The sequence below is a fragment of the Ammodytes marinus genome (genome assembly GCF_949987685.1).
Source record: "Ammodytes marinus genome assembly, chromosome: 19".
Lineage (NCBI taxonomy): Eukaryota > Metazoa > Chordata > Actinopteri > Uranoscopiformes > Ammodytidae > Ammodytes > Ammodytes marinus.
The window spans coordinates 5,180,461-5,252,549 of NC_137223.1; the positions used below are offsets into that span (position 1 = coordinate 5,180,461).

Below are 72,089 nucleotides of genomic sequence, written 5' to 3' on the forward strand. Positions count from 1 at the left end.
ATTGGAGTCCACCTGTGGTAAATTCAGTTGTTTGGACATGATTTGGAAAGGCACACACCTGTCTATCAAAGGTCCCACTGTTAACAGTACATGTCAGACCACAAAACAAGCATGAAGTCGAAGGAATTGTCTGTAGACCTCTGAGACAGGATTGTCTTGAGGCACAGATCTGGGGAAGGGTACAGAAACATGTCTGCTGCTTTAAAGGTCCCAATGAGCACAGTGGCCTCCATCATCCGTTAATGGAAGAAGTTTGGATCCACCAGGACTCTTCCTAGAGTTGGCCGTCCCTCTAAACTGAGTGATCGGAGGAGAAGGGCTTTAGTTAGGGAGGTGGCCAATAACCCTATGGTCACTCTGACATAGCTCCAGGGTTCCTCTGTGGAGAGAGGAGAACCTTCCAGAAGGATGACCATCGCTGCAGCACTCCACCCATCAGGCCTGTATGGTAGAGTGGCCAGACAGAAGCCACAGCCCGCCTGGAGTTTTGCCAAAAGGCACCTGAAAGACTCTCAGACAATGAGAAACAAAATGTTCTGGTCTGATGAGACAAAGATCGAACTCTTTGGTGTGAATGCCAAGCGTTATGTTTGGAGGAAACCAGGCACCGCTCATCACCTGGCCAATACCATCCCTACAGTGAAGCATGGTGGTGGCAGCATCATGCTGTGGGGATTTTTTTCAGCGGAAGGAACTAGTCAGGATTGAGGGAAAGATGAATGCAGCAATGTACAGAGACATCCTGGAAGAAAACCTGCTCCAGAGCGCTCTTTACCTCAGACTGGAGCGACGGTTCATCTTTCAACAGGTCAACGACCCTGAGCACACAGCCAAGATATGGAAGGAGTGGCTTCAGGACAACTCTGTGAATGTCCTAGAGTGGCCCAGCCAGAGCCCAGAATTGAATCCCACTGAACATCTCTGGAGGGATCTGAAGATGGCTGTGCACCAACGCTCCCCATCCAACCTGATGGAGCTCAAGAGGTTCTTTAAAGCGGAATGGGCGAAACTGGCAAAAGATAGGTTTGCCAAGCTTGTGGCTTCATATTCCAAAATACTTGATGCTGTTATTGCTGCCCAAGGTGCCACAACAAAGTATTGAGCAAAAGGCTGTGAAATGTACATTGCCTATTATATTTTCGTCTATTTCTAATACATTTGCTAACATAAAAAAAAAAAAAAAAAAAAAACATTTTTATGTTGTCATTATGGGGTATTGTGTGTAGAATTTTGCGGGAACAAATGAGTTAAATCCAGCCATATTCCAGGCACTGTGTGTAGGGATTTCAATGTTTTTATTTATTTATTTTTGACATTTTGTGATAGTTTACTATAACTACCCAGCAGGATATCAGGAAGCTTAGTCAAACTTAACTTATATCTGAAAATGTTATAGTGAGGCTTTTCTTTACAATGTTGGAAAGAAAGCTTGTGTGTGTTCAGTGTGAGGGGGGACAGAATTGCAGTGCGCACACACTTCCTGATGGAGCTGCTCCTGCGGCGAATAAAAATACACTCCTAGCAAGCCAGCTAGACGAGTTGTGAAAAAGTTATGTCTGGCTGTCAAGTGGATATAGAGAGACCGTTTTTTAAAATGGATGTAATTCTTCGGTTTTCCGCACATGAATAGTAGAAATACCCCCCATGCCCAGAGAGTCGGCGCTGGTGACAAGTCTACTGCGAACGGTTGGATTTGTTTAAGCTAATAAATCCCGGTAGCTAGCGTTAGCAACCTGGCTAAGCTATTACACTGTAGTAGGCCGTTCGCTGCTTGTTTTTGCTAGCAATTCTGATATAATAATGTTGAACTGTGGTCAGCACTTGCCTATTGTGATGCTATATGCATGTGCCTTAGTTAAGCCTATGTTAAGACCTAACTTTGCGCACTCTTGAATTGGAGTGACAGTCTTTGTAGGGCAGCTTCACTTAGCCTTAGCTAGTGAAGCTACGCGGCTAGCCAGCTGGTTGTCTGCATCATAGCAGCTGACAGAAGGCTAATGTTCAACCCTTGTATCTTGTGTGACAGCTCGGGAAAGAATGTGTAGCTAATCGTGCTGCTATGAATTATGTTGCATTGCCATATTCCTGGGTCATGACACTTTAACTATGTGTTTGTGCCATTATGATAGACGACTTAGAGCAAGTGTGTGCATCACTGTTCTCAGTTAACTTATGCTTTAACGTTTATGCTCCGCATTGTTGTCTGCAATTTATGTATTCCCCCCAGTAAGTTACTAGCTGACGTTGGCTAGTAATGTCTCTATCAGCTGATGTACTGGAAACGCCTCCTGGATATCCATTTGAAGAAATCAACTATGAGGATATTGACGTTGAAGAGGTGGGTCATCCACAACACTTACTTTAATGTTCTACACTTAAACGTTCAGTAGACAAGGTGCACAGGTTTATACTAACAGTGGCAGTGACTTGCTTGTTAATTGTCCTGTTTGCAGGTGGTGGGGAGAGGAGCCTTCGGGGTTGTGTGCAAAGCCAAATGGAAAGGCAAAGATGTCGCAATCAAGACCATCGAGAGTGAATCCGAGAGGAAAGCCTTTATTGTTGAGGTATTGTTCTTCTCTTTGCCAGAGTTTTTCTAACTGCTGCTAAGCTAAGTCGTTGACAAAATGAAGATGGTGCTATATATAGAAGCTCTGTTTTTGCTGGTTTGTCACACTTAAATGTTCTAGATCAAATACATTTTAAGACAAAGAAAACTCAGAACTTCGTCTTGGTTCTTCATTGACCTCCTGGATGAGTGGTTGGCCTTTCACACCGCCGCAAAATCGGAGCAATTTCCGAGCTAGTTCGGAGATAGAGCCAGTTTTTTGGTTTCACACTGCCAGAGAGCAGGCTCCGGGCTGTAAAAACCGGTTCAACCCCAACCCCAGGATTGAGCTGGGCTTGCAGTAAGAACTGCCTGCGCCAGCGGCCGGGGAGGGATTAGCCTGACCAACCAGACCAACTCAAACCTCATGCCCGCCATATTTAAAAACACCGCAACTACGAGACGTAAACATAACATAATTACCAAACGTAGCAATTAAATTGACCGGCGAAAATACGCTGTATGGGTCCTGTTTGCAAAGCGAGCGCCAACACGTGTAAAAATAAGACGTATTTGTCGCCGCTGTTGTTGTGCTTAAAGCTAGTGCTAGCTTTAGCGTTAGCCACAAGAGCAGCGGCATCTGCGACGTACAAAGACGTTTACTGTGAAGTCATGACGTTGCTCTCTTGCCGGCTCCATGGCTGGCTCTGGTCGGTGTGAAACCAACCGGTTCATAACTGAGATAAGGCTGTAACCAGTTTTGAACTGGCCCCAGCACCAGCCCGGAACTGGCTCATGGTTCTTTTTGGTGTGAAAGGCGTTAGGCCGGCCACACCTGGGAAGGTTCACCAAATCACCACTGTTCCATGTTTTCTCCATTTGTAGGTAAAGGCTCTCAATGTGGGAACCACATTGAGAGTCCCAAAAGCCTAAGAAATGGCTTTTCAACCAATTCCACACTGATAGATTTCAATTACTTAGGTACACCGGTATGAAGTTGCGCTATGTTATGGATTTTGACTCTACCGTGTCACCGGTATAGCAGTTATAAAGCAGTGATGTGGCTACCACACAATGAATGCAGGCGGCCGCTGCGTCGTCAGCCAGCACGTGCCCAATACATCCATGACAATGCTGCTAGATCCCGTGTCATTCACAAAAATAAATTGTAATAGAGGAAACTGGTCGATGTACCGTAACTGCGCTGATCTGCTAATATCACTGGTGTCACTTCAGAAGTGTCGGCCAAAAACACCACCCTAAATGTCAGAATATGAAGCATGAAACGATACTCCCCTCGTGATGACACGTTAAACAGCTGTTTCGACCGGCGAGTCGCGGCCGTTTAATAACGTGCACAAATTATAACTTATTACAGCAATCACAAATGCGATGCAAAACAAACTCGGGGAAAGCACGTTTCAACCGTGGAATGATAGTTTACTGCGGCAACTTGCACGCTCACACAACTGAGGGAGAAAGAACTGACTGTTATGATGTCATCTCGTCACCCACAGACCTGTGAGAAATGCTCCTTGTGATGTCCACAGAACAGCATCCGCGAGGGGAAAAGCTTCATCCAGTCATGACATAAAGAGCGATCAGTTTGTCAGAGTGTTGAACACTTGCACGCGCCTAGAGAGGGCCAGGCTGCGCTCGTCACTCACAGCTCGGTGAGAAATGCTCCTCGCGATGAAGCTTATCCGCTCGCGTTAGCTGTTATGTGCGCGCATGGTTTTCATGTCCGCAAGTTTTTATAAAAAATAAACACCACACAAGGAACTTAAACTGAAATTAAAGTTAAAGCTGGGGTATATTATTTCTGATTGGTAAAAGTTAACATCAGCTATACACTTTGACCAATCAGAGCGAGGCTCCGATTCTCTGTTCTTATTGGCTGTTGGGACTGTCCATTCACTTTGGCACGACTTTGTTGGTGTAGAGCGTGTCAGGGCGGGACCATAGGGGATGGGCCAAAGGGAACAAGTGGAGCGGTTGAGGTATTTGGATTCTAATCTCTATCCCAACTGCCATTTTCTCCCCAAATCCTCCTCCCCAGCTTTAAGAGATGATGGAACCAGAAACCGATTGTAAAAGGAAATTTCCCCCCAGAAATTTGAGCATTCAACACTTCATTTCCTGCATTCTGGTGAATTTGTATGCACCAAATGTATGTAAAGTAGGCTAATTGACAACATTTAGGTTCCTGCTTACAAAAATAGAATAGAATACAATGCAGTAATATCATGCATTCTGTATTGGTTTCAAATATTTATTCTCCTGTATTGTTCAAAAATGTTATTTAAACTGTAAAAGAAAATAAGGTAATTATTCAAGTCTATCATTGAGAATGTAGTGGCTGGTGGTATTTTACTTGCCTGCAATCTTCAAATATTAAAAAATAATAAAGTGCTAAACTAGTAGTGACTAGTGTGCAGTGGAGAGAGAAATATATGGAGACATATATAGAGGGAGGAAGAGATAGCTTTATTTTATAATTTAGCTTTTTGATTTGTGAGAGTGATCATCGCTGACTTTAGACTGAGTCGGGCTGTCTGCTCCGTGAGGCTCGAGCCCATCAGCTGAGCGAACAGCTGTCCGGGAGATGAAAAACGAAACTGAAACTTAACTATCCAGACCTGCCTGGACTGGTGGAGCAGCCAAATATAAATTAATACATATTGTACTAAACTGTGACACAAGTTATGAGTTGTGGAATTTGCATCAGTAGCCTACAGTAGTCCACATTTTTCGCTCAGCCGCTAACTGTTTCATTAGTGACTGTTCCGCGATCTGTTTGTATCAGAGCCATGTCGGCAAACTGACAGCGCGACTAAAGGGACTGTACAGTGAGCCGCTCCCCTCCGTTAGTTAGTAGCCCCTTTTACACAGCCAGTGAAAGCCGGGAATATGCAGGAATTTCGGCCCTCCGCCCTGCTGTATAAATGCGACCGTTGTGGAACGAGGGAAGAAAGTTCCGGGAATTGTACTACCTCGGGGGGTAGTAAGATTCCCGACACAATCAGTTCCGCCTCTCTGTATAAATGCGGCCAGCTTGTTGTTGTGGAACATGGGGCGTTTGACGTTCCATAGCCTACGTTCTAAACATGCGACCATGTTAGCAGTTGAAGGACGTGTGTTTAACATTAACCATGGCGGCCTGATGTCCCGTAAAAATCACCAAATAAAAGGAACGGCGTATAATCTAGCTGGCCATAAGGTCCGCTGCTCAATCCAAACCCCCACGCTTCATTTTGTAGAGTTTATGAGTCTATTTCTGCCCAGGGGAAGTTGTACAATGGGAAAGCTAGGCTAGGCTAAGCTAAGCTAGGCTGCGACCGGATCGCCGCCGCTATTATTATCCTAAGGGTGAGCGTATATCCACACTTTATTTCTGTCTACAGTAACGTGACTTCACACACTGTGTGTATGTGTATGTGTATGTCTGATTGGCAGATCGCTGCCCTTACAAAGAGACTCGCTCACAGCCAACCTGTCACACAAACACACACACAGACACACACACACAGGGGAAGCAGTGAGCCGAGTGATTTGTCAGTTTGGTTAACAGTCCCAGAGATGTTGGACTCAGCGCGTAGCGAGATTAACCGGCACATCGTGGGAACAGTAAAATACGGCCCTCTTAGTGCAAGCCTCTGCACTCCTGCTCTCAATTCACCGGCCAGTGTTGTTGTTGTAAAGCAGCTGACCGGCGCGGTGCTAAATGTTTACGTCACACCTGACGCTGTTTACAAGCACCTCTTTCATTCCGGAACGCTGTGTAAAAGGGGCTACTGATGCGCCAGCAGGCCGGCGTTGCTTGGTTCTGTGTAAATAACACAGAAGCAAGCAAAGCCGGCATATTGGAGTGATGTTGTTCCGTCAATATGCCGCAGTCTCTGTGTAAAAGGGGCTTCTGTTTTCAGCCAAATAAGTTACATTCACCTCCGACGCATGGACAGCGTTTACGTTAGGCATTGCCCCGTTTCTAAAAGGAGCTACATACCAAAAAAAAAACTTAGAATAATGAGGAGGAGAAGGATTTTAATAGCAGCGGAGGAGAAAATATAGCAGCAGCAGCGGCGGCGAATAGTGTGAGTACGCCTAAAGATCCCGGCATCATGTGCTGCTTTTTAAAATATTCAAGCCTGCATCACTTGGACAGGTTATATGTAAGTGGTTTCCAGATTCAACCGGTCTGACAGTAATCAGGCCTGGGTTTGGCTAGTAAAACAACCTCAGCCTTCAAACATAAGTGGTTAATCATTTGAGTTATTAAGGGGAGGCAGTTACTTTTTCCACAGGTGCTGCAGGTGTGGTTGGATAGCATTTTTCCCTCAATGATAAAGTCTTCGTTTAAAAAACTGCATTTTGTTTTGACTTGGCTTATCTTCGTCTAATATTTGACAACAAAAAAAATATCAGCTGAAACATTTTAAGTGTGACAAATATGCAAAAACAGAAGAAATCAGGAATTGGCCGTATATTTTTTTCAAAGCACAGCAGTTGACACGTTGTAACAGTTTGTATGTAGATGGCTTTGTGTGTAATGTATCCCCTTTGTCCCCCAGCTCCGGCAGCTTTCACGTGTCAATCACCCCAACATCGTGAAGTTGTATGGCTCTTGTCATAGCCCAGTAAGTCAACGTTATGCTCTCTTAGATATACATTTGTTTTGATGATCCAATTCACTGATAATGGCTGCGTTCCAATACCCATACTTTCTGCTATTTAGCATGGTAGAACAAAGATTTAGGGTGTCCCAATTATTGTGGTTGATTTAGTATGCTTGAAAATACCCGGATATCTACTAGATCCAGCCGAGATTTTTAGTGTTGTAAACGGCATGCTATTTTGGCGATTCTAACCCAAAATCCAGTGCGCACCTGTAGTGACGTCACATCGATGGAGCCTCCATATGAAAACAACCGGGGATGCAACGGATATAAAAGCAAGAGGCAAGATCAAGGCGCAATGTTATGATGAAATCAATAAGTAAAAGTATGTCCCAATTGTGGCATACTGCATCCTAACTAGATTCTTTTTATGGTCAGATGTAGTATGTAGAATTAGAAAAAAGAAAGAGTATAGGTTTTGGAACGCAGGGTATGTTGTGTTTTAGCTCAGTCTGGTACTGTATCGCTGTACTGTCTGTGTGGTTGAACGGTAAGATTCTGACAGTGTTTTTTTTTTCTCCCCTCAGGTCTGCCTAGTGATGGAATATGCTGAAGGCGGCTCATTGTACAACGGTGAGTGTACATGTTGTGCTGGGGAACAATACTGTTACAGCACCGATGATGGCATTTGTTCCATTTTGCCAGTGGTGAAATTAGCACAGCGTTGCACTGACATGAGAAGCAGCCCTGTTCAGTTCACCCTCCCACTGTTTGCATGTTCGGTCACTCGTCCTATTATTTAATATATACCAGTCTTTGCACAGTCACATGCAGTACACACACTCCTTTGTTCCTGCATTAAATGGACCTGGGGAATAGTTAGGTGAAGCTTACCAGCTGTGCTTCAATTGTAATGTAGGAGGTCCCGGAACACAGCGGGTGGGGGGGGGGGGGGGGGGGGGTGTGTTGCCGGAGTCGAAAAATTCACAGTGATGAAACATACTGGACTGCATGGTGCTACTGTTAAAACTAAACTGTATAGTCTACTACATTGTGCTGCCTTTCTCTCTCTCCCCTCTCTAAGCTACCTCTCGTCGACAAAAAAAAAACAAAAGAGGAGACTGATGAGCTGTATAGTGTTGCGTCCCAGCCGTCACGCGCCTACTGTATAAAAGTCTGCTCTAATCTGATCCAACCCACCGGCTGGTTTGAACAAATTCAACACATTTGATCGTCTTTGACATTTAACCAGTGCTGCTCGTAATTCAAACCGCATATCAAAACACTACATCAGCACACAAAATTCCCACACTCCGCTGTCTCTCTCTCTTTCCCACTCCTCAAAAATCCGATTTGAAATGCATCTAAAAGAGGCAAACAAGCGATGTTTGTGCAACTTCAATGGGGAATAAAGACTAAATACACAGGAAACTAAAAATATTAGACATATTTTGATTCATATATTTTCATAGTGACTTTGATTCAGTCAATTAATCTATCGATTATTGAAACGACTAATCAACTAATCGGATATTGAAGAGCAAAAGTACTCACTCGCTACATTACTAACAGTAAAGACATCAAAGATGAATACATCAAAGATGAATACTCGAGAATGAATATTAAAGAGAAAAGTCTTCATTTGCCAATCTGCCACATCATCACGTCAGTGTGAGGGAGCTATTAACCTCTTTTATGCTCTCCTTCACCTTTTTAGATACAAAAGAGGAGATTTTTGTTAACATTTAAAAAATATTATTTGCAAGAATTTATAAGGCGGACTTTGCTTGGCATGGGAGCACATCAGCAATGCAGGAGCATTTGAAGAGATGGCACAGTGGACTCTGAAATTACATTTTGTAAGCTAGTTAACACGCCAACAATCTTATTGCATTGTTGATGTGCTCCCATGCCAAGCAAGGTCCACCTTACAAATCTAGCAAATAATGCGTTTCTTTTTACTGTGTTGAGAGGAGAGCTTAAATACAGTTGATGATTGACTTTAGAGATTATTTGAAGCGAAGCACATGCACAACTCCCAGAGACAGGAGGGTTAGTGATATCTATTAAAAACACTCCTGAGAGCTACACAATGGAACCATAACTCTGATGACCTGTGAAAGGTGTTTTTGAATGATGTATTGTATTGTGTGTGTGTGTGTGTGTGTGTGTGTGTGTGTGTGTGTGTGTGTGTGTGTGTGTGTGTGTGTGTGTGTGTGTGTGTGTGTGTGTGTGTGTGTGTGTGTGTGTGTGTGTGTGTGTGTGTGTGTGTGTGTGTGTTCCCTCCTGGAATGAACACAGCCCTGTGTATGTGGTTTGTCTCCTGGTGTAGTGGTTGTGACTGTGCTCTCTTGTCCACAGTGCTGCATGGTGCTGAACCCCTCCCCTATTACACTGCCTCCCATGCCATGAGCTGGTGTTTTCAGTGTTCCCAGGGCGTGGCCTATCTCCATGGCATGAAACCAAAGGCTCTCATTCACAGGGACCTCAAGCCACCCAAGTATGCTCCTCCTCCTCCTCCTCACCTCACACTCTTGAGTCACTGTACCAACACAGTGCCATGTGCTTAACTTTGCAATGTGTTTGATTTAGTTCATGTTGTTCAACAGGTTGTGTTTTACTTTTAACTTTTACTTACTTTCTGAGATTTTACAGCCAGAAGTGTGTAAGCTCTTCTTGAGCCACCTTATCATAATGTGTAGTGATATACATGTTTAAAGTATCCTAAATGGGAGTCAGTCAGTGCGTTTCCATGGGACGACTGGATTGGATTATCACATATACCGAACTTGCCACTCGAACGGACCGCGTCACTTGTCTGAGTATACATGGCCTTTCAAATATTCGATAAATGTCCGATGCATGGCTGTCTCCACTATGCTAGGTGGCGCTGTAGCCCTTTCAACAAGTGGTTATAGAGCCACCTCTGGTTGCCTTCCGGCAATAACCCTACTATTTTTTATGTCGTCTCCTTCCACTTCCTTGTGAAATCCTTCGCAGGGATTCTCGAGCAAGCGCAGAACGAGAACTCCGATATGCGATATCCGATCCCTGTATACATGCAGAGAGAATGCCGACAATTAACAAGTTATCTAGGTGTTCTTATCCGACTTCTCTTTTCCGTTAATGTGCCGATTTGTGTGCGAAGTAGATCTGATAAAGGTGTTTACATGCATTTTACAAGTCCCGTTGAAGTCTTATTCGTTTATTTACCCGATTATGAGTCTGCATGTAAACGCACTGAGTGATTGCACTGACTGATTCCGGAAAACGCTTGTTCTCAAAATCAATTTAGTGAATATCTCCTCACGAGCCCCTACCTGTCCGTACTGTGTGTGTGCGCTGACTACCTTTTTAATCTGGTCGCTTAACGGCTAATCATCCTACAACAGAAACAAGAAAGCATTATTGTGATATGTGCTGCAAATCTAGTCTAAAAATCTCATTTGTAATAAACTGATAGCAGAGCAGTTACTTACACTGGACTTGGTTGGATCATATTCCATTATCTTAAAAGTTGCTCAGATAACATGAGCCCAACATCGCAACCCCCTTTGCATTTTAGTTGAAGCTGTGCTGTGTCATCAGTGTGTGAACACAGTCACATAGTGTTAGTGAAGCCACATGTTGTTTACTGTGCTGTGGTGGAAAAAAGGCTCCTGGCCAGACCTACCAGGGAATGACCAGCTGGTCTCTTTCCTAAAGAACGGTTGTGAAGTTTCTAGGAATAACAAGGCCAGGCATTGTGACAAGTTGTCAACGGGGTTATTAAATGATTCGCACCACAGTTGACTCCCTAGCCTGCACTTGCACTTTCATTTCCTGTGATTAGATTGTGTTAGTAAGTTGATGCAATGTGCAATTTTGAATTTGAACAAAAATATTTGTATAAATTGCATTTGAATGTATCAAGCTTTGGTTGCTGGAGCAGCAATTGAATTTCATCGACCCAAGTTAAATGCCTGGGTTCACAAGATGATCAAACAAAAATGAAATTTATTTTTTGAATACTTTTACTTTCCTCAAAGATGAAACAATCTAGGGAGAAAATGAAGGGGTCCAATGTTAATTATTATTTGTTGTTGTTTTTGTTGAACGAACATTTTTTTTTCATCCCAAGAAATCAGCTTTAGGTTTTTTTTCTGCCTGTCTTTGTCTCAGTCTGCTTCTAGTGGCAGGTGGCACTGTGCTGAAGATATGCGACTTTGGAACAGCGTGCGACATTCAAACCCACATGACCAACAACAAAGGAAGTGCGGCGTGGATGGCCCCGGAGGTATTTGAAGGCAAGTATGAGCAGCATTCCAAGTAGTTGAAGAGCTTTGGATACCTGCCCTGTCTTTTGTGTTTTACAACTAAAAAGTGTTTACACGTATCCAGCTCACCTTTTCTTTTTTTTACCTTCTATACATTTACTAGAAATCCCCACAGTCCAATGTAGCAGCTAACCCATTTGTATTTGCTCTCAGCTGCTGCTTAGTGCTACCAGCATGGAGGCATTGCATCTTTATTTATCATTGTCCTGCTTTATTAATGGTTGTCTTCCCAAGCATAGTGAGAAGATGGATGGAGTGGTGCCTGGTGGCTTTATTTCCCTCTGGAGACAACAGTGTTGTAGGGCTGTGCTAAAATATCGATACGGCAAAATATTGTGTTATTTATTTTCGTTATATCTGTATCGTGACGTCGATATTCAGGGAAACTAAATTCAGGTTTTAAATGGGTTGTGTGAACTACCGGCACATTCTCCGCTCATTACGGCTAGTTGCCTCGAATTGCCGGGTTTTGAATTTGAATTCAAGTTTGCGCTTACTCATCAATACAGTATTATGTGATGTGATGCTTTAAGACCACCCAGATCTTACACAACTTGTATATGAGCTCTGTTTCGCAATGTTTCATCAGTGTTTCTTGAGAAGTGGGACAAAACAGGGTGCAATGTTGAAAAAATACAAACCCTATGTTTCGGCAAATTAAATTACATGTATGTATCCGACATATACTAAGCTACTGAGCTAAGCTTGACACAACCTCCCAGCTTTAGTTTTTTTTACCGTCATTGGCCTATCACCTCCGTCAGATGTCAACTCCGTCAGATTTCCTGTCTGACGGTGTTGACATATTTAACGTTTCTTAAACAGAACAAATGGAATTTATCTAGTAGCCATTTGGTTTTTCTGTTGATGTTAGGTGCTAGTATGAACTACTTCAGGAAAATAAAATGATCAAAACATTTCAAATAACTTCTTCAGAAATTGTAAGTCGGTGTTGACATATCATGGTTGTGACACAGGACTTTCAAGATTCGGAATGTAAAATATTCTAAAACTACAACAATTATCAGAGCCTGTCTGACTCTAATGTACTCTGCAGAGGTAGAATTTGACAAGAGGCCCTTCAAATTGACAGCTGCCCCTTATTTCGCCTGATTTTATTACATTTTACATAATGAAATGTCTGACGGTGTTGACTTACAGTAAAGTGGTCCCACCACTTAGAATCCTTATAAAACATGAATGAGTTGTAGAAAAACAGTTTTTATTGATATGAGAGATTATTTAGTGTTGCTTTTGATGAAAAAAGCTTGTTTTAATCATTAAAGTACATTTTTAATAGGTTTTATTGCATATGAAAGATTGAAACCTTCTCTGTGGACACACTGTTTTGGACGTCGTGAGAAGATAACAAGTGGCATATATTTGACATTATAATGATACAATTTAATTTAAGGGGATAATTGTGCTCCAGACATTCTATTCTTAATCCCTAATAACATCTAATAAATAAATATTTTTAGTTTTAAACATAACAGCAGTTACATATGGAAGACAGCCTTTTGTCCCGGTTCTCAAGAATCACTGTCATGATTTATCATATCGTGAGCCATGTATAGTTACGTGAAGACCTTGCCAATACACAGCCCTACAGTTTAGAATGTGTGTTCTCATTTGGCCAGTAACATATTGTATTCCTACAATTCAGAGACATGTTCTTGGCAAGCGGGTCAGGTGGAGAGATGAATTAGGCCTTTGTCAGTATATTGTTTTTTGGAGGCAGGTTACAAGACTCCAGTGTTATTAAACAACTCACTTGTGTGAACTCTTAACAACTCATTTGCATCGGTGTGAAATGCTATCAAAAGGCCTTCAGAGTGTGATGTGCACTCTAATTCTGCAATTGTAATGATCAACACAGGAGCTGTTCCTCTGTATGAAACTGCTCCCTTATTTTGTAGCTAGAAGCCGAGATGAGATAAAAGCTGCTGTGTTTTTACAGGCTCATCTTCCCTCTCATCTCAAGATTACCTTTTATCATTCTGCCAGCGGCATCAAATGGAGCCTTTTTTCGCCACTGTTTGACCTTATGCCTCGTTTCCACCGAGTAGAGCGGGTCGGATCGGAGCGGTTCGGTCCGGGTAGTTTGGCTTTTCATTTGCCAAAAGTTGGGTAGGGTACGGTTTAAGCGCACCTCACCGCTCTGAGCCGCTCCTAATCTCAGTACTCCTCCGTAGGGGTACTAGCCGCCTGAAAGGGTGCCTAAAAGGCGGAGTTACACACTGCCGTCATTTGATTGGTCGAAAGAATCATTTCCGCCATGTGTAGTCATCTCGGCAAGAGTGAAGATAGTCTTGTGTTTTGGCGAAAATGTGAGCACAGCACTGTTTATTGTGTGGTGTTTTTCCTCGTCAATAAATTAATCAGTTGGTTAGACTGTGTCCCATAGTCACGTAGCTGCCGCAGCCAGCACTGTTCGCTCACTGTCTCTATGAGTTGCGCTGAGCCGTCTCTGTGTGTTTACGCCATAGATAGTAGTAAATACACGCTCACAACAACATGGGGGGAATAAATAAAGAAGCGGCTGGTTTGAATCATTTCCGCCGTGTGTAGTCACCTCGGCTAGAGTGAAGAGAGTTTTGGCGAAAATAAGAGCGCGGCACTGTTTATTGTGTGATGTTTTTCCTCGTCATTAAATGAATCAGTTGGCTACACTGTGTCCCACTGCTACGATGTCACGTAGCTGCTGCAGCCAGCGCTGTTCGCTCACTGTCTCTATCAGTTGCACCGAGCCGTCTCTGTGCTCACAACAACACGGGGGGAATAAATAAAGCGGCTGGTTTGACCAAGCAAAAACGAGAGACCGCTGGCTTGACCACAGTTGTTCCACAGCCCGATAGTTTGACCCACATTCTGGCGACGGCTATCGCAGTCCAGCCTAAACCCCGCCCTACCAGTAAGGGTAGGGTCGGCGGTGGAAACAACACCGAGATTCTTAAAAGTGAGCAGTCCCGCTCTGAGCCGCTCCGATCCGACCCGCTCTACTCGGTGGAAACGAGGCATTAGTGTCTAAGTGTGCGTTTCTTCTGTACTTGCAGGAAGCAATTACAGCGAGAAGTGTGATGTCTTCAGCTGGGGGATCATTCTCTGGGAGGTGATCACTCGCCGCAAGCCCTTTGATGAAATTGGAGGACCAGCTTTTCGCATTATGTGGGCAGTGCACAACGGTGAGTCACTGAGTGTGTGTGCATGCGTGTGTGTACGTGCTTGCGTGCGTGTGCGTGCGGCAAAGGCCAGCCATATCTCCAGCTGTCAGCCACTGTGAGTCCTTGGACACCTGTTAGGGCTGCACAATATTGAAAAAATATTGTTATTGCAATATCAACATACTGCTTGGACTGCATTAAATGGTAGCCTTGTCCATGTACCATGCTCTCACGCTCTGCATGTCAATATATTTGGCTTAGCAGAAACAGTTGAAAATTAAATTAAATTGGTCTGCATAGGCTACTTACTGTCTGGGATCTATGTCGGCAGTGAGCTCAAAGCAGAGAGACATTAACACTGTATATTTAAGTATTTGTTTATTTATTGTGAGTGATTTCGTCATCGCAATATAAGTTATTGCATATCACAAGTTTTTTTCCTGATATGGTGCAGCCCTAATACCTGCCCCGCCAGGCCGGCTGGGAGCCTGTGAAAGGAGCAGCTAAAGGCGTGTTCACCTGTGCAGTTAATTCTAATTCAGAGATGGAGGACAATACTAATGGGACATTTATAATACCTGGGGACAATTTTAATATTTTTCAGCGCTGAATCTGCCTGCCTGAGTCGTTACTGACTCCAGCAGCAGGACACAGGGATTTAGCATACATTTACAATATTTATTTGCTGTTTTGTCCTCCTGGTGTAATACCAAAAGCTATTTGTTCCTTTTGAGTCAGTGTGAACAATTTCTTTCTTTCTTTTTTTTCTTTTCTATTTTTTTTTTCTTTTAAATGTAGGCACAAGACCTCCTTTAATCAAAAATTTGCCCAAGCCCCTTGAGAGTCTGATGACTCGCTGCTGGTCTAAAGACCCCTCTCAGCGGCCTTCCATGGAGGAGATAGTTAAGATCATGACTCATCTAATGAAGGTAATCTGTCCTCACACACTGCTTGCCCTCTCTATAATGCCTCGTTTCCACTGAGCAGCACAGTTCATTTCGGCAGGGCATGAATCCCTAGGTCTGACTTGCGTTTCCACTGCAGACAGTACCCGGGGTTTAGCCACGGTCAGTGTTGCCCACCATTACATTCAATGAAGAGGAAAAATTCCACACTATAAACAAAGAGCTGCGTCACAACATTTTTCCCTTTTTTGGTGTTGGTTTATGGATCACTCTCAGGCAATCATATAGTTCATCTTCAAGAATGAAAACTCAAATTGAAACTAATGTTTGTAACCTACACTGCCATCTTTTTTCTAAATCTTTTTGCAGTACTTTCCAGACTCTGATGAACCCCTGCAATACCCCTACCAATATTCAGATGACGGACAGAGCAACTCTGCAACTAGTACAGGTACAAGAGTGATCTGCAAACCTTTGTGATGCAACAGTACAGAGGGCAGTAACTTGCATTATTTTCTTCTTTATGTCATCATCCAAGGTAAAAATAATCATATTTAGGCCCGCAGGTAGCTTTCATCTCACGAGTTACACCTTTAGCTCCTGTCCATATAACCAGCTGAAGGAGTCTACAATGATATGAGGCACTGTACAGTGGGTTTGCACAGATGTGTTGCTTAACTACAACCCATTTAATTGCAGAAATCGGTACAGAACTGGTTACCCTTTTCAGCTGTGAAAAACCTTTTTTGAGTTTTTTCAAATACTTTCAGTGTTGTGGACCATCAAATACAAGTTGAAACGCCACACATTTAATATAAAATCTTATTTTGAAACCTTTCTCCTGTAATGTGACTTGGGGAGTAACAGGTTCCTATGTGGACCACACTGGCACCAGCACAAGCAACAGAAGCGACGCTAACATGGAGCACAGTGATTCTCAAGGGAGCAATGACACTATCAAGATTACACAGTTTCCTCCACACTTCAAACCAAAGGTAGGTCAGAGTTGTGATCCAAACCATTGACATTTTATCTGTAATAATAATACAAGAGGCAAAAAAGCTTCAGTAGTGACAGTTTTTATTTTTATTTTGCTTCAGGTAGACCCACTGAGGAGCCTGCCTCTGTCCAGGGGGGGCAGTGTGGAGAGTCTACCGGCACGAACACAGTGCCTGGCCTCATCGGACAGCAAAAGAATGAGTGCTGACCTTTCAGAGCTGGAGCACAAGATGCCATTTGCCCCAGCAGGTAATGACAGAGATGACAGCAGGACAGAGATGGAGCTTATCAAGACCAACTGGAATGCTCTTGCTGATTCATTTGAGTTTATAGAAAGTTACACAAGAAAGGCATGTAGTGTTATTGCGGATGCAAGTCTTGTTGGAATGAGGCCTTACCAAGTCCACAAAACGCTCTTCCCCAGAGACTCTAGTCAGGTGTCTTCCCTTTGAGGTGAAGATCTGCCTCGTTTCCACTGAGCAGCACAGTTCGGTTCTGTTAGGCAGGGCTCGGTAACTCTAGATCTGGCTTGCGTTTCCACTGCCGACAGCACCTTTACATTGTAGGCAGGATTCTGCTGGACAGCGATAGCCAGATATAATACAGTCTTGAATGCTGCCAGCCGCGAACACTATGTAAATATAGCGACATCATATCAGTGGGACATTGTGTAGTCGCTGATTAATTCAATTAAGAGGAAAAAAGACCACAAAATAAACAATTTTTTTTCCCTAAACACAAGACTCTTCACTGCAAAGGTGACTACACACGGCAATTCATCTGTCACACAGTAATATTCTAGACGGCTTGGTACCCCAATGACTTGGTGATGAAAACAGGTATGGTACGCTGGAAGTTAAGCCAGCTGCATGGCAAGGTACTAAAAGTAAATACTAGTCTGTATACAAGAACATTCAACCGAAACATCTTAAAAACAAACAACTGGTACGCACCAAAGAAGCGGACTATTACCCAATAGTCCGCTTCTTTGGTGCGTACCAGTGAACAGAACCTTAATTGACCTTTTTGGATTAGGTAAGGCACAGTTGGCTTTTTTTGGGATACTTCACCACTTTTGACAGTGGAAACGCAATTCAATGCGTGCAGAACCGCACCGTTTAGTGGAAACGAGGCTATTGATTCCTCATATAAACACATCCACATGAGGCCTAGCAGATCCAGCCATCTACCATCCTCCCTTCTTGAGAGGCTCTGACAGGAAGCAGTCATGGTGAAAGTAAACCTCAGGAGCTCCCCACATACGTTTTGATTTGAATTTGATTTAAGGGCAGCGTGTATGTTTGTAAGGGTTTTCTTGTTGCCCCTTATGTTTTCAGACTTTAATGCAACTTCAATGAATAGTTTCTGTAATTCAAGCATCAATAGCCCTCTGTCCTTAGATCGCCTTGTTGAGCTTTTTAATCCAAACAGCACTGGAGCCAAACGCCTGCTGTTGTTTGTGCTTTGAATAGTTAATGCAGTGGCTGCTGCATCAGTCAACATGCGTCTGGAATGGACGGGGTGCATGCTGCCCTTTGCATGTACACTGTATTGCTCTGCATGAGTGTTTGGCCCACATGTCCAGTCCAGATGTGGGCCCCCCAAGTCTGTCATAGTCTGCATGCTGGTTATGTTCGCAGCAGAACGTGTGTGTGTGTGTGTATGTGTGTGTTTTCGCAGCACGTCCGCAGTATAAACGAGGCCACCGTAAAACGGCATCGTACGGCACCATTCTGGATGTCCCCAAGATCGTCGTGACAGGTATCAGTGGACCACTTGGGCTTCCTCGTGACCGGCTGGAGCTAGCTTTGGCTTGATGGGTGGCAGTGCTCTGACATGGCCTCTCTAACTGTGTGTCACTCCATATGATACCTACTACACAATGTTTGTTGATAATGAATTTGTTTCTTATTTTGGGGCAATCTCTCTCAAAAAAGAATAGAATTGAACGGGTCTTGGAGTAACACACGTCAGAACTGCCTTGTGTCTGTCTCTCTGCTTTCTGTGATTTCTTTTATTCTGCAGTTGCAGAACATGAGTTAATGTTCTCATCAGGTGTCACCTTTTATATCCAAAATCTAGTCCCCACTAAAGAGGGTTCCTCACATGTTCAAGGCGAGACACTGCAGGTAAAACATAGTTTTTTCAAACACTGGTACATTTTGAGATTTTTGTTTATTTTTCTTCCATTATATGTCTTCTTTCATAGTAGTAAAGATTAAAGGTTCAAAATATACATGTAGGTGTTAATTTGACTAAACCTTGTCTGTTTGTGTCTGTATATTTCTCCTATAATCCCATCTTTAACGGACATTATCTCAAGATTAGTTTTTTTTAAATACTCTGAACCAAAAGTCTCAACTTCTAAAGCACTTAAATCTACTAAACTTTTCCATAATCATTCTCAGCACTATTCTGAAGGTTATTACAGAAGGATTTTTTTCATACGTTGTTCATTGTGTTATTTATGATACATTTTCTTCTGGAAAGACAAATGTGCTGAAAATGCGTTTTTAAGACCTGTATATAGTATTTCTGATTTATAAAATAAATAACAAAGGCTGTATCCTTTCAGTTCAGTCAAACCTTTGTACACTTATATGTTGTAGAAATGAAATAAAGATTTTAACTCTTGCTTTATCCAACATCTAGATTTTTGGTTTTTAAAGAGATGCACATTTACAAGTAATTAGTGAGATATTGCCAAATTTGCATATTAATTAAAACATTTATGATTTTTTTTAAATAATAAATATTCCTAAAATGAAAGTAATAAACTGTAAAAGTTTTATTATGAAATCTATAAGTTAAAATGTGTATCTTATTCACCTGCAGTGTCTGGCCAATCATAAGTATTTAGCATCAGAACTTGTGACACAGATGAGATAACTCATGGCCCTGTCCTGCCTCTGGCTTTGCTGCAGCAGTAGTAAAACCAGTGCACCAGTTCTAGATTTCAGCTTGTCCTTACCTTAGAGGACATGGAGAAAGAATGGCTAATCCCCAACCCCCCCCATCCCCTCCCCTCCCTCCCTCCCTCCCTCTTGCTCTCTTTACATCCATTAACTTTGGAAAAAGTGAATTTGATGCATTTCTCTCCCATTGAGGGTCAGAGATATACGGATGAAAGGAACGGGGTATAGCTCTGGATGTCAGAAAGGCTACTATTTTGGAGCCGCCCGAGACCCTTTTGAATGACTAGCTAATTTGATCCAGTGATTCAGTCAGCTGGTTGCATGTTATTAAAGGTAGGAAAGTGGACATTGCATAAGCACACCTGGACATCAGGCCTTCCCCTTAGCACATCATTTTGAGTTATTGAGCAGGACTGTAATGGTATAAAAATATACTGATCAGCTCATATTCTCATATGGAGCATAAGAACACAATGTCAGTGTCACTAGTTAAAGCCCATTATTATTTACATTTTGGTCCAGAGTATGGTGTTCTCTTGTTTTCGATTTAGACAAGGGCAACAGTTATATTATTAACTAGAATTCAAATATGAATTACAACGAACGTTCAGAATGGCTTTATCTTCAGTATGTAGGTTGGAATTCTGCTGAAAAGTCGGCAAGGCTTAGCAGCTACAGAGGAATGGAGATGTAGACAACTGTTCACCTCGACACTCGGCTACCTCGCCTGTGTTGTTAGATCAGGAGGAGGATATGGGTCCAAATAAATACATCAGACCGTAAACACATTATTAGGAAATGTTAACAAAGATTATGCTAGCTAAAATCCAAACTCACACCTACTTTGATGATTTGATGTGTTTAAGATACTTCATCAGAAACATTTTGGACATTTCACAGGGAAAGGGAGGAATTTTGATTAATATATTTTAAAAAAAAGTTTAAGAAGTTTAAGTTGTGTGTTCTTCCTGGTGTGCTTGTTTGTACACGTGTGTTTCCTAATGTGTTGTTGTGTCTCTGTTGTGCCATAGACAAAGCTTGTATCCAGTCCACACCTAGACAAATAATCCCAGGCATCTGTATTAGTTTGTGTAAAAGAGTCAATTTGTTCAATCTTATGTAATGTTTGAAAATGCACACATTAAGGGAAAACCCTTGTACTGTCCCAATACACCTGCCATACTCATGTGACATATTATGTCAAACCTGGGAATTAAATTAACTTTTCGGGCTACAGCTTATAAGGCGATATACTTAAGATTGACAAAAATACAAACTGAAAGTGCATGGTCATGACGTGTCCTCAAAAGCTGACATTTTGTATGTACAAGGTTTTTAAACAACAGCAATGATAATGCTGTGTATCTTACTTGAATCTTGGGCGACACAGAATAGTCAACAGTCCCACTAATAAGCCACGGTCTGTGTGCTTCATATTAAAAAAAAAACATTTAAACCCTGAGATGACATCTGGTTCTACAAAATGAACCAACATTGAGAGTTTTTTTTCCATTATATATATTTTTTTCCATTCGAGAATATGACCCTGCTTTGAAAAGATTGAAAAACTGTTACATAATGCTTGTATAGTGTTGGCATGAATCCGTTTTAGAAACACTCAAGGTGCAATGGAGCTGTCAAACTCCCCTTGATTCACACACAGCTGTCATGACATGGAATCAATCAGACTCTCACGTTTGTTCAAAGCCGACCTCGGGGACATTAGTTTTAACCTGGAGTTAATCCAGCTAAAACATAAATGAGTGATGACTATATGGAGTGCAGTAGCTTCAGGCCTTGACTTCTCCAGCTGCCCCTAACCCCAACCCAACCCTGACCACAGTCAGTGCAAACCCACCACATATTCTACAGGGTTCCTAACGCTCATGACATTCCTGGAAAAGTTATGACGTTTGGATTAAAAAACTTTATACAGACCAGGAAATGGTTTGGAGTGTTTAATTTACACAAATCTTTGCTAGTGTTTAAAACATGTTCATGCCATTTCAAAAACTTGTCTTATTTATGCAAAACAGTTACTTGAAATACTTGGGTTTCAAATCTTGCTTGTTTGCTTATCCACAAGAGTCCTGGGAAGTGCGTGATTAATAATGTATGGCTTTTAAATGACAAATATAACAGATGGCTAAAGGAGAAATTCAGTATGAGTTTGATTATTGATTATTATTATTATCGGGCGACCGTGGCTCAGGTGGTTAAGCGGGTTGGCCAATGATCCAAGGGTTGGCGGTTCGATCCCCGCTCTGCCACCTGTGTCATGGTTGTTGTGTCCTTGGGCAAGACACTTCACCCACCTTGCCTCGTGTGAATGTGTATGACTGCTGTATGTTTGAGGTGGTGGTCGGAGGGGCCGTAGGCGCTGAATGGCAGCCACACTTCCGTCAGTCTGCCCCAGGGCAGCTGTGGCTACTATGGTAGTTTACCACCACCAGTATGACTGTGTGTGAATGAATGGAACCTGGAACCCTGTAAAGCGTCTTTGAGTGCCTTGAAAAGCGCTATATAAATCCAATCCATTCATCATTAACTATAATATTGTGAATTGGCCAAAAATAAGGTTATGGAAATTGGGTAAAATCTAATGGAAAAGTCATGGACATGTTTTGAAAATTGGTATTAGTGAAAATGTGTGGGAACCGTGGGGTGATGTGCTTGTATGTCTTGCACAGTGGGGCTGGGTGCTATGGTCATGTTCCAGCAAGGCCACGGAACACATTGACGGGACATAAAAGGTTAAATGGTTTGGGTCTGGGTATCTCAATATCCCACCATCACCACCTGTACACTCCTCTCTGTCTCACTGTGTCTCCTCTCTGTGCGTCCTGTCCACAGCCACATGTGAGCCCCAGAGACGGCGCTCGGTCCAGGACCTGCCAGGCATCGGCACAGAGTCCAGCCAGGTAAGACAGTCACACACTAGGAGTGAATTGAAGACGGTCTGGGGAGTCTCAATCTGTGATTATTAGAGTTAAGTTTGAGAGAGGGAGTTGAAATGGGTCTCTGTAGCTGGTGTTACACGTTTAGCCCATAGACAGTGAAAGGTTTAGCCACAGCACCTGATATTTGAATTAAATTACATTTCATCTAGCTGACGCTTTTATCCAAAGGGACTTCCAATAAGTGCATTCAACCATAAAGGTACAAACTCAGAACAGCAAGAATCATGTAAGTACATTAGCTTCAAATAGACCAAACTACAGAGTGCCACATGTAAATGCTAAATGTAAGTGTAATGCCTCGTTTCCACCAAGTAGAGCGGGTCGGAGCGGTTCGGTCCGGGTAGTTTGGCTTTTCATTTGCCAAAAGTTGGGTAGGGTACCTAACCGCTCTAAACCGCTCCTAATTTCGGTACTCCTCCGCCTGAAAGGGTGCCGAAAAGGCGGAGCTACACATGTCGTGCGTTTATTGGTCGAAATAATCATTTCCGCCGTGTGTAGTCAACTCGGCAAGAGTGAAGAGAGTCTTGTGTTTTGGCGAAAATGTGAGCGCAGCACTGTTTATTGTGTGGTGTTTTTCCTCGTCATTAAATGAATCAGTTGGCTACACTGTCCCACTGCTACGATGTCACGTAGCTGCCGCAGCCAGCACTGTTCGCTCACTGTCTCTATCAGTTGCACCGAGCCGTCTCTGTGCGTTTACGCTCACAACAACACGGGGAATAAATAAAGAAGCGGCTGGTTTGACCAAGTAAAAACGAGAGACCGCTGGCTTGACCACAGTTGTTCCACAGCCCGATAGTTTGACCCATATTCTGGCGGCGGCTATCGCAGTCCAGCCTAAACCCCGCCCTACCAGTAAGGTAGGGCGGGGTTTCTTAAAAGTGAGCTGTCCCGCTCTGGGCCGCTCCGACCCAACCTGCTCTACTCGGTGGAAACGAGGCATAACTTGTAATTTAATTTGTTACATGTCCTGTGTTAAAAAGAAAAGTTAATTTGCGTGAAGCAGTTACCACCACTGTTCAGCACGGCACAGTTTGGCAAGGAACGGTAATGCTAGATCAGGCTTTTGTTTCCACTGCTGACGGCACCCTTACTTAGTAAGCGTAGTTTATGCTCGATGGCCATAGCAATTGAATGGCTCTGGCCCTTATAAACAGGCTATGCTCAGTGCTATCATTACATCATAGCATTGAATTTATCAGCGGGCTACACTGTGTCCCACACACTGTAGCCCGCCAATAAATTCACTGAAGAGAAAACACCACACATTAAACAAAGAGCTGTGCGCTGTCATTTTTCTCTCACTCTTGCCAAGGAGATTACACATTGTGGTTTATCTCTGACACGGAAATTACTATTCTGCCGACCAATAAACGGGCTGCAGTGTGTAGCTCCACCCTGTTGGGACCCTTTGGGACGGCTTGGTACCCCAACCAAAGTATGACATACATAGGTATGTCACAGTTCGCTTCTTTTTGTACCCTTTGCGACTTTTTACGGTGGAAAGCAAATAAAGTGCGTGCTGTACCTTACCTTAGTGGAAACAAGTCTGTCTACTGTTTCTGAACAGGGAGACAACTGCTGTGACACCTGAATTAGCGCTCCACGTTAGCTTCCAAGCTCATGTCTCTTCATCTATAACAATGAATATGTCTGTCTTGTTGCAACTTGCACTGAATCCTGCTGGGTTTAATACCAAGCTTACACCGAAGAGGTAAATCCTGTTCTGCTAACATAACTTAGTTTGCAGACTAGATGGTTAATTGGCTGATCAACTGCAGCACATACCAACATTGGTTAGTTTACAGTCTTGAATGTTGTGGTTGTTATTCTTCAGCACCTCTGTTATCAGAATGCTGTCCGCCCCCTAGCTTGTACACTACAGTTAACTGTATAAGTATGTTAACAACTAAATGTGGGTTTGATGATTATCAGCTTTAGACACTTTATCTGTATGTATCTCCTCTATGTCTTTGCTGACCCGTCTCATCATTACTTGTGCCTGTTTGGCTGATGCTGTCTTTCTAAAGCAATCTGTGTCAAGAGAGAGCGATATCCCCGTGGTAAAAATGTCTCCAAATATGACTTGTGATTGATGTGTCAGTAGATGAATACAGATTAATGTGTGAACAGCGCGGCGCTCCTTCCTCAAACACACACACACACACACACACACACACACACACACACACACACACACACACACACACACACACACACACACACACACACACACACACACACACAGAGCTTCAAATAAGCTCCTTGGCTCGGAGCATTTCTGCTGCTTTCCCAAAGATTTGTCTCCCTTTGTTTGGTAATAAAGTCACAGCCAAACGGTTCATGTAGAGTTCACCACCAAGACTTTGTATTCAAATACTGTGATTAAAGAAGATAGATTGTTCTGTGCTGCCCCACCAGAATCCCAATGCTTCTGTTTGGGAGAATTTGCTGTGTTACCATTTTGATTCTTTCTTGACTAGACTTTGACAGACACTCGACAGAGACCAGTATGTTGGCAACAGTGGATTTACCTCAGATGTGTTGGTTCAGCATGTTACATAGAGGTATCAGCCACAGGAGAGAAGAAATGAGAGGAGGAAGGTTTTTTTATTGTTTTATGATGCATAGAATGAAGTGGAAATACAGTTAAGACAAAACACAATGTCGAGAATAAACTGCGGTAAAGTTGTAAAGATGTTGACAGACAGATTCTAACTTCCGGGATCAATAACTCACGAGTATGATTGTAGTGAAACACAAATGATACGACTTGTTGCAGATGCATCTCTAGTTTGCTGCTCCAGGGTTCAGAAAGCTGTTTGTGACTTTTCTTTGGACTGACTGTGTGTGTGTTGTTTTGCAGGGGAGCAGGAACAGCAGCCGCTCCTCCAGTCCCAGTGTGAGGATGATGCCACCTGATAAGACCAGCAGCAGAGGTTACTTCTCCCCCGATGACCCCACAGGTGTGCATGCTAACCTTTCCTCTAAACTACATCACTGTGAGTAGAATGAACCAGACAATAGCACGCTCGAACAAGAGTATTATCAAATACAACAGTACTTCAGTCTTCATAAGCTACCAGATAAAGGGTTGAGAGAAACACGTTACACATAGTATAAGCAAGACATTAGCAGCTGTAACACAGTCAGTCTCAGAAAGGGAATGCGTTCATCCAATACTGCACTGTTTTAACTTTACCTATGCCTCGTTCCACTGAGCTATTCAGTTCGGTACAGTGCGGCACACCTTATTTGTGTTTTCATTATCAAAAGTTGGGAAGGGTACCATAACAAGCGAACTGTGCCGCACCTATTTCTTTCACCCAATGGTTGGTAAAGCTACACACTGCAGCCCGTTGATTGGTCAACAGTATCATCATTTCCATGAAAGAGATAACCAGCTGTGTGTCTACTCGGCAAGAGTGAAGAGTCTTGTGTTTAGGGAAAATGTCAGCGCAGCTCTTTGTTTATTGTGTGGTATTTCTCCTTTTCATGTAATTAATCAGTGGGCTACACGTGTCCCACTGCTATGTCACCATAGTTATGTAGCTGCAGCGGCGTACAACGGCTCTCACCCATAGACAGTATTTACTCTGACGTCTTTAGCAGTCCAGCATAAACCCCACCTACCAAATAAGGATGCTGTCTGCAGTGGAAACGCAAGCCAGATCAAAGTTTACCGTGCCCTGCTGAACTGTGCCGTGCCGAACCGGACTGTGCTACCAAGTGGAAACGAGGCATAGAAGTCTGAAGAAAATAGACACTAACCCCTAAAACCCACTAGAAGCGTTTTCGAGGCGTTTTTACGCTTGCGAATAACGCTCTGATATAAATCTATGCCGTTGTTCCCACCAGCCCCGTGAGGCGAAAGCCTCAGCAGCGCGTTAATGTAACCTGAAGCGTTTTTTTTTTACGCATCAATCCTATTTTTCATGAAATACGCACGTAAGCGCCAGGTTGATGGCCAATAAAAAGGTACTGAAAACATATATTTATCTACATTTTGGAACCTAGACATGATTTCAGACCATCAGTTCAGGGTGACTACAGTTCACTATGATCATTGTAATTTAAACTTCGATCATATTTTTATTTTATTCTATGATCCACTGATGGCATGTTTTCTCCTTTATTGCAGCAGTGTTGATGGATAAATTGATGAGGAATAAACTGCTCTCAGCACAGAAAGTTAGGCTGTTGCCTTGTTGTTCTACCCTGTGAAACGCGCTGAAAAAACGGGACCGGTAGAGACAGTCTCTTCAGTGGTGCGTTCACGCGTGTGCGTAAATTACAACAGACTCGCGAGACGCCTTAGGTGGGTTTTAGGGGTAAGCGTAGTGTGAGGCAGACTTCTAAGAACAAGTACTCAGTCAAGCCAGGCTGAGGAGGCGTTCAGGAGGTTATTTCTGAAGCAGCTGACATTGAAAAAAACCAACAGCTCTTCTCTGTTCCTCAGACACCAACGGCTCAGACAACTCCATTCCCATGGCTTATCTCACCCTGGATCACCAGCTGCAGGTACACCGGCCAATCAGCTGCCAGATAAACAACGCTATGTACAACTAAATACTGACACATTTAAGCTGCATTGGATCATCTTTAACTGTGTCTGGGTGCTGTTTCCAAGCAGCCCCTTTCTCTCAAAGATGAATTGAAGGACATTGTAAATTGCCATTCCTGACTTCATTATGTAGGGATTATCCCTGAAAACATGATGCTATCTAAAAAGTGGAATGTGGATATAAATACACATTAGCATCATGGCTGACATGCTTGGTGTATTATTATCACCTGCCCAGACTGATATATAAATGCATGACCAGACCCTTTTCAGCCAATTAACTCCAGTGTGTGTGTGTGTGTGTGTGTGTGTGTGTGCGTGTGTGTATTTATTTGCAGCCTCTCGCTCCCTGTCCCAACTCCAAAGAGTCCATGGCTGTGTTTGAGCAGCACTGCAAGATGGCCCAGGAATACCTGAAGGTGCAAACAGAGATCGCCCTGCTCATCCAGAGAAAGTAAGTCCAGCCACACCAAGCTTGTTTTGTGCTTAAAAAGGCTTTGCTTTCGTGTTGAGGTTACTCGGCGTGTTTGTTATCAAGCAAGGCGACTTCACATGATATAAATATTTTAATGAAGAGACGTGTGTTTGCTAAAAGCCACCCAGGTCAATTACCAAATTTAGTAGACCTCTACTGCTTGTATTCGTAAACCTCCGAGGAACTTTTAAATGTTTATGCCACAGTCAATTTTTTCCTCTGATGATCATAAATGACCTGTTACAGCAAACGAGACCATCAGTGAAAACTAGGGATGTCCATTTAGAATGTTTTCTCTAACCGGTTACCAACGCTCATTAACCGGATATTAACCAACAAGATTAAATGTAGCCTATTTATAGTGAACTACATGAGGGGCAAAAAAAAAGAAAGAATTGAGCATATACATAGAATATAGAACATGATGCGCTCAGTATGGCGCTCCCTTACCCTGGCACGGCATTTCTAGAGTCAACAAACACTTAGAGTTCCTTATACAGTAACTAATTGAAATGCAGAAAGATTGACAGTGGTCCTTAATCAATGCTGAAATGTAGTGTAGAGCTGTAACTTTCTATTTAGAATTCAAAACTGTTCAAAGTTATGGAAAAACTAAATATTTCAAGACCTGTTTAAATGTAATCCCTACCTCAGCTTCTCACTACACTCCCTACAAGCTGCTTGCAGGATTGATGTGCAGCGACATGTTTGGAATTATATGTCCGTTTGAATTCACTCCAGCTTGACCTTTTTGAGAAAGTAACTGTAGCTGTGATGCCACCTCTATAACTGTAATGTAAACAAAGCAAAATCACTGAAAGCTACCTGTCCGTACTGTGTGTGCGCTGATAAAAGAATAAATTGTTAATACACTGCCTAGGGCCTAGGCTCTGTAAACGGGCATGTTTACATGTTCCGATGGGCCCCCTTTGTTTATATTCCCTTCATTTACGTACCAGTTTACAGAGCAGAGGCTGTTTATTAACACATTGATTTCTTTTTCAGCACAAAAAAAAATGAAATTGTCAACTAAACCTTCTTCAGAATCACTTCCCCCACCTTTAATCTACTTGTTCCCTTTGTGTGCAGGAAGGAGCTGATCGCTGAGCTGGACCAAGACGAGAAGGACCAGCAGAACACGTCCAGGCTGGTCCAGGAGCACAAGAAGCTGCTGGAGGAGAACAAGAGTCTGTCCACCTACTACCAGAAGTGCAAAAAACAGCTGGAACTCATCAGGGTCCAGCAACAGAAGAGACAAGGCACGTCATGATGACACAGAGACATATATATAGATATATATATATATATATGAACTGCTACCAATCCCCCTCTCGCCCTGCCCCCCAGCACTATAACACTACACACACACACATACGGTACATGTCCAGCTTTGTAAAGAGACCTGCATTCTTGCTGTGCCCTGCATGTTGCATAGTAGAACCTTTTACTTCTATCAAGTCAGGAAAGAAGAAGATGTCCCTCTCTCTACATCCATTTTGTACATCCACACAGTGACTATTGGTGACCGCAGAGCCAACAATCCCCTGCAGTCAACCCCCCAGGCCATGCTGCTGCTGCTGTACTGCTGGATGGATGGACCTTTTAGTTCAGCAGTGGTAGAGTGTGTGTCTGTGTGTGTGGGTCAAGTGTTTCTATATAAGTTTAGCTCTCAGGGCGTCTGGGCTGTCCCGCTCAGAGTGTGTGTGTGTGTGTCCGTTCCACTCCTCGGGGCGACAGACAGATACAGCCACACACCGTCCTCCAGAATGTGAAGACAAAATCATTTTTCTCAGCAAAAAGTGTGAATCATAATGCAGAATATTGACAGCTTACGAGGGATGTTTTAAAAGGTTTCTGAAAAAGTGTGTGCGTGGAATCCCCTGTTATGCAAAACACACACACAATCCTTAAGAGTGGAGTCAGCGATTCAAAATCCCTTTTTGTCAAAATCAGTGAATATCTCCTGTCCGTAATGTGTGTACGCTTTAAAGAAAAAAACAGGGTTAATATGCAGTCTAGTCTCTGTAAACTGGTATGTCACTAGCTACATATTTGTTTTTAGCACACACACACACACACAGTACAGACAGGTAGCGGCCTGTGGGAGATGTTAACTGACTTTGACAACAACATTTTGACAACAAGCGCTCTCCAGAATTACTGACTCCACCTTTTAAAATCGACGTATTTATCTCCATCCTCTCTCCATGTTCTAGCCGTGAGCATGACCAACACACACGTCAGACATAACAGGAAAAAGGAAGAACTCTGGGTTTGTGTCAACCTGGATGCAGCATTAAGAATCTGCTCCAAAAAAACACAATTAGCTTTCAGAGAAAAAAAAACCCAGGAAGCCGCGGATTCCTTTTCATTTTGACTTCAGTATTGTTTTTGTGTCTAGATGGTTTTTTTTTGTCTTTTCTATTCAGTTAGTTGACTTTGTATGATAGCTCCTGTGTCATTTATGCATTAGGAAGATATTTGATCTGGTCTGGGAATGCCTCTTGCGGACAACAAAATAGAGGAGCATGTAGCTCCCTATACAATATCTAGTTTGTTTTTAGTTCACATGTTGCCTTAGAGGTTGCCTGCATTTTAAGTGCTTGTTTTATGTGACATTTAGTGGGGATAAATGCTATAAAAAAGAAGAAGAAGAAGAAATATATTTTTAATGTATTTGACATTGAATGAAATCCTTTGTGGAGCGGAGGGAGAAGGAGAGGTGTCAGTCAAGCGGATAATGTAAATGTTTCTCACCAGCTTTACATCCAAAACAAAAGGATTGGATGTGATTTTATTTTTATTTTTTTTCTCTCTCCGACTCATATCCCTCAAGTATTTTTGCACAATCACTTTGTTTCGTCTGGTCATGTACAAATTTTATTTTTCATTTGAAGCTAAATCTGTTTTTAAAAGTGTGAGACTTGACGAGTCTTGCTTTTTAGAACTGTTTCTGCACGGAGTGAATCTTCACCGGGTCACGTGAGTTCTACCATACACACCATATTGTTTATTAGGCGTTTCCTAATTCATTGTGAACTAAAGGTACAGTATATGACAGTGAGCAAGGCATTATTAAATAAACTGAACGGTGAAAGGATGCACTTTTTCATGTCTGAAAGTTTGTGTTGGATGCATGTGTCCTCATGTCACGTTTTCAATTTCTGCCCCAGCAAAACAGACAAGTATTATAGTTTCTGTAAAGCAATGGGATTGTTTCAAGTGGTGAGTAGCTGATAAGAACTGAACCTGGTGAAAAGACTGTTTACAGATAGTGTTGACTGTCTGTCTATCATCTACATAAATGAGAAGTTTATTTAATGTTCATTTGTACATGGAGAAGTATGATGCCACACAAGGCTTATTTCCATGGGCCTGCAACAGAACTGCAGGCAGTGCTAAAGTCAGCATGCTCACATGATGTTAACCATGTTCATCTTAGTTTATTATGTAAGCATGCTAACATTTGCTAATTAGCGCTACACGGAAAGCCCAATCTGAAGCCAATGACAATGTCATTAGCATTGGACAGACTAAACATTTCAACTGATGATGGAGCTAGATGAAGGGGTGGGGGGGGTCAAAGTTATTACAATTAAAGGGGGAAGCATAAATGTCTCTGCCAAATGTCACCGCAATCCCTCCAATTTTTATAGAGACATTTCACTCAAATCCCCTAAATGTCAACCTGAAGGTGGAGCCTGAGGAAAAGTCAGTGCATCTCCAAACCCATTTGGTTACTTTCTGTGGGCACCATGGAAATCTGTGGACAAATGTCATGTCAATCCATTTCAATTTCACTAAAACTCAAAAATGTCATTGATGGAAATTCGCACAATAAAATAGTTGACCATTAAAGTCCAAACCTAAGTGTTGGTCCGACACTGCCACCTTTAGAGCCATGAAGCTAGAATTGTAAACATCTATGATGTGAAAAAATAAACTAGCAGACATTATGAGCATTTGTGCAGACATCCAGCATTCCCAGGAATAATAAATAAAAACGGAATGTTAAATGGTGGCTGTCTGAGGGCTACACACCACAGTGTCCCCATATGGCCAGCAGGTGGTGCTAAGTATCCAGTCTTTGTCAGAACTGGTTTTCTTCACAGACAAAGAGCCATACATCTTCAGTAGTGTATCAATGACTGGGATCAAATAAATCCTTATTGTGTCATGGCTATAGTAGGTCCTGCTGCCCTAACCACTTTATTGATCATGTAGAATGACCGCTCTTTTTGAATGGAGCTTATTTATCCATTATAAAAATAGATTCACTTACATAAGCAATGTCTGGCCTTCGATAGTGTGGACCCAATGTGTGCATGTGACCCATTAAAAGATCCCAAGCAGGACTTCTGGGTTTGCATTTCAGGTTGATATTATCTTAGCATTCTGCTGACAAATGAATCTGTTTTTGTTGTTTGTGTGTGTGTGTGTGTGTGTGTGTGTGTGTGTGTGTGTGTGTTTGAAGTTGACGGTTAAAAAGGGGGACCAGTGAGTCATTTTCATTGTAGAGAAATGATGTCACCCTTCCTCCTCCAGGCCAGGTATTGTGTACGTGCTCCTGCTTGCCCTCGCTGAACTGGTGGAAATGAGGAAGACAGCGTATTGTTGTTACCAGCTTTGTCCTGGGCTTTTTTGTTTTCTCAGAAGGACCATGTGGCCTAGTATATAGGAAATCAAGGGCGTGTGTGTGTGTGTGTGTGTGTGTGTGTGTGTGTGTGTGTGTGTGTGTGTGTGTGTGTGTGTGTGTGTGTGTGTGTGTGTGTGTGTGTGTGTGTGTGTGTGAGAGGAAGGAAGGAAGGAAGTCTACTGTGCATTTGTATGTAAACTTTGATTTGTATTTTCACAATGATAACTGGAACCCCAGTGGCTATCAACATGTATAAGACAGCTGAGGAGTGTGTGTGTGTGTGTGTGTGTGTGTGTGTGTGTGTGTGTGTGTGTGTGTGTGTGTGTGTGTGTGTGTGTGTGTGTGTGTGTGTGTGTGTGTGTGTGCAAGCTCTAGGTTAAATGTGAATATCTTAAATGTTGTGTTAATGTTCTATATTCAGACACATTTGGGTAGTCACAACTCCCAAGTATTCTTTGAGGTTTTTAATAAAAAATACATTCACAACAACAATTGGGAAAATATCAAATAAAGTTTGGAACTGTGTGACCACAGAATGAATAGACATGATCTGAGGAGAAACACATCAAGTTTTGCTTCGTCTTTATTACATTTTTTCAGCATATTAAGTCTAAAGTTTTTACAGAACAGATTTTGGATACAGGTTTTTCTCATTTCATAACATTTTATAAAAATATCGTCATGTTGTTGTGAGAATCAAATGCATCATGAGACAATTGACAAAATATGAACAAATCCCATTGTAAATAACCTGTATGCATCAAGTGCAAGGGCTCCAGATTTTGACTGGTTCTGTTTGCTGTTTACAATATTCAATCGTCTACGTACATTAAAAAAAGACACATTTGGGTAGTCCCAACTCCAAAGTATTCTTTGAGATTTTTAATAAAAAAAATACATTCACAACAACAATTGGAAAAATGTCAAATAAAGTTTTGAATTGTGTGACCACAGAATGAATAGACATGATCTGAAAATGTCCTAGGGATAATACTCCACCTGGTCTGGGTGAATAATGGTTGAAATGTGCTTATTTAGTCTATTAGCTAATATTTTGGTGGACACCTTAACGTCGCTACAGAGAAGGTATGTGGACCGGTGATGGGTCAGTCTCCTCTTTCTCCTTTTTTAAAATGAAGGAAATATTTGCAGCGTGTAATGACTTTGGTATCTTTTTGTTTTTAATTGACTCTTTAAGCATTCTCAGCAATAGAGGGGCCAGGTCATTTGCATATGCCTTATAGAACTCTATACCAAGGCCATCAGAGCCAGCTGTCTTTCCGTTTGGGAATCATTTTTATTGCTGTAAGGACTTCTTGTAATGATATTTCTGAGGCATTTGGGGACAGCCATCAACAGGGAGGGAAGGAGTGGAGCGCTATAGACGCTGTCGATATCGGGTCAGCTAGACTACTCTGGTCCAGAAGTGCCCTGCAATGACATTTACTGCCACTAGAAACGGCGGATAACAACTTTAAACACATTCGCCCTCAATTACTAACAGTGCTTACGCACAGATTTGTGCTAAAGCCGTGCTTATGAACGTTTCAAGCTCAAATCGTGATCTTTCAATATTTTCTTACCTGAATTTCTTCGGATTCTGAGAACAGATTTAGAACTTCCTCAGACCATGCGCACGCAAAAATTATACATGTTTAACTGTCGTAGAAAATGTAAATACACACTTTTGAACTAAATGCATACCATATTAAAAGCACATTAATTTCAAAAAGTCTTATAGATTATGTTTTCAACGGTTCATGTAATAATACACTGGCTAAATGTATTGAATAATCATACACTTGATGCAATTTCATCTTCATAAATGATTGTATTCCTTTTTGTCATAATTAAAATATTCAAATAAAAGCTGAGTTCCCAGTCCAAGATTGCATTGCAGCATTATGAGAATGTCCACATTCAAATATAACAGTTTAGCTTTGGTTATTTATTGTTTGCATTGCTATTTTCTTTCAAATAAAATGTAAGTGTACTCATTTCTTTATTTGTTCATTATAGAGATAAAAAAAGGAATTGAAAAATATAATTTTAAAAATATTTTTAAGTGACAGTCCTTTTTAATTGACTGTCTTACTCATGTTTTGGCAAAATGCCACTGACGGACGTTTGTTATTTTTCTTCCAGTCATGCTTTCATTATACTGACCGAACACGTGGCCCCTATTTTTCACCTGAGCCACGTATCTCAGGCGACCAATGGCTGCCTGCGTGCCAATCCCAATTTTTTCGCTATTTAGTATGGTAAAAAAAGATTTAGGATGTCCCAATTGCGGCCAGATTTAGTATGCTTAAAAGTACCCGGATGTCTACTGCATCCAGCCGGGATTTTTAATGTTGTAATCAGCATGCTATTTGGGCAATTCTGACCCACAATCCAGTGCGTACCGGAAGTGACGTCACTTCGACGGAGCCTCCTTATGAAAACAAACGGTGATGCGACGGATATAAAAGCAAGAGGCAAGATCAAGGCGCAATGTTATGATGAAATAAGGTGTCTTCCACCTCGGACACAGCTGTGTCTATTTCTTCAGGCATGAAATGCTTATTTTCTTTACTTTATGGCGCATGCGCTCCTCAACACCTCGGCAAACTGATTTCCTTATATAGAGAAATGAGGATGTTTCTGTAGGCTGATTGAAGAAAACGGGCCCGTCAGTTTAGACTGGTTCTGATTTAGAAACATACACACGGTGGTGGGAACAGAATCAGCTGGTACGCACGTTTTGTAAATCCAACGGTGATATTGCCTATTCTTTTTTTTTTTGTGGCAAGTAAGAACATTACCACGCACTTATTAGTATATGAGGGCCATTGTTTTTTCCTGTTGTAACATTCATGCAAATGATGAGATAATACACAATCCTATCTTATTTGACTTTGTTTAAGCAATGTATTCAATCTAAGGCTGTAATGTCGTCCCTTTTCTCCTGTTTGCGAGGGAAAGTTGATGTTGCACTTGAAAACCTGTGTGTGCTTTAGATGTTATCTATGGCATGGTAGCCATGGAAACTGGGTGACATAAATAGGCTAGCCGTGGCAGAGAGAGAGAGAGAGAGAGATGTTGCAGTTTTTTAATAATGGACCAAATTTGGGTCATAATATCTTGCACGTTGGTCTATAAATTGCACCAGTGTGCCAGTTAGGATTCCAATAATCTGCTTGAATCCCCTGGTTGGTGCTCAGAGTGGCTGCAGGCGCTGCAGTTAAGAAGGTCTCAAAGATGTTAGAGAGGAGCAAAGAGCCTTGCGTTTACTAGCGTTCTTTGTTTACCCACACCTCATGCATTATGTAACTATACACATTGCATTTTAGCTACAGTAGCAGCGTAAGTATGCTAATTGGGATCATGAATTCATTGGTTGTTTGGAGCAGCACTCAACTCTTGACATTCTCCATTCATAATTCGGGTCTATTTAGAGGAGAGGGGGGAGAGTGAGCAGCCTATTGGAACACACCAGGTACTGACAGAATTTCTACTGCACAAGGTGTGGACAGTGACAAGGGGCCATCAGAACGCATACCAAGGCACAGACTCAAACCCAGCTATCCTGCCATAAGTGTATGTCAGAAGTTGCAGTGGCGGGGGGCAATTCCCAACTGATTATAAACTGTTTGGAATGTCGATTCTGTGGAGTTTTATGAATATTTTAGTATGTGGAGGGAATGTTGAAGCTGAGCGACTGAAGAAGTTCAAGTGATATAAACTGAAGTGATGGATGACATTTCAAACAGAAGCTCAGAAGCAATGCTCTCTCGCTGAAAGTTCAACTGTGCAATATCAGTATTGAGTATTGAGCGTCATCTAGTGGTGATATGTCTAGATGTCAGCGCTCCCCCTTTTTTACGGTGAAGATCAAAAATGACATCGTCCACCACTACCTCAAGTCTTACCACAAAATCAAGAGATGAGGTGAAGTATTTAGCTATATATTCCGTAGAATTTCCCCAGGATGCCCGCTATACGTATATAAAAGTGTGTAAGGACCGTTAAGGTTGTTCGGTCTGTGCTACTGAAGAAACATGGAGGTATTAAGGTGGCGGCTTCAGAGCCCCAATCCTATTAAGGCTCATTGGTAACACTTTACAATAAGGTACACAAAATTGTAGTACCTACTACATAGATATGTGCTACCTACTACATAGGGTTTTTTTTATATGTTACCTACTACATAAGTTTTTTTGTTGTGTTACCTACTACACATTTTTTTTGTGTGCTACCTAACATGTGTTAGGTAGCACACAAAACAAACCCTATGTAGTAGGTAACACAAAAAAAACCTATGTGTTAGGTAGCACAAAAAAAACCCTATGTAGTAGGTAGCACATATCTATGTAGTAGGTACTACAATGTTATGTACCTTATTGTAAAGTGTTACCGGCTCATTCTAAGGTCATGAAGAAATATTTTATTTTCAAGTAAGACAATTAAGACATTCTTTAGTTTATTCCATTTCTACCAAGTCTGAAAAACGCTAATAAATTCTACACATTGAACCTGGAGAGTCTGTTAGCTGTCACCAGCACAACAGCTTCATGGTGACTACAGGAAGAAATGAACTACTGCAGCGACACACATGTGCACATGCATACATAATGCATAAATACACATTGATATAAAAATAATAAAAAGGTACAGTACTGGTCTGGTTCTCTGCAGCATTCTGACCAGCACATACATTCCCATTATTGAAAGAAAGAAAGAAAGAAAGAAAGAAAGAAAGAAAGAAAGAAAGAAAGAAAGAAAGAAAGAAAGAAAGAAAGAAAGAAAGAAAGAAAGAAAGAAAGAGCATAAAACTGAAATTCAAATAGATATGAATCGCTCAATGAAAATGGATATCTTCAATATAAATTCAATGGGTGACTTAGAGTATGCTGAACTATAGTTGCAAGTGCAAAGGTCATTGACTTCCATCATACAAGCATACAAAATGCATGAGCATGTTGAGGTTCCTGCATTATGGAAGTAGTAAAAGAGCAAAAAAGAATCCAGAACAATATTGTTTTAAGTATGTAAAATGTAAACGTATGCATGAAGGCTTGTACCGCTGCATGTAGTATCCCCGCCAGCCAGTGTTTCAGCTGCCTGTGATGTGTTGAATGTTGAACAGCTGACCACAGCAGACCTGCTGCCTCATGCTGGAACTCACGGCATGAGGAAGAGCTGAGGCATCTGTGTGTGTACCACAAACATCTTTTTCCCAGATGCCCTCAGGTTCACGCTCCAATGAGTGGGAAGTGATGAGATCAGCGCTGGAAAAGAGAAAGAAAAATGCCTATCATACACTGCATCAGCAAATCCTTTAACACCTCATGATGCCTCATTTTTCTCTGTGTTGGACAAATTTAAGTTGATCGAATTTTGACATTTTATAAACAAAATGTGCAAAAGTGTCTCAAAGGAGGAGTCAGCCATTCTGGAGAATGCTTGTTGAAAAAAATCACGCTACAGTCCCAGAGATTCATTCATACAGCAGCAGAGAGAGAGAGATGTACTATTAGGCTTGTGGAACATTTTCTGACTCATTCCTGGCGTCCTCCTTCATATTATGACTCAGAGGCACAGGCTGAAAAAAAAAAGTATCAGACTTCAGAGCAATCTTCTGTGTGTGTGTGTGTGTGTGTGTGTGTGTGTGTGTGTGTGTGTGTGTGTGTGTGTGTGTGTGTGTGTGTGTGCTGAAAAATAAATCTAGTTGTAATACACACATCCTTTAGGCTCTGTAAACGGGTATGTTACTAGCTACACTGGGCCCCCTTTGTTTACATACCTGCTTACAGAGCCAAGGCCGTGTATTAACATGGATTTCTTCACAGGAAATATTCACTGATTTTGATTAAAAAAAAGTGAACAATCTTTGACTAAACCTTTAAGATGTATGGATGCTATGATATACACATCCTCCATATGTGCTAATGACATCACTCTCTTTGCACCACAGCATCCTTTCAGCAGCAGGTGGAACTGACTGTTATGTGGGAGGCGACTGTGGACTTCAAACCGACAATAAGGCACTTTTTCTTGCCATGTAAACACAAAGCCCTGCATCAGCCCGCACAGCTTTCCACAAGCAAAGGTCTAGGACAGGGGTGGCCAACCCGCGGCTCGCGAGCCGCATGCGGCTCTTTGCCCAGCTTCGTGCGGCTCTTCAGTTCATATCAAATTATGTGATTATAATTTTTTTATACATTTTTTTTTTATAATTTTTTTTTTGTGTGGGCCTATGTGTGTGCATGTTCGCAAACGTTTCATGCGGCTCTTACGTTCGTTTTACATGTTGTCTATTATTACATTTTTTATTTTATTAATGTGTAGGCCCTATGTGTATGCCTGTTCGCAAATGTTTAATTGAGGACGAAACATAACGTTCGCAAACGTTTGGTGCGGACGCAACATAAAACTGCCCGCTCAGCTTGGAGGGAGGTTTTCCGTGAGTAAACTATTTGTGTCAAGTTCGCTCCGAAACAGAGTGGGAGAGTTCATATTCTTTGTTGAACGTTATGGCAGGCCATTCTGCCTTATATGCCAGGTGTCATTTGCGCATTTCAAGGCTTCAAATCTTCGGCGCCACTTCAGCTCTCTCCATGCTAAAAGTAAGTCCCACAAAGTAACATGCATAGTAAGAGAAAAACGCTATTTTAAATTGTTATATTTTTGTTTGTGGACTTGGTTGAACTGAGAGTTTGTGTGTGAGGCAGTGCACACAATGTTCATTGTTGAAAATGACTGCCCTGTCGTCTTTAGTACTGTAGGAGTCCAGTCCTGTCATTATCACAGGGGCGGCCTTAACGATCTGGGGGCCCGTTTCAAGTCCTAGTGTGGGGCCCCCTGTTTTTTTTTTTTTTTTTTTTAAATAAATAATGCATGTGCAAGCTCCCCGCGAAAATAAAAACGCCCCCCCCCCCTGAAATCTTACTGGCCACTGCAGTGCCCCCCGCCCCCCAGTTCAAATGTTATTTTTTATTTTAATTTAATTTTTTTTATTAAATTTTTTTCCTGATATGTATCCTAGTTCAGAGATGATATGTATTTTTTTTTTTTCTTAACTTTTTTTGACTGTGCAGTTGTTAGGCATCTGGCTGCTAGCAAGTTATGTTGTCTTGCTAATTTTACTATTCATCTGAGCTGAAATAAATATTGACTTTTTCCTTTATTATCTTCGCCAGAATGCACCAGAATGCTTAGATTACATGTTAAAAACACAAAAAAATCTTCTGGGGGGGGATGCCCCCAGACCCCCCTTCAGGGGTTTAGTTTTCTGACAAACATTACCATGGATACTAACATGATTTGGGCATTTGGGATTATAAATCATCTTTGAATTGGTTGTACAGCATATCACATGCTATTCATTCAGGGGTGCGATGGCCACCCCACTCTAACTCTGTGGCCCACCTTGGCCACCCCCAGTCAAAATTTCCTGGAATCGCCACTGTGTGTACCCGTGTGTACGATGTGGCTCTTTGCAGTAACACAGTAAAAAATGTGGCTCTTTGTCTCTGACTGGTTGGCCACCCCTGGTCTAGGACAAGCACAGATACACAGTCAAATGTCAAGAAGGCTTTTGTTGACTTGCTAAGGTCTCATTTGTGTTTTGAATGCAGCCTTAGTTTGTATGTCATTGCTTTCACAGTCAAACAGAACATAAAAGCATCATTAGGTATGGAAGTAACATTAATGTAGACAAATATAATGGATGATAAGCATTATTACCATCAGTTAAACCAATGATATAACGGTTTACAATAAGGGTACATTAGTGAACTGTTTAAGTCTATGTTTAGTTCATGCTAAATAAGCATTAACTTAGCATTAACCTTCCTTTAATAACTGCATAGTTAATGCTTAATTATAATCCACTAAGCATTAACTTACAGTTATGCTTAACTAATGCTTAACTAAGCATTAGTTACCTAAGCACAGTTCATGTTTGATAGCGTCAAGTAAGTATTTACTATCAGTTAATGAATGTACCCTTATTGGAAGGTGTACCCAAATGCTTAGCCCTGAGACTTGAATGTATTGATAACATATAGCGTCATAGTGTAGTGTTCAGTGGGTTTTTACAGCTTGGAACATGTTTGATGAGAAGAATTGTTCTGTGAGTGAAAGACAATGACCTAAAAGAGGCTGAACAAATCTCCAGACAGGTGAGTCAACTGAGAGGATCCACAGTGCTTTTGTGACGTCACCACAAAAAATAAATCGTATTATTGCAGCTTTACATAATTACAATTGACATATTTACATGTTTATTACTTTCAATAAAGAAATCTATTGTTTTTTGTTTTTCTGTGTGTGTGCTTACTAATGTTATGGGGACCTAAATAGGTTTACACATTGGGGGGGGGGACTCGCCTTGCTTTTGGGGGACAAAATGCTGGTCATCATCACATAAATCATAGAATTTCATATTGCAAGTTTAAGGAAATTGTAGGGTTAAGTTAAGGATAAGGTAAGCTTAATAAAAAGATGGATCTCCAGAAAATCTATGGAAGTCTAGTTTGCGATGTCCTTGCAAGAGATGGAAACACGACTGTGTGTGTGTGTGTGTGTGTGTGTGTGTGTGGGACAGTGCGACAGCCCTGTTATTACGGCTCCATGTGACTGACAGTGTGTGGGCGGTATACAAGGTAATTGCTGAAGTATGCCTGTGGTGACGAGGGCCTTCAGGGGAGCGGATGTGCAGCAGACTGAGGCACGCAGAGCACACACACACACACACACACACACACAGCAAGACCCACAAACTGATGACTCATCTCAGCCTCTCACGCCCGCATTCACTCCTCCTGTTTGTTTACTGCACTACAGCTCCACAGCCTCAGCCACTGGAGGTGACAGACAGGGGAACTGTCACACCAACGGTTGGGGCCGTCTTAAAGGATTTCACCTGTTTAAGAGATCGGCACAATCGGCTTATAGTTAGAGCCAGGTCCAATGCCCATGTAAACAGCCCTCCAGAGCTGGGCAGGCTACACATAAGCTTCTGTTTACTGGACTAGAATGAGAGGGAGAGTCAGACAGACACGGGGCTAAATGTACTAACCGCAGTGGAGGAGGTTGGACTTTTAGACGTTTAAATGTGTTTTTCATTAAATCCATGCACTTCAAAGCCTTCGATTAAGATTTTATTTTATGTGAAAATAATGGAATGATGCAGCCACTGTGTAAAAAGCAGGACTTTTTCACTCGGTGTCAACATTATATACATTAGCTCCCATGAAGAAGTGAAACATGATCCGATAATGGACGTCGATTACAACACTTGACAGTTTTGTTCCTAAGCTTTTTTGTCACTGTGGACGACAGCCGATACAAAGACATGTTTGATTTGTTCCGTCACGTCCATGGTGTGATTAGGAGCGGCAGACAGGGCAGGGTGATGGTGGTGATGGTGTGATGATGATATTGCCGCTATGGTGGAACTGTGAAATAAAGGGAAAAGTACACTCAGCCTTTTTGATGTTTCCTTTAAGGGGCCACTATACTGTTTATTGAGTGTGGATTGACAGAGGTTGGTCCCTAGCACCTCTGTCTCCATGACATCAGATCTGTCATCAAATATGGCAAGCGATGATTGTTCTGGGACCAAGGTGTAGTCTGTCATGTCAATCTGCCAAACTAAGCAAGAGTTAAAGGTGGGGTAAGCAATTCTGGAGAATGCTTGTTGACAAAATCACTTTTTGTCATATCAGTGAATAACTCTTCATAATCTGCTTCTTGTCCTTACGTAAGTGCGCTAAAACAAAAGTGGTGTTAAAACACAGCCTAGGCTCTGTAAACAGGCATGTTAACATGCTACGGTTGGCCCCATTTGCAAAAAAGAATACACAATACCTCAGTTTACAGGGTGCAGGCTGTGTATTAACACCATATTTTAAAGTGATTTTGTCAACAAAGATTCTCCAGACATGCCTAGTCCTCCCTTAATGTCTCTATAACTGCCTCATCAGACACAGGGACCAGTCAAATCAGACAAAATATTATGTGGTCTGAACTCAGAATGATCTTCTAAATTCTCCACTGTTTTCAACAGCTCTCCAATTGTATGCTGTTTGGTGCTAGGCAGATGGAGAATGGTGGGTTTTTTTAAAGCTTAACTCGTGCAAAAAGTGGCCTGCTGCTGTCGAAAACACAACGTTGATGAGAGCAGAATTTACCATCCCTATTAACCAAAACTCTACACATAGAAAGAGGCCGATTGCTCAGCTGCTGCGGGGGTAAACTGCAGAGTCGGGCGATAATTGCCTGTCGGTTTGTCACGACGACTGACACTTTCGCTTTACACATCGTTTATACAAATATTGATTTGTGGAGTTTTAAGAAGTGTGGCGACAACGTTCCCAGTATTTGACTTAAAAACCAATTCAGAGCGTGCTTTGAAAACCAGTGCTGTCACAATTGCCGTTGATCAGCATCTATATACTGTATACCTTGGAACCACATTTCATGACACATCTCCACCTTTATATTATGTTTATTTGGATTGGCACTTACACTTCCCGAGATTCCAACTGTGAGCTCAGCTTGTCCAACTCGGTAACACTTTACAATAAGGGTCACAAAAAAAGAGTAGTTACTGAGGAACGAATGAGGAACAAATGATTAGTTAATGAGTAGGTACTGAGATAATGTTATTCAAGCACCATTGCTGTAAACAGACTAGGAGATACAGAATTAATGAAGCATTAGGTAATAGTAAGTTAATGAGGAGGTACTGATTCATTAACGGTACATTAATGGTCGAGTAAGCATTCGTTAATGAATGTGATGCATTACTTCACTTGAAGATACACAAACTGCTTCAGTAATGGTATATTAATGGTCGAGTAAGCATTCGTTAATGAGTAACATCTCATTAACGATCGATCCAGTGTGGGACCTAAGCCATCTTTAAACAGCGGCTGAAACCAAGGATGGCAAATGTGAACCCTGCAGCAGCTGATAAACCTTCGGCATTACTAGTGCTACATAATATACCTTGGATGTGAATGTATATATTGTGAATATCCTTAAAAAAATAAGATGATCATTCCGTGTCTAGACTGATATTTTATTAACTAATTGTGAAATCTAAGGGGAAAAAAAACTACCTTATTACTCATAATAACCTAACCATTACCTAATGCTTTGTTAATACAGTATCTCCAAGTCAGTTTACCAGTAATTAATCATTAATGCTTGGATCAATCTTACTCATTTACTTTCCATTACTTAATGCTTGATTAATACAGTGTCTAGAGTTTGTGTACATTCAAGTAAAGTAATACATCATAATCATTTACGAATGACTACTTGACCATTAACGTACCATTACTGAAGCAGTTTGTGTACCTTCAAGTAAACTAATGCATCACTCATTAATGATTGCTTACTAGACCATTAATGTATCGTTAGTGAATCAGTACCTCCTCATTAACTTTCCATTACCTAATGCTTCATTAACACAGTATCTCCCAGTCTGTTAACCAGTCAATAAAAAGTTCTTGAATCAGGTTCTCAGTACCTACTCATTAACTTTTCATTACCTAATGCTTCATTAATACAGTAATTCCTGGTCTAATCAATAGTGCTTGAATCACAGTCTGTCAGTACCTACTCATTAACTAACCATTCGTTCCTCATTCGTTCCTCAGTAACTACTCACTTTTTATGACCCATATTGTAAAGTGTTACCTCCAACTCTTCACATTATTGACGCTTAACAAAGCCTTCCTCTCTGGAAATGTTCATTTCTGATTTGTAAGCCCTATTTGCTTGTGCTCCATGTTTGTTGTGTTTCTGTGCCAAGAAAAACTGTCTTTCCACACCGTCTGAACTCTGCAACTCTGCAACTCTCCGCCCACATAGTACAAGCACATGCCACACACACTCGTACCTGACAAACACACTATGACAAGCTGTCATCTGAGGAGGTTTGGGGCTTTTAACTCTTAATCTCTTAAAGTATGGAAATGCCTGCAAACTAGCTGGGTCTGTCAGAGGGATCCTGTGCTATGCCGGAGGCAGGGATTGACCCAGAAGTTCTTTCCACTCAGCCCAGCCAAACAGTAGTTCCTTTAGAGAACACACACAAGGAGGTGGGCTCTTCTTGCACCTTCTTCTGTTCCAGTATTTTTCTGTCTGTTGACCTCTCTTCGAACTGAATCACAAATGCACAGTATGTTGTGTACTCAACCATTGTTCAGGTTTGCAATGTTTTATCAAGGATATCAAATATCTCTGGATGTGTTCTGGGAGCCGTGCATTTTAATATGCAGAGTTACAAGATCGTAGAGAAGATTTAAAATGCCCAAATAAAAATAATCTCAAACCAATATTATAGTGTGAAATTCAATGCAAACCTATTTTTTATGTGTGCATTATTTGAACAGGAAAAAGAAGTATCGAATATATATATCTTGCATTTGCAGTTGCATCTTGCATTTGAATGAATTATGACAAACCGTATAAGCATCCTTTAGTGTAGTTTCAGCGACACGTTGGAACAGGTAGATACAGTAGTGTAACACACGACAGAGAGCTAATATAGCTGTATTTTTAAGCTGCTGTAGAGAAAATGTAAAGGTTAATCAGAGTTCAAGTTCATATGTATGCAGTTCATACACCTGCATGTCTGTTATGAATCTATATGCATTTGTCACTATTGACACCATAACAAGTTGGTTTGAAATGTACATATCCTATTTATCTGCTTTCATGCTTGACATTGTGTGTGTTTACATGTTTCTCAGATGAATGAGCATTTGTCCTGAGGGTAACCTGAAGCCGATAGTCAGTCTGTGGCGGCCCCCTCGTTATGAATGGCGGTTTGAGATGGCTCCCTGAAGGCCACAGTCAGACTGGGAGTAATTGATGTAATCAAAGGCATTTGGCTCTGGGTCACATGCCGGCTCTCGCTGTCTTACAAACAGCGCGCCAGGCATTTACGTCTTTGTGCCTCTGCCTGGACTTGCGGCGCTCACCTTAAACCAGCCAATTCATGGAAGTTCTTCTTGGCTAGCCGTGCTATCTGGGTAAACCGCAAACCTACAATGAATCACTTTGGAAATGAGTCATCCTTTGCTCTTTGACCGACGTTTCTCTCTCTCCTTTTGAGCCAGGTTTTTTTATCTATTTTTTTTTTGACATGCTCTTGGATTGGCTATGAACACTTGTCCTATGAGTCATTCCTCTGAGCACATTCAGGATTATACATGTGCCTGTTTTGCTCACGGTGCACATCTACCTGCTTCTTGGATATAAACTGTGTAACAGTGCATAGGTTTGTCCATGAAAATCCTAAATGAATTCCTCAACTTGTTTAATAAAGGATTTTTATAAACCTTCAATAAACAATATGCTGCAAAAGTCTCTTGTGTGCACTACAAGCTTGAAACTTCCTCTGGACACAGCTGTAGTATGTGTGCGTGTTTTGCATGCAAATTAATACAAACACCTAAAAAAATGTTCATCTAATCTCTAAACAGCAGTATAAATCTACTAATCTGACAACTCCTAACAACTCAAGTACTTGCCATAAATGCTGCATCAAAGGGTTGTATGTGTGTGCATGGGAAATCTGTAAGGAAAACCACATAGTCAAAATCCCTGCATTAATTCTCTTTTCCTTTAGTCAAATAACCCAGTTCAAATGACCTTGTTTGAAGAATTAAAAAAAAAAAAATCGATTTCCATGTTTGGTGATTCTCATATGGCAATCTGCCTGTTCAGTCATGACTTAAAATGTTCTAAAACAAATCTTCAACCAAGTTGATGTGTATTGGAAACAGGTTTTAAATAGTTGTCTCAAGACCCTAAATATCCCCTAAAATAACTCTACAAATATGACAAAAAAATGAATGATGTCTCCCGTCAAATGCAGCTGTGGGAACCATGTCGGACATAATAATGCGTCTGAGAGCACAGGACTATAGCTACAACCATACCTGCACGCTGTGTTAAAAAAGTAACACATGTGAGTTGAATGGAACGTCCGACGTGTATCCGTTGTAATTCATGCATGACGGGACGCTTTTTTTTCCCCCTTTCTGGCACCTATGCACCAAACAATAACATTCCAGACATGTTGCACCATCACCGGCGCTGGTTTGTCCTTAGCGCTGAGGCTGTCAGAATGTTTCCATAGCCAGGGCCCTCCTCTCTACATGCAAGCTTTCTCCTTACTCTCATGGAGGTGAGGCAGACGTTTCACATGCTGTTTATATTACAGTTTTTTTCGATTGCTAACCCACAGTGGGCACAACTGTAGCTCAATGCGCAAAACTCTAACTACAGTATGCACTACCAACAGTCACTGGAGCTGAACAGTTCACTTCACCTGCAAAACAGGTTCAGTGCAGCAAACACTATGAACCAGCTTCATTGAGACAACACACACTGTCAGTCAGAACACACTCAGCATCAAACCCCAATACACATATGACAAACTTTTAATCTTTACAGTTTGAATAATTTGAGTTATTTCACACAAATTACGTAATATTTTCTTTAATGAAAGAGAGAAATTATTTCACATGAAATTGTTTATTATATAACATACCAGTTATGTTTAGGTAAACAAAAAAAAATGAAAATCAGACATTTGCTTCAATAGATACATCTTTTTATTTGATATTTTATTGGTATTTATCTGTGTAAATATTCTATAATTGTAATACAGAAATACAATTCCTGTAATGTTGTCATTTACTGTAAGGATGCAACTCTTACGTTTTTGTTTGCTGGAAAATTCGTATTACAGATTCAACTTTAGATCTTCGCAGATTGGTTTGCACTCTCAACCCTGCCTCTCTCAATGAGAGACTATGATTCACAACAGGATATATCAGTGTAGCCCTTAATGTATTTACGTCATCAGAAAATACACCTCTATGTCTACTAGGTATTCCACACAATCACACTCTCACTGCCACTCTTCTCCCTCCAACAACCTCTGTGTCTTCATTGGTCCATTTCCCCAAAAAATACTATAGGGGAGAACGGGGGAATCTGAGGCATCGGGTAATGTGAGCCACCCCCTGTATCTAGGCAACGGAAAACATTTGTGGTCATGTGAGATATATGTTTTCAAGCCCCTCTCATTTCCCCATGGCCCTGAAAGAGAGGACCTCATGGTGTTGTGGTAAGCATGTTTTTTTCACCAAAATAGGTATTTTGCCTGTAAAAGTAAATTTTCTTGCTGTCAACTTAATCAACTGTTGTGCCAAAGCAAATGTTTTCACATAGAAAAACTTCTATCATACGTGTTGATGAACTACAAGCATATGAAACCATGTGATTCTGATAACTGAAGATTAGCCTGAAATGCTAAGAGAGGTAGTTTTTTCTCAAATTGTGGTGGTGGGGGAAAGTGAGCCAAACGCTGTGGGGGAAAGTGAGCAACTGTCTCACTTTCCCCCACCATGAGGCACAAGTTAAGTTTAGTCTTAAACATATTTTAATGTAACATTACATAACATATGTTTTATTTTAATGTCATACACATTGTAGAAAAGCCATCATGCCAAGGAAATACACCAGGAAGACGACCTGGGGCAACCACACGGAAAGAGCACCTTCTCATCTTTCCCTGTAACCTTCAGGGCTGGAATGTAGAGTAGGCCTAGTTGTAGAGTATGACAGGCTGATGTTATAATCCAGTTGGGTATTCTCCTGTGTTCTGAGTCCCAGGCTGTTCTCGCTGGTTCTGATTTTCCTATGCTTTGACCCCCAGACACTAGCTGGCTCTAAGGGTCCTGTGTTCTGACCCCCAGACTGTGTTCTAATCTAACTGGTTCTATCTTTCATTTGAATCTTATTAAAACCTTTTGAATTATAATATGTTGTATTTGATTTTGTTCAGAGTTACTTTCAAGTGTTTAGAAAATTTGCTTTGTTTACAGTTTTTTTCGATTGCTAAACCACAGTGGGCACAACTGTAGCTCAATGTGCACAACTCTAACTACAGTGTGCACTACCAAAAGTCACTGGAGCTGAACAGTTCACTTCACCTGCAAAATAGGCTCAGTGCAGCAAACACTATGAACCAGCTTCATTGAGATAACACACACTGTCATTCAGAAGATACTCAGAGTACAAACACTAGCATCAAACCCCATACACAAATTACAAACTTTTAATCTTTACAGCTTGAATAATTTGAGTTACTTCTCAGAAATCAATATTTTATTTACAGTAAAGAAAATAAAAAAGAGGGAAATTTGTTCACATGGATTTTTTTATTTTGATAACAAACAACAACAAATGAAATCAGTAATTTGCCTCTGCAGTAATTTACCAAGTTACTGAAAATAATGTAAGTTACAAATGAAAAGCGCCTAATAGAAACAAAGAATTGTTGGGCTAATCATGCCTCTCGTCTGGGTCAGGCCACATGTTTTCATCAACATCACATCTGATATCCTCTCGGGCCATGCACCTTGGGAAGAATCTCCTGGAGTGCCTAATCCACCCTTGGCAGTCCTCTGGACTGGTGTCCCCACATCCCGCACTCATTGCTTCCAATAGGGACATTTGATCGTGTGGGTGGTGATCATATACCTTCCACCTCCAGGCTGAGAAAAACTCCTCTATTGGATTGAGGAAGGGGGAATACGCAGGCAGATACAACACCATGAATCTGGGGTGTGCTGCATACCACTCTGTCACAGCTGCAGAGTGGTGGAAAGCAACATTGGCACAGACAATGACAAAGACTTGGTTTGGTACTTGTTCCTCCTGTTCTTCGGGCACCAGCTGGGCATGAAGTTGTTCTAAGAATGCCACAAGTCTTGCCGTGTTGTATGGGCCAATAAGGGGGGTGTTCAAAAGCAACCCATCATTGCTCATTGCAGCACACATCGTTATATTACCCCCCCTTTGGCCTGGAACATCCACTGTGGCCCTCCGACCTATCAGATTACTTCCTCTGCGGAGTGTTTTGGCCAGGTTACACCCAGCTTCATCGATAAACACAAGTGAATGTGGGGTCCCCATTGCCTCAAGCTCCATTACTCTCTGAAACAGAAAGGGCAGTTTTGTTGTAGTAAAGCTAGGGTTTTTCAAATGTTGTATAGTTGTGTATATAACCTCAAACATCTTACCTGGACATATTGGTATCGTTGACCTTTTACCCGTACACTGTTCCTTTCGAATGGTACTGTGTACAATTGTTTCATGTTAACCTGGTGTTTCTTTAACACTCTAGCAATTGTAGTTGTGCTGACAGAATTAACGTTTCCAAATATATCATTATCAGCCAGCACTCTTTCTTTAATCTCTTCTTCTTCCTCCTGCTTGGTCCAGCCTTTGGGTCCTATTGTAAAATTAAATTGTAGTAAAATGAGTATTGATCTGTTTACAGTAAATATTGTAACATTGCAATACATACAGTCAAGTGCGAAAGTTTGTGAACCCCTTGAGCCTTTTGGAATTTTATTTATTTTAACCATTATTAATTAATTTTTATCAATACCAGTATTTTTTATATGAAATAACAGATGTTTGTTTATCAATTCAACATTTTTATTTTCCAGAAATCAATTGTTAAAACAGATAAAACAAATTATTTGACGAATGTTGTATGTGCAAAAGTTTGTGAACCCTGAGCTGCATTGCTTAAATCGAGCAAGGTAAACACAATCAGGTTGGCCAAATTGGTTGATGAAATAGACCAATGTAATGAGAGATCTTTAGGAAAGAAATTGGGCGGCACTAGATAAAACAGAGATAAAACCAGGTCAGTTTAGGCTCACCAAAGTGAACCCATACAGGTCAGACATGCTAAAAGGGAAACAAATCTCAGAGGATCTCAGGAATAGAGTTTTGATGTTACACATTTGTCTGGGGACAGTTATAAATTCATAAAAAAAAATTTGAGCTCAATCGGTCCACCGTGAGGCAAATCATCTACAAATGGAGAGCTTTAAGAGTGACTTAACATCTGCCTAGAAGTGGACTTCCTTCAAAAATATCCTCAAGCGCCACAAGAAAAGTGATTTTTCAGGTAAAAGCCAACCCAAACATTACACCTGGAGATTTGCAGACAATTTGAAACCACCATTATTCACTTGGGAGAAGGTTCTCTAGGTGGTAGGCAGAATTGCGTTTTTGCCCAAACATGGCGGTTTTGGTTATGACCAAACAGTTCAATTTTTGACTAATCTGTCCACAGAATAAGACTTCAGGTATCTCCAGGTGCTCTCTGGCAAAGTTGTGACAAGCAGTTTTGTTCTTTTTTGAGAGCAGAGGCTTCTTCAGCAACCATCCCATGAAAGCCATGTTGACTGAGTTTTCTTCTTATTGTGGAACCATGCACATCTGTCCCAGATGCTGCAAGAGAGGTCTGCAAATCACCAGATGTAATGTTTGGGTTGGCTTTTAACTGAAAAATCACTTATCTTGTGGCGCTTGTGGATATTTTTGAAGGAAGTCCACTTCTAGGCAGATGTTCAGTCACTCTTAAAGCTCTTCATTTGTAGATGATTTGCCTCACGGTGGACCGATGGAGCTCAAACTTTTTTTAAAATAATTATAGCTGTCCCCAGACAAATGTGCAGCATCACAACTCTATTCCTGAGATCCTCTGAGATTGTTTCCCCTTTTAGCATGTCTGACCTGTATGGGTTCACTTTGGTGAGCCTAAACTGACCTGGTTTTATCTCTGTTGTATCTAGTGCCGCCCAATTTCTTCCCTAAAGATCTCTCACTACATTGGTCCATTTCATGACTCAATTTGGCCCATCTGATTGTGTTTACCTGCTCCATTTAAGCAATGCAGCTCAGGGTTCACAAACTTTTGCACATACAACATTCGTCAAATAATTTGTTTTATCTGTTTTAACAATTGATTTCTGGAAAAGAAAAATGTTGAATTGATAAACAAACATCTGTTATTTCATATAAAAAATACTGGTATTGATAAAAATGAATTAATGATGGTTACAATAAATAAAATTCCAAAATGTTCAAGGGGTTCACAAACTTTTGCACTTGACTGTATATCAATTAAGTAATGTTATCATTTACTGTAAGGATGCAACTCTCACCTGTTTGTTTTGTGGAAAATTCGCATTACAGATGCAACTGCGGATCTTGGAAGGTTGGGTTGCACCCTCAAACCCTGCTTCCCTCAATGAAAGACCATGATTTATTACATGGTCTATAAGTGTAGCCCTTATTTCATCTGAAATGACAGTTCTAGCTCTTCTTGGTCTTGCTCTGCGATTTTGGCCTCTCCCTCTCCCTCTCCCTGCTCCTCTTCTTCCTCCACCAACCTGTCTTCCTCGGTCCATTTTCAAATAATTTCTTGCTGTGCTTTCCCTTTATATATATGTGTTCACTAACAAGTCTGAAGCAAGTCACCTGCGTAGGCTTTCAGTTGAAATTGCAATCAGCAGTGTTTGAAATGCACTAGGCTGAAATCCATTAAGTTTTGAATGTGTGGTCTACAGTTGTGACAGCAGTGTGTTAGCGTTTGAAAAAAAGTGCTGGAAATCCACAGTCTTGTGCAGGCTGTGGTTAAGCCATGAGATAGGTGTGTTGAGTTTTGAAGGTTGTGTATAAGCAATGAAAAACGAGCTAAAACGAGCTACAGTTTGGTCCGAATGAACCGCTGCTGTGCATAGTGTAGTTAGAGTTGTGCACTTGTCGTTCCAGTTGTGCCCACTGTGGTTTAGCACAAAAACTGTAATTGACCAAACCCCATCATTCTTTTACTAGTCCGACAATTAGTTCTGGAATGTGTGGCTAGCTTGTGACAGCAGTGTGTTAGCATTTGAAAAAAGTGCAGGAAATCCACAGTGTTGTGCAGGTTGTGGTTAAGCCATGAGATAAGTGTGTAGAGTTTTGAAAATTGTGTTTAATCAATTAAAAATTAGCTAGAGTTTGGTCCACATGAACCGCTGCTGTGCATAGTGTTGTTAGAGTTTTGCACTTGTCGTTCCAGTTGTGCCCACTGTGGTTTAGCAATCGAAAAAAACTGTAAGTTAAATAACTGGGACTTCGGGACGTTTAAGAACAACACTTTGGCACTATAGCTGGTACAGGAAGGCGTGGCGACAATGCCATGGCTCCATAGACAGCATTGCCAAGTCCAACTTTTAAAGGCAACTTTCTTTAATTTTTTTTTTTTTTTAAAGTCGCTTGACAAATATTTGCGGTTGCAGGTTGCGGTTATTTGGGCTTCGTTATTATGCATTTTTCATGCTTTTTTATGACAGTTTATATATACAGTACATCCAATACAAGGTTGCTTCTTTTGGGGTTGTTTTTATAGGCCTGCTTGCTTTTGTGAGATCTGGCATCTGTAGACTGTCCCCCCCTTCCTACCCCCAAAAAATAACCCCACTGCCACTTCCACCCCATTCATCAGCCCCCCCCCCCCCCCCCTCTTTCTTTTCTGCCACCAAACTTCAGTGAGCTGCCTTCCTTGAAAAGGCCTCAGGAGAGGTCACTGAGTGCAGGAATGCCACTGCTCACTGTGTGTGTGTGTGTGTGTGTGTGTGTGTGTGTGTGTGTGTGTGTGTGTGTGTGTGTGTGTGTGTGTGTGTGTGTGTATGAGTTTGTGTGTGTGTGTGTGTGTGTGTGTGTGTGTGTGTGTGTGTGTGTGTGTGTGTGTGTGTGTGTGTGTGTGTGTGTGTGTGTGTGTGTGTGCGCACATGCAAGAGGCTCAGTCTATGTAATTAAATTCTCCTCATGCATATAGTGCATTGGGAGCATGAGTGAAGATGTAGAGTGTGAATGCTCTGCGTTGAGACAAAGGGGATGGTGGCCTCTCGTCTCCCTTTATATACGCCAAGTCAAGTCAGGACAAGTTGCAAAGGTTATATGAGAGGACGGGGTGTGCGGAGTAATTCCTAAATTGACAAGGTGTAGTTTTATGGATACTAATATACATTTCTGTCTTTATATTTGAAATAATCTGAAAATGTATTGTATTTCATTTTTTATGAAGGGCACTTTTGGACGCTGTGGACTCAAGGACAGGGTTTCAAGCCCCCCTTGGTCCTATCTGTGCACTGTCTGATTTGGAGCTTCAGCACTTTAGGTTTAGAATGAAAAACCTTCAGATATCACAGAGGTTTCTGCATGTATGAATATGAATATGAATACTTTCACTAATCTAGAGGATTAGCTCGGGGATTGTCAAAATGTGTCTCTGCACCCCAAAATTCACCCCTTGACAGATTGCCATACTCTACTACTGCTGCACTTTTTATTTGGCATTTAGCTCCTTATTTCAGGGCACCTCCTGTCACATTTGACTTTTAAATTATGATTAATGCATATTAATTTCAAGTACGCACAGGCTGCAATAAATTCTTTACCTGTCATCTGAATCCTTAGCAGTAAGATGACTTTGAACATTAAACATGTATCATTTGAATTAAGCTAAAGATCCACTGTCTTATTATAACTCATGTTGACCAAGCCTGTCGAGAAGCAGAGCGTGACAGTGAATGCCCTTTGAATACTTTTGGTTTAAATAGCTTCCTTGCTTCTGACTGGAAAGAAAAAAAATATATATACAGTCATATGAAAAAGTTTGGGAACCCCTCTCAGCCGGCATTATAATTGACTCTGCTTTCACACAAAAAAGATAAAAGTGGTATGTCTTTAATTTACCAGGAACAGCTAAGTACTGGGATGTTTTCCAAACAAAGATGTTTTGAAAAGCAGTATTTAGTTTTATGAAATTAAATAAAATGTGAAAAACTGGCTGTGCAAAAATATGGGAACCCTTGTGGTCTTGCTGATTTTAATGCATGTAACAGCATGTAAAACTGAGGACTTTAAACACAAAATTGGTTGGATTATGTTGTTAAGCCTTGAACCTCATATAAAGGTCTGTTTAATCATGATAAAAGGTATTTTAGGTGCCTAAATGCAAGTTCCACTTCTCTTTGACTCTCTGCAGAAGTGAGACAGAATGCGATCATCAAAACAGCTCCCAAAAGATCTTAAAAACAAAGATTATTCATTGTCATGGTTTAGGGGAAGGCTACAAGAAGCTTTCCCAAAGGTTTCAATTGTCAATTTCTACTGTAAGGAACGTTGTCAGGGAATGGAAGGACACAGGCACAGTTGCAGTTAAACCCAGGTCTAGCAGACCAAGAAAAGTACAAGAGCGGCATATGCGGCGGATTGTGAGAATGGTTGCACACAACCCAAAGATCACCTCCAAAGACCTGCAAGAACATCTGGCTGCAGATTGTGTATCTGTACATGGTTCTACAATTCAGTGCAATTTGCACCAAAACATCTGCATGGCCGGGTGATGAGAAGGAAGCCCTTTCTGCGCCCACGCCACAGATACAGTTGCATGGAGTATGCAAAAGCTCATTTAGACAAGCCAGCTTCATATTGGAAGAAAATGCTTTGGACTGATGAGACAAAAATGAAGTTATTTGGTCTTCATAAAAAGCAGATGTTTTGGTACAAATTGCGCTGAATTGTTGAACGATGTACAGATACACAATCTGCAGCCAGATGTTCTTGCAGGTCTTTGGAGGTGATCTGTGGGTTGTGTGCAACCATTCTCACAATCCTCCACCTATCCCGCTCCTGTTTTTTTCTTGGTCTGCCATGCCTGGGTTTAACTGCCACTATGCCTGTGTCCTTCCATTTCCTGACAACGTTCCCTACAGTCGAAATTGACAATTGAAACCTTTGGGAAAGCTTCTTGTAGCCTTCCCCTAAACCATGACAATGAACAATCTTTGTTTTTCAGATCTTTTGGGAGCTGTTTTGATGATCCCATTCTGTCTCACTTCAGCAGAGAGTCAAAGAGAAGTGCAACTTGCATTTAGGCACCTAAAATACATTTTCTCATGATTAAACAGACATTTCTATGAGGTTCAAGGCTTAACAACATAATCCAACCAACTTTGTGTTTAAAGTCATCAGTTTTACATGCTGTTACAGGCATTAAAATCAACAAAACCACAAGGGTTCCTATATTTTTGCACAGCCAGTTTTTCACATTTTATTTAATTTCATACAACCAAATACTGCTTTTCAAAAAATCTTTGTTTGGAAAACATCCCAGTACTTAGCTGTTCCTGGTAAATTAAAGACATACCACTTTTATCTTTTTTTTGTGAAAGCAGAGTCAATTATAATGCCGGCTGAGAGGGGTTCCCAAACTTTTTCATATGACTGTATATACAGTATATACTATATATTGTATATGCATATAATGCTTTAAAGCCATGCATATTGATTGCAAAACATATTTCTTGACCATTCTCTTGGTCCACGCAGATAGCCATCAACACTTTTCTTAAACACACAGAAAAAATATTTTTTTTTTTAACTTATTTCTCAATTAGTTGCCTGCACATACCATGAATCATTCTCTGAATCTCACTCACGTTGATGCTTTCTTGCTCCGTGCCAATAACAAGATGCCTGTTGGTGGTGTTGTTTTGATGTCAGTATAGCAGCACCATCTCAAATTTGAATGAATGCATGGTGGCAGACCTGGGGGAGATGTTTCTTTGAATGCCACTCATGGAACATCCAGTCTGCTGAGGAAGAAGAAGACGAAGCTGTCTGCTGTACTGTGATAATTCATAATTACATGCAAACTCCTCAGGGCTGGCTTTTTTTATTACATTAGGAATTTAAAAAAAACATCTCCTGTGAGTGTTGGCTTGTCCAAATAGGATGTGAGCTCCTTCCCCCGAACAAAACAAAAAGCACTGCCTCCCTCATAGAGCTGATGTTTTAAGCCCAGCGGCATTCACCAGATTATACCTCCCTCCCACCACCTCGCTATGCTACTCAGGGAGCATCATACATTTGCATTTCTCTTTGTTTATGTTTGCTTTTGGTCTGTTTTTATTTTTACCTCTGAAAACTTAGAAATGAACCCCCCAAGTAACTGGCTTCATCACCTAGTATACAGTACATTCATTTATTCTAACCCTATATCTTACTAAAATAATATGATATTTTATCTGTGGAACTCACGACTTATGTTATAGTGAATGTGTTATTCATATCACAATATGTATCCCAACACATTACAGAAAGTAAGTAATGTTTTTTTTTTCTTATTAAAAAATGTATTGTGCCATACAATTCTCCTTAAACCTGTGTGGCTTGCAACCCTTTCCAGCCAAAGTGGGTAACTGTCCTGCAGCCCTGGGGTTTACTGTTTTGTTAAATGAGAAGAAATGTGTTCCTTTTAAAGTATAAGAAAAAAAATGAGTTTGAAAATCCCCTCTGTAAAAACCTTGTTTTAAGAGATCTGTTATTTTGGTACAAACAAGTATCTTTTTCATAGGTCACATATTATGCTCTTTTTCAGGTTCAAAATTCTAATGGGGGGGGGGGGGGGGGTCTGCCAAAAACAGTTTTCATGGTGTAGTTTCAACAAAAACCTTTATATTTCTCACAGCGCCATTGCTGAATCTCCTCTTTTCAGGCTCTGTCTGAAACGCCTCATTTTAGAGCCTTTCTCCATTTCCCGACCTCCTACCAGGAAAATAAGACTGGAACACTGTTTAAAGTCAGAGTTCACTAGTGACATAGGAGTAAATCCATCATGGCCAGACTTAACAGATGGATCGCTTTGAGGTCAGAAATTGGAAATTACAACTGGACAATTTTCCACATCCGACCTATACTGGGACGTTTCATTAAGGGGTATCTGGGGGGGGGGGGGTGGCTTATCACAGGTGGAGGTCTTGCTATGTTAGGTTGGTAATGAGGGGGCATGTTAAACAGTGCTGCTGTGATTGGTCCTGGTCTGGATGACTAATTACTTGTCCATATACAGTAGATTATAAGTGTATGATGAGTGTGTTTCTGTCTATATATTGTGTTGTTGTATTTGCTCTGCAGTTTAGATCCCTCTATTTGTTCATAACTTTGAAATGAACATTTTCTGATTTGAACTGGAGGGATCTGTGTGTGTGTGTGGGGGGGGGGGGGGGGGAGAGCAGGTGATTGACGAGAAAGGAAATGAGAAACCTTATTTTCTTTCAGTTGTTCGAATCAGAACATATTCATTCATAACATAAAATGATGAACAAATACAGAGATCGAAACTACAGAGCAAATGAAGCGAAAATATAGCCAATAGACATCAACACACTATGAACAATGAATCACCCAGACCAGTCATAACAGCTCTGTTTAACACTGAAACTTCCCAAGGTTATAGAAGCCCTAAAAGGCCACGCTCGTGTGTATATGTTTCTATTCACCGGGTAACAACACTTGTTTCCACGTACTGCTTAAGCTATTATATAATGTATCTTTATCAATCATGAATGAATTAACTCGTGATTATGACCCAAACAATACACTCAAACTCAGGAATCACAAATGACAGAAAAGGGAAACAACTGTCATGGAAACTGCAACATGGAAAGGACAAAAATAAAGTTTATGGACTGAATAAAAATATATGTATGATAAGAGTAGTTCATAATAGTTTGTAGTTTTTAGTAGGCTATATTTTCTCTTTTTCCAGTTGGAACACTTTAATTTGAAAGCAGTGGTTTGCTTTCCTTGAGCAAAATTGTTTAAAAAATAAATAATAAAATGCTGTCATCTTAGAATGTAAGGGCGTAAACACTGGACTACTACATTTGTTTTCACGTTTTGCGCCTGCAGCTTGTGAAAAAATGCCTTGTGTCATCTTTCACCGTCATATTCCCGCTGTGTGCACAGGGAGGAGGGGGAGGGCGTATGGGCCGCTTGGCCCTGCTAGGGGAGGGGTGTGAGCATGGCAGCCCAGTGTAGTCAGATTCTCCAAACTCCGGTGCGCACCTTCCAGAGAGCACACGCGCGCCTCCTGCCTGCTCCAGCGCAAAGCCGCAGCGCTCTGTACGATGTTGTGAATGGGGGATAGAGTGACGTCAGCGGCACAATGTCAACAACGTAGCGGCTTGAGAGGAGGCGTTCCAGTCCAGTGGAACAAACAGCAGAGACGGAGCGGCACGCCGCGCGGGATCACCACTCACGCAAACACACGCGCGCGCAGTACTACTACACACCGGAGAATCTCTAGACGTTGTGTTTGTGTTTTTTTTTTTACAAGTCAGAAATAAGGAGTTGCAGCGGCGGGGCAAGAAGTCACCTATTCTGCAGCCGGGAGGCTTTGAGGAAACGACAGAGTGAGTCATCATGTGAAAGAACTTAATGTGGGAAACGGACAAAAGGGCTGGAATACGAGCAGACTAGAAAGTCAAAGGTGAGCTGGCATTTATGCACGTCTCTTTGCGTCTTTTTCTTCCTCTCAGACCACTACTATCTCGCTTTGTTATTCTTCAGATTCCTCCTATTTGTCAATCTCAGTCTAGTGGATGCTCTCATAACCGAGTTGCAAACTTGCATAAGTGGCGCAGCGGTGTGCAGCTCCAGCCAGGAGAATCCTCGGTGATATATTTTGGGGGGGGGGGGGCGAAAGTCACTTAGCCTATAGAAAAAAAGGCTGAAAACCACATGCATGAATCTTGAAAGCTTGGCGGTGGTGGTGCGAATATGCTGAAGGGGTGTAGGTAATGTGTTTGGGTGTGAACGCGGGTTCAGGAGTGAAACTCAAAACTCTGCACCACATCCTGTTATGCTTTGAGTCAATACGCCGTGTGCGCTCCCCAGTTCTGTTATTTTTTTATTTTTTGCAAAGTAGATGCAGTTGGTGATCCCAGAGGCATGGGAAAAATGCTCCGGGAAAATTGCTGTCACTTGCAGCGTCACTATAACGCCTCCCTCACTCACTACATACATTAATCAAATTAATATGGAGCTGAATAAAGAATGCATGATTATTATTATCAATATTATTTGTATTGTTATTATTTGTTTATTGAATGCATTACAGCATTTCTGCTAGTATCTCCTAATCTTAAAGTATTGCTTATTAAAGCAACTTTTTTAAATGTGAACTATGTGCTGTGTAAGTACGAGCCTTATTTACCCCGACAGCCAATGGAATTATCCCAATCGCTTAAACGGGTGTCGTTAAAGAGCTCATATCTTCATAATCATTAATAAAGCAATTGATAAAAAAAAAGGGTCTGAAGAAAGCCCGACGCCCACTGCCTTGCCGAAAAATATAAGAGCACATTGTTGATGTTTATCTTCTAGTTAAATCAAGTGGTGTATCTCTGTCAAAACAGCTGCGCCTTTACGCGCGGTCCTGCATTGTCATGTGAACGGGTGCCGCAGTATAGTGGCTTAGTCAGTCCCTGTCAGTCTTATTATGGAGGAGTCAGCGGTGTTGCGGTGAATTATTATGCTGTAATGCCGTTCGCTGATAAATGGCTCACACATCGATTTTAAAATAACACTGTTCATTCTTTACATTCTACACAAACTGTACATTCTTTTTTTTTTTACAGTTTTGATTTTTTATTAAAAAATAATTTTACAAAACCAGTTTTGCTGGCGCATGCTGTTGTGCATACGATACATTAACGTAACTTAAAGATACCCATTATATTAAATATTAAATGTGGACTTGGGAGTTGTGAGAAGAAATACCTTTCCACGCAGTTTGCAGCGGCCGCGTTTACTTCTTGGCTCATAAAAAAAGAAAAAGTAGCATGTGTCCACGAAGGCAGGCAGTGATGTGTATGGGGAGAAGAAATGTCTTCATTTTCGGGATTACTATTGTTTGATCGCCACGTGTTTGACTGAACTCGTGCGCTTCAGTGGAGTATATTGCCGCTGCCATTTAATGCGGTGATACAGCAGTTTGAAGAGCGGTGACGGCCACAGCCTCTTTGTCTGTTTGTGCTGATGCAACCCGATGATGATGGCACTGAGGGGGGGGGGAGCGCTCCATCCATCCTCTACCATTTCTCACATTCTCGCTGCTATTTCCGCCACATTCTAACGTCTGAACTGTCTGATCTGATGAGTGTTGTAAGGGCAGAAGAGGGCTTAGGTATCGCAGTGATAGACTGTATGTCATTTTAAAGGGAGAGCTTTCGAGCTGAAATGAAAACAAAACACATTGTCCTTTCACAACACGTGCACGGCGGCAGCACTCGTGCGTAATTTTACGCACGGAGCCTTTTGTTCTGTACAGTAGCTGCTGCTGCCTTGCGTTTCCCATGCATAGCAATCCCCCCAGCTTATGTGTTTGTGTGTGTGGGGGGAGGGGGGTGGTCCAAAACTGTAAACCCCACAGTGACTCAGTCAGCCTTAAATGCCACTTGATCCAATCTGCCAGCGCTATTATCACGTCATATGAAATATCGTAGTGTTTGCTGCTGCACCAGGTTTTCTTTGTCCATCAACATAAAGGATAGAATGATCTGGAAACGGACATTTTGACCTTGATAGTTGATCTGATATCACATTTTAAAATACGTCTTTTTTAGCATCATGAAGAGTGAATCATTAGTTTTATTCTACACTGTCTTTGTGCTGTCTGATTTTTCCTCAATCTTTAAAGGCTTTGCATGCAGCTGATGCATTGTTGTCCAGTCATCTTTAATCTGCCATTCTCCTATATATACAGTATATTCTGTAAATGTGTTTGTTGTTTTACGAGGTGTTGCTTATAGGTGCTCACAAGAAATCCAGACAATACTTTCAAAATACTAGACAATTACTGGAATAAGTAGCAAAATGTGAATTTTATTGATATATCAAGCCTTTGCTCCATTTATGAAAAAGACAACAAAGAATCGAAATTATGGTCAGTGCATGCTGTATTCCACTGTTGTACATTACAGACTTGACCGCTGTAGATCATTTTGAATTGAAGTTGCGTCTGAATCGTTCATTTTGTGGAATAATTTCAGAATGGTAAAATGATATAATTATTTGACCAGGATCCACAGATTGTCAGTAAGCAATAATACTTTTGAATTATTGCCCTATTGTTGCATCACATTCAATTGAATTATTCCGCTCTCTTCTTGCTCTCCAATATTCTAAAAGCTGCAACTTAAAAAATACCTTAGTGATGCTAGTGGAAGACAGGGTTGTTGACTTAGGAATACTAATGACATGATATATTGTATAGTATGATAGTGAAATGCTTAATTATCTTAATATTATTTAACTGTATTGGTTTATTAAAATTGATCCAATTAAAATAAGCATGTTTCATTTTAGATATATATTTTGTTTTAAACGAATAATAATAATAATAATAATAATAATAATAATAATAATAATAATAATAATAATAATAATAATAATAATAATAATAAAAACTTTACTATAACAATTTAATTTCCGCAATTAGCTAAGCAATTAAAAATAAAATCACAATCTCCAAAATGGGGGCTACTAACCTATTTGGGGGTTAACCTCTCCGAATGGTTACATTGAACCTTCAGTTTTTATTAACTCTAGCGCCTTCTTTGGATAAGGCGGGGGGGGGGGTGTTTTTACCACACCAACGCCTGCTGTCCTAAAGATCTTTGCTAGCGAGTGGGGCGTGCATTTGTTTAGGAACGAGTGAAAGACAGACCGCAGGATGCATGGCCATGAGGTATTGTATTTTTATGTGACTATGGTGAAGCAAAGTAAACTTTAATTTAGTACCATTCAACACAGGCTTTTTCGGTCTGCCTGTAAATTCATTTATCTAAGGTTGCGGATTTGTACCTAAGCAAAGGGATTGATATTAACTCTATAGAAATAGTGTATTTTTCACTGATGGTCTTGTTTGCTGTTACAGGTCATTTTTGCTCTTTAAAGGAAAGATGAGTTCTTAGGAGTTCCTCATATGAGGTTTGAATTAAACGATTCAGTCAAAAGCATCCACAATTAATGATAAGAAAACCTATGCACAAAACATTTTTTCAAAAAAATGTAGGCATTCTTTTCCTCTATTTGTCACCAAACCCCAACCTTCTGTATCCACAGGATTTAAGCAACTCGTGACTTTACTAAATTACTTCTGATGTAACAATGCCGACATCTCTTAAATTGGCTTTGGGCATCCCTCTGGGTCTTTTGGTAGAATCTGGACATAACGAGTCCCTCAGGGGTTCCACGGACACAGCTAAAGTCCCACGCCCCGCATTGATCAGCTTTTCTGTTGGCTGTAGTTCCTATCATGGCTCAGTCAACATGCTTACGACAGGAGAAGCTGCTTGTGTTTCAGAAGTAACCAAGCGCTTGGTGGGTTAATGATTCATGAAATTGGCAGTTCGGAGGCATATGTGATGGAGGGATCTTTCTGTCTGTGTGATGGTACTGTAGATGGATTTCTTCTGAAGACATTCATTTGGACGGCCACAACTGCATCAGTTTGGATACTTATCAGACTTATAGCACAAGAGCACACATACTGCTTAAAGAAGTGAAGAAGAAAAAAGAAGACTGCCAATCCCCGTCTAGCACATCATTAAAAGGATGGTTTGCATCGTAGAGGATATTTGAGTAAATCCCCCCCCCATCTCGGCTCCACATCCCAAGCCCAAGTGCCTTGGCCAGGAAAAAAGAAAAAAAAAAGAAGAAAACATGTTCCCATAGCTCTCCCACGTCAGCACAAAGGCATGTTTGACTGGGCCACTGCCAATGTGAGGCGTAGACGGAACAGCACTGCGCGGAGAGAAATCTAAGATCCTGCACTTTACAGCAAGGGCTATTGTTCCCCCTTTCTTTCTCTCTCTCTCTCTCTCTTCATTGTGGCGATTCCTTCTTCTCTCTGTCATGGCATGGCTACTACTCATGGCGGGGATGTGCACTCTGGCGGGGATGTGCATTCTGAGCTGGCCATGTGAAATCCCATTGCACTATCCATCCAGACCAGACCCAGCTCCCCTTCAAGTCTGTGGTTGGAGAGTCAGTGTCTGTCTGAGTGTGTTTGAGTGTGTGTGTGTGTGTGTGTGTGTGTGTGTGTGTGTGTGTGTGTGTGTGTGTGTGTGTGTGTGTGTGTGTGTGTGTGTGTTTGCTGCTCAAAGGAGACACTTGCCAAGGATCTATCAAATCTTAAAAACACCACAGGCAGATTTTGAACTGTTGTGTTTTGAGTTTTTTTTTTTGTTGCCTGTAAGAAACGACCAAGACACGTAAATGATCTTGATGGTTGCGTCAAAGCTTTTTGATGATCTCCCCGCAGACTCATCAGACTATTCTGCCTAAAGCAGGGAGCTTCTCAGTGAATACTCTTTAGTAAGTAACCTGTCCTGTGGTCATCCCTTACAGGCTACAACAACTGTGTGAAAAACACACTAAGCTAATGAAATAATGCACATCTGGTCCTAATAGCTTTGGAATAAAAACAAAGGAGGGGTTGAAGAAGGAGGGAGGGAGGGAGGTGTATTGAAGTAGTTTGGAAGAATGAGCCGTGCTTGTGTAAAGTGGCTTTCAGTGAATGAAGAGAAAGCATTTAACCCAGTGTAATGACCTGTTTGTATTGGATTACTACTACTACTACTACTACTACTAGAATGATCTTTGGTTAGAGCAAATTCTTTCAACAATTCTATTTTTCTAAATATTAAACAAAAGGATTATTTTTGATAGAAAAATGAAGAGCAAAAAGTAAAGGTTCTGTCTGAAGAATCTGAATTCATGAAAAAATTCTTACACACAAGACTGACTTGTTTTTTATACAAGTTTGGGTGAGTTTATTCTATTTGCTTTTAGGTCTGTGTTCTTTTTGAGATTTCTGACATGGTTCTGAGAATTTCTCAAAATCTTCGAATTCTGATAATGAATTCAGAATTCTCGTTGGTCTTTAACCAGATTGAGTCATTTCTGAGTTCAACCTGTTGTTCCTCATACAGCCTTGATCTTTCACTGAATTCTGATAGTTTAAGCACATTCATTCAAAACTACTTTTTCAACAATTATTCCTGGTTCTGAGTTTTGATGGTAAGCCCTTATTCTCCTCCAGAATTCTGATAAAAATTTGGAGTTTTAGCTTTGTTAAGCCAGTCCTTGATCAGACTTTTTGAATTCTGAGAAATGAATTTTAGATTTAACCAAACGGTCTCATTTCGTTATCATGATGTATTCGTTTTTGAGAGAAGATAGAGCTACGTTCACATGGCCCCAATTTCTCATTTTATTCTTCTCTTCAACCACTCTGTATGAAAGGGTAAGCTCCCTAATCATCCTCATCTAGCTTCATCACTGCCCCTCATCACCATTCACTTTAGCATCCGTAAACTGTGGAGTATTGATTACATTGTTGGATTGTTAACAGAAAGGTGTTTACATGCCACATGAAAATTGGCACAATTTATTATGACAAATCTGATCATTATTCTCAATTCTCAAATTTAAATGTAGCAAATGGGATTCAGAAAGTAAGTAGAGAATTCTGATGTTGTTCTCAGGATGACTATCAGAACTCAAACCCTTTGTGTTCTTGCGCGACCCTAATTGTCTTCCCTTCCTGTGATTTGATCTTTTGTCAGTTTGGACAGCTCGGTTGTGAGAATGCTGCCGGGACACCTAGCTGGATAAAAATAGTTATGAAACTTTAGCATGTGTTACGGTTGTTTCCTGAGCACACATGCAGCGCCATGCCAGTGCTACCAGGAAGCTTTTTGCATGTTGTTTTGAATTCTTGACTTGTGTGGTCTTTTACTTTTTATTCCCGAGCGTCGCAGAATGTGACATTTGTATTGCAGTTTTTTCTCCTCTCCACTCCAAAGCTGGGAAAATTGCTTCCAAAGAGCCATGTCAAGTGCTTTCCTTGTGTCTAGATATTCACCTTGGTAACTGTAACAGAGCAATTATCACTTTATGGAGCTAGGCCTGCTCCTTCATATATTCATGTTGGGTTTCTTAAGTGTTGCTCAGGTTATTCCTAGTAAACACTGTTGTCTTTGGAGGTCCCCAGAGCCCCCCACCCCCTGCTGCCACCATAGAAATGATATGCATACCATATCAAATTAGAGCAGTTTGCAGTGACAACAGCGGCTTTCTAAACTGTGTGTCTCTAAGGGTTAGGCCTCCTCATGCAGCCCCCCTGTCTGTGTTTTCCTGGGGAACACTGTAGCACACTAGTTCAAATATCAACCTCTTGTCTGTAAGCGGTTTGTTTTTCTCTTTGCAGCAGCTGAGTCAGGCTGTCTATAGCGCCCAGGGCCCCGAGGTTAAGAGATGGGTGCATATGTTTACCTCGTCAAGACATCTTAAGAAAACTTAAGTCATTTGAGCTTGTTCTACTTTAAGGCACATTAACATAACATGTTGAATCCATCTATCAGTGATTCTTGAGAAGTGGGACAAACAGGGTGCAATGTTGAACAAATACAAACCCTATGTTTAGGCAAATTAAAAGATATATCCAACATATACTAAGCTACTGAGCTAAGCTTTGACACAACCTCCCAGCTTTTGTCCTTGTTTTCAAAATGGGCTTTTTACCTTTCCATTCTTTAGTTTGTGTCAACACCGTCAGACACCAAAAACACAGATTCATTTTCCCTCAATTTATGCTAGACCCATGAGAAGAATTATGATCACAAGTATTCACCAACACTGACAGAGGCCACAACAAATATTTTCAAAATGTATATGACTATAGATATTTTATAGACATTTTCCTCTGTTCTGTGTTCTTAAGTTGAACTGTGTAATAGAATGTTTACTTTAAAATGAACAGCAATCAAGATGTGTTTCACATTTCAAAACACATTCTCATGTTAGGTGACTGGTTAGATTTTCACATATGACCAACCCTTACTCAACAACAATGAAATATCATTATGTATTGTTATCATAATAATATAAATCTGACGGAGTTGACACATATCTGACGGAGTTGACAAGTATATCTGACAGATTTGATTACATTTTAATGAAATGTCTGACGGTGGTGACAAAAAGTGGCCCCCACTTAGAAACCTTTTTTATTGATATGAGAGATTATTTAGTGTTGCCGTTGATGAAAAAAAGCTATTTTTAATCATTAAAGTCCATTTTTAATAGGTTTTATTGCATATGAAAGATTGAAACCTTCTCTGAGGACACACTGTTTTTGACATCATGAGAAGATAACAAGTGTCATAAATTTGACATAATAATAATTAAATTAAATTTAAGGGGATTATTGTGCTACAGACATTCTATTCTTAATCCCTAATAACATCTACAATTTTAAATATTTTTATTTTTAAAGATAACAGCAGTTACATTTTGTCCCAGACTTTTGTCCCGGTTCTCAAGAATCACTGCTATGAAAACAGATCTCAGAATACAGGTATTGGTTGCTGTTGGTCACAAGCATTTGTTTCTAAATATAAAGGTGTGTGCGTAAATGAGGTTAGAGTGAACAAAGTGTGCACAGGCATAACACTGCTGTTGTGTCTGTCTTCATCCGAAGTTTGAGGTCATATCCTCCTATGTGACACCCTTTTGTTCTCTTCACTCTAGTGCAGTGAGCGCACACTGCAAACTGTTGAGAGAGTGCCTGAAGTCATTGCTGCTTGCTTTCGAGTTTTTAGAGCTCAACTCATTGACCTGTGCAAATATACATCAGCAGTCACCAGTTGCATACTATTACATACCCACAACCCAGAAATACTTTTGAATGCAGCAGAAAGGATAGGGTGTTAAGATGCTGTGATAAATATGACATCAAAGTAGATTTCATCTGAGCTGAACTCAGTGAGATTCTATTCATTTAAATTGCAGAGTATCAGTCAAACCTTTTAGTTAGTAGTGTTAATGTGACCTTTTTATCTCAATATATAGCAAATAGTCAAATGTGCTTTGTGTAGTTAAGTTGTGTTTTGGCAGCAAAATCAAGTGATGAAAGTTCTAGATTGCAACGCTCCCTTGATAACTCACAGGAGCTACGGTGGCCTTCAAGGACAAGAAGATTACTAAAGATGGCATCATCCAGAGACATTTCCATATTACAAAATGTTTAATTTGTGTTCATGACAAAAAAGAGTGAGAGACACTATATATAAGCATCCTGTATCAGTCAGACACTCATCATACCTTCAGCTTTAGATTCCTCACTTTGAATCTAAACTGCTTAGTAAATGCTTAACACATCATTAGTTAACCTAGTTCAATGTTAATTAACCTATTAATAAGCGTTAACTAAGCGTTAACTAACCATTACTTGCATTAAATAATTAATAACTCAGTTAATGTAGCCTTATTGTAAAGTGTTACTTAAGCTCTTTTTAGAGGTCTTTGACATTTCCTGCAAAAGAAGTGTCACTCAATCAAGCATAGTGGAAGGTATCTCAAACAATCAGCGGATTCCTGGTATGGGGAGTGAGATCATTGTTTTAGTGAAGAGGGGGGGGGGGCAACAACCCCCAGGCCAGGACATTACTGTCATTCTGCCAGGGACCATCAGCCAATGGCTGAGGACTTGGAGGAGGTGACACCGGCGGTGGCAGAGGTCACAATTCCTCCCCTAGATGGATTTGATTTGTTCTGCTGTGCACATCAGAGACACTCTGCAACAACAACACAAACACTCCCATTGTGTCTGTCTGAGGCCTGTTAACATGGAGCTCTGACATCTGTGGCTGATGAGCGGCCCGGGGTATAAATAGAAAATAATAAGTATGCTTCTGAATGTCGGGGAGGAACTATTGATGGCACAATAGAACACACATGTTGTGTGAAGCTTTGTTCAATGAGCTCACATAGCAGACATGATGTTGATGTTCATGAGCTCCAGGAGCCATGCAGTCAATAGTCCTGGTTTGAAGGTGTTCTACTGACTAAACATTTACATATTGAAGTGATACTGCAATGATTCAATGTTTTTATATCATCTCCATATCACAGGAGAAATGAACCGACAACTTCTGCCAGCTGCTGTGGTTGATTCATTGCTAAACAATAAAAGGCATTTTCTCTTTTGGTTTACAGGCGTTCTGCTCGCTGTGCGTCTCACACTTGGCCAAAGATTATTTTCTTTCTTCAAGAAAAAACAACCAGTCCATCATCATTTTGATGTTAGAAAAGACAGAATGGACCGTGGATGGATTTGCTCTTGAAGAAGACCAATAAAGTGGTGAGTTCCTAAACTATCTGGCTTAGCGCTACAGGGCTGTCTTTCAGGATCTGGATTTAAGTTTGAAATCGATAGAGATAACATCTCGTTCTTGACCTTAGAAATGTAAGGTGGAGATCACAAAGGTGGTAACAAAATCGTTTTCTTTTATTAATTGTAATGTTCAAACAAGATGATTTTATAGAACATGAAACAGTCCTGGAGTTAAAAAATATTTTTCAAATACCCGTTTGTTACGGTTAATCTAATGAAAATGTTTAAATAAAATAATTGGCTTGAAGTTGACATGAGACATCTGAAAACTTTGTTGAATAAAAGCCCTAAACGTATCTGCATGATGATACCAATAGAGGTACATGAGGACTTTTTTTTTTGGAGGGGGGGGGGGGGGGCGTGCGGGTGTTAACCACCCTTGTAACGAATGCTGGCCTTTTTGAGGCAGTTTACGGTAAACCCAGTCATATCTTGGTTGACGTTGCCGAAAGCAGCGGAGTGTAAAACAACAAAAGAGAATAGTTGAGTGGTGCGGTTTGGTGAAGAAGTGCAGCTGTAAAGGAGTTATTGTGAGGGAGGAGACAGGGGGGGGGGCATCCTGCCAGAGCAGCACAGGTGGTTGGGAGGGGGCTGGTGTAGTGGTGGGGGGGGGGGGGGGTTGGGGGCGTGGAAGTGCATTAATGTGCCCACTTCCTGCTCCAAGCCCCCGCGCTGCACTGTAAACCAGTAAGCTTACAACCAGATCAGCAGGATTTGCCCCGTCGGTGGCTTCCTGCCATTTTGACAGCAGGAGGCCCTTAGGTGGAGATCCTGTCTGTGGGACCATAGTGGCCCACTGAGCCTCCTCACTTTCCTCAGGATTGTTTCTCCATTCTTTTCATGGTGGACCAGGCCAATGGGAAAACCCAACCTTAATTCTATAGCCATAAAAAGGCTGTGGATTGAAAGCATACTACTTCCAAACTGCTAGCATGACGTGTACCCTGGTGGCTTTTCCATTAGTAGCACACAGATGTGGAAATGGAAAAACATGAAATGTCTATGTGTAGTTGGGTTGGATCCATGCTTACAGCCCTTTCCTGTAGGGGAAGTCATTTGTACGTAGATACTTTTTGTCGAGCCAGGTCAAGCCTATGCTGATTTCATCCTGTCATTTCAAGCGAGTGAGCCTATAAAAACAAGTCCTCTCAGGGCATGTTTACACCAGATGTGTCCAGGGAACTACACTCATACGTTGGACAGTTCCCTCCTGCTGATTTGGATTCATGGGTCAAATGAGAATGATGCCATTCATCCCCCAAACAGAACCCACCCTCATGCTTTGGTAGTAGAAGCATCAATGGGCCAGTTGCTGGTTTACATATATTTATAGGCCACTTGTTTTGCAAAATAAGGCACTTTTTGATGTTTTTTCAAACCGGTGTGACTAGAGACTCCCAAAGTATGTAAACAACTTTCTCTTTTTATGCGCCTCCACTTCTCTGTGTTTTTCAGTGTCACATGGCCAGATCACCATGGTAACTTAAGCTGCATGGCTAACATGCTCCAAGGAGATTGTGTTCAGAGTTTGGGATTAAAAATTGGTTCTAGAAAGCGCTTCCCTTTTAAGGAATTTTTTTTTTTTGAAATGTCGTGGGCCTGACGATATTATCTGAGCAATATTGAGGGTGCAGTTAGACCACACCCAAATATTAGAAAAGCCGATGAGTTGAATGTAAAGGTAAAGTGTTTGGGACTCATTCTGTCACAGGGACGTTGCTGCAGGTTCACTAAAGCTCCTGTGTCACAGTAGACGTCAGCTTTGTCCGAAATATTCACAAACAGCCCAGGCTTTGAAATCAAAAGGTTTATTGGTGTTTCATCACAGATTAATATTTAATTTATTCAATTTATCTCACTTTGATGTTGCCAAAAACTAAAGAGAAATAGCTCTGCTCCTAGAGAGACTTAGTAGCGTTTGGTATTTGACTAAGCAGCTAGAAACTACAAACACATTGCTTTAGTGCAGTAATAACAACTTTTCAATTCTTCACCCTTTTATTTCTTGTTCTTGACCTATATAATGTTGGTGAAATTATATATATATATATATATATATGTATATATATATGTATGTATGTATGTATATACTCCTATAATTTTGTCCCAAGTTAGGTCTGAGATGTGTGTAATGTGATCCAGAGGAACTAGAGGAAATGACCCCAGAGAGCACCAGGCTTTATGAGTGTATGAAGACGGATGTTGACATCCGATAGCCAGCAGTTACTCATTCTTTGCAAAACCTCTAGCAATAAAAAAGGTGTTTTCAATGGCATGACATCCAGGAAAAAGGTATATATATATATATATATAGCATAGAGCAGGCTGTCAGGCAGTGTGAACCTACATGACCCAAATAAAGCCTGAAGGAGCAGCAGGAGCCTGAGAGTAGGTGTGATGTGAGTTCATGGTCAGTTCGTTGTGTCCACCTGTATGTCCCTGTGGCCTGTGGTGAGTAAGCAGACTCCTGTTGTGTGCAGAGCCTCACATGCTGCCCCCGTGCAGCCCGTGTCATTAAGGACAGATGGTGAAAGGTCTACGAGGGCTCCACTGTTGTTACTGAGTCACAAGGTCTACTTCAGTCAAGCATGTTAGATGGATGCAGCGTATGCCTGCCTGCCTGCCTGCCTCCGACATTTCTTCATTCCTATGTTTGATTTTTAATTGTGAATTTTTTGTAAGAGTTTCATCTTTCCTCTGTTTCTCCAAATGTAGATTTTGGATTAAGTGACTAGACAACACACCATGCGTAGTCTCAGTCTTGGCTCCTTGGAAGTCAGGCGGTTTTGAAGCATTGTACTTGCTTATCTATTTCCCTGAGAGAGTGTTGCTGATCCAGGGCTGTGTGTGTGTGTGTGTATGTGTGTGTGTGTGTGTGTGTGTGTGTGTGTGTGTGTGTGTGTGTGTGTGTGTGTGTGTGTGTGTGTGTGTGTGTGTGTGTGTGTGTGTGTGTGTGTTTGTGTATGCATGCATGCGTGCGTGTATTACTCCTGTTGTGGGGACCTTAATAAGTTTACACATTTTGTGGGACTAGCCTTTCTTTTAATTATTGTCCATCTTATCCAGTCAATGAATCAAGTAGCCAAGCAACAACAACAACAAAAAAACCTGCCAAGGCTCTGATTCTACAAACGCAACAAAATAATCATCAAAGCTCAGAGTATTTTATCAAGTAAATAATGGCAAACATTTAGGAAGCCAGTGAGCACTTAAATATCTGTGAGTTTTTGACTGTTGGGATGCTGCTATTGTCAGCCAATAGGGGCAATCTTTGTTTCACATGCAAATACTTACTTCAGTAAATTATTATCTTGTACAATTCTGTATTTACAGAATTGATTAAATGAAGCTGTTCTTATATAATACAGAAGAAAATCAACCTTTTTGTGTTGCCTCTACATCTGCTGTTAACTGTCTGTAATTTTTTGTAATTTTAACCATGCTTTTCTGATACCTTACCTTAAATGAAGATCATTCTCTACTGTAAGGGAAGAACCAACCTCCCTAACCAGCTCCCTAACTATTAGAGTTCATTTCTTACAAAGGTTCAAGAAGAAGAAATATATATAAAGAGCTTTCCTTGGTGCAAAAGAGGAAAGCAGACGTTTGAGTAGATTGCAGAATGAACTGGACGGCTAGACAGTGGAGAATGTCTGAATACTTTCTTCATTTGAAATGTTGTTATGCTACAGTATTAAACAAAGAACTTGGGCATTGGTTTTCCAATCACTTTGTTTTTCTCTCTCTCTCATGTCAGTTTAGAGTGGAGCTAGTGTAGATTAAGTCAATCAGGAACTTTCATCATTTCCACTTTCAATTTACAATCCCAACCTGATCAAACAGTCAGTTGAAATGATCAATCTTTTGTACTTTTTGCGCTCTGTACATTAATTTGGCCCTCTGGATGAAAGCCACTTACATTTAAAGCTTTCCAATACAGAGCAGAAAAGAAGAAAGATGAAGGCATGCACAGGGAGAGAATGAGCCAGAGTAGAGATCAGGTTGTAGGAGCCGGCCATTCAGATGGATTAC

The 72,089-nt window shown here is 41.1% G+C and overlaps 2 protein-coding genes across 3 annotated transcripts in view; both read left to right on the forward strand.

Annotated features, from left to right (window-relative positions):
* Window positions 1-1,514: 1,514 nt before the first annotated feature.
* Window positions 1,515-30,559, forward strand: map3k7 (mitogen-activated protein kinase kinase kinase 7). Of its 2 annotated transcripts, XM_080048026.1 has the most exons (18): window positions 1,515-1,686; window positions 2,228-2,338; window positions 2,454-2,564; window positions 7,117-7,182; window positions 7,749-7,794; window positions 9,523-9,661; window positions 11,323-11,451; window positions 14,538-14,662; window positions 15,440-15,570; window positions 15,916-15,997; window positions 16,414-16,541; window positions 16,647-16,794; window positions 18,226-18,306; window positions 22,314-22,381; window positions 25,287-25,386; window positions 26,880-26,941; window positions 27,323-27,438; window positions 28,549-30,559. In XM_080048026.1, the coding sequence occupies exons 2-18, from the start codon at window positions 2,255-2,257 to the stop codon at window positions 28,727-28,729; spliced, it is 1,797 nt and encodes a 598-aa protein (XP_079904152.1). In that variant the 5' UTR covers window positions 1,515-1,686; window positions 2,228-2,254; the 3' UTR covers window positions 28,730-30,559. The 2 variants fall into 2 exon arrangements, with proteins under 2 accessions (XP_079904152.1, XP_079904153.1); XM_080048027.1 differs by lacking the exon at window positions 18,226-18,306.
* A 27,623-nt stretch (window positions 30,560-58,182) lies between these two features.
* Window positions 58,183-72,089, forward strand: part of bach2b (BTB and CNC homology 1, basic leucine zipper transcription factor 2b) — a 100,671-nt gene continuing 86,764 nt past the window's right edge. The window contains exons 1-2 of the mRNA XM_080048360.1: window positions 58,183-58,301; window positions 67,880-68,024. Of these exons, the coding sequence (XP_079904486.1) occupies window positions 67,992-68,024 (33 nt within the window). The 5' untranslated portion in view covers window positions 58,183-58,301; window positions 67,880-67,991. The remainder of the gene's footprint in view (window positions 58,302-67,879; window positions 68,025-72,089) is intronic.

Bases quoted from the DNA above. Each gene is read 5' to 3' on its own strand.
- map3k7 (XM_080048026.1), top strand. From the start codon at position 2,255: ATGTCTCTATCAGCTGATGTACTGGAAACGCCTCCTGGATATCCATTT. The intron at 18,307-22,313 runs GTATCAGTGGAC...TCCTGTCCACAG, and splicing joins CCCCAAGATCGTCGTGACAG to CCACATGTGAGCCCCAGAGA. The intron at 27,439-28,548 runs GTAAGTCCAGCC...CTTTGTGTGCAG, and splicing joins GCCCTGCTCATCCAGAGAAA to GAAGGAGCTGATCGCTGAGC.